Source organism: Beta vulgaris, chromosome 5 (assembly GCF_026745355.1).
Source record: "Beta vulgaris subsp. vulgaris cultivar EL10 chromosome 5, EL10.2, whole genome shotgun sequence".
In the NCBI taxonomy this organism is placed as follows: domain Eukaryota; kingdom Viridiplantae; phylum Streptophyta; class Magnoliopsida; order Caryophyllales; family Amaranthaceae; genus Beta; species Beta vulgaris.
Genome location: NC_079206.1, coordinates 65671856 through 65736796, shown reverse-complemented (window position 1 = coordinate 65736796; position 64941 = coordinate 65671856). Strand labels below are relative to the sequence as shown.

General features: G+C 34.4%; 1 protein-coding gene and 2 long non-coding RNA genes across 3 annotated transcripts; all 3 read right to left on the bottom strand.

Annotated features, from left to right (window-relative positions):
* Positions 1-29396: 29396 nt before the first annotated feature.
* On the bottom strand, positions 29397-30546 carry LOC104894620 (uncharacterized). The gene is made up of 2 exons (XR_790239.3): positions 30145-30546; positions 29397-29785 (listed from the first exon to the last, which is right to left on the bottom strand). It is a non-coding gene; the product is annotated as an uncharacterized LOC104894620 (long non-coding RNA).
* A 9783-nt stretch (positions 30547-40329) lies between these two features.
* On the bottom strand, positions 40330-40936 carry LOC104894619 (glu S.griseus protease inhibitor). The gene is made up of 2 exons (XM_010680901.4): positions 40777-40936; positions 40330-40696 (listed from the first exon to the last, which is right to left on the bottom strand). The coding sequence occupies exons 1-2, from the start codon at positions 40790-40792 to the stop codon at positions 40503-40505; spliced, it is 210 nt and encodes a 69-aa protein (XP_010679203.1). The 5' UTR covers positions 40793-40936; the 3' UTR covers positions 40330-40502.
* A 4737-nt stretch (positions 40937-45673) lies between these two features.
* Positions 45674-46701, bottom strand: LOC104894618 (uncharacterized). The gene is made up of 2 exons (XR_790237.4): positions 46492-46701; positions 45674-46058 (listed from the first exon to the last, which is right to left on the bottom strand). It is a non-coding gene; the product is annotated as an uncharacterized LOC104894618 (long non-coding RNA).
* Between the last annotated feature and the right edge of the window lie 18240 nt (positions 46702-64941).

Genomic DNA, 64941 nt, shown 5'->3' with positions numbered 1-64941 from the left:
CCCCCCCCCCCCAAAGAACTATATATGAGACTTTCATCTCGTACAGTTCAAGCAGACACACCCAAATACTGATTTAAATTAAAATTAAATGTAATTTCTATTGACTATCAATCTAGAAATAATAGCAAACAATAATAGAATATCAAATAATAAAGCAGGAAAGAACACACCAGAAATTTTACGTGGAAACCCAAGAACTGGGAGAAAAACCACGAATCTGCACTAGGAATCGATGAATGTTTGATAGAGATTACAAAAGCACTCAAGAGCTCTCTCTAAAGTTTTTCTCTCTCAAACTATGTGTTAAAGATGAAGAATAATGAATAAACATAATTAGGGTTTATATTTATACCCTCATTAATATCAAAAACCGGAAAAAATTAGGCTTTGCGGTTCGACACCCCGCGGCCGCGCTCGACAACCCGCGGGCGGACAGAACCCGTCAGTTTTGTCAGTTCTTCGTAAAACCGTCATAACTTTCTCGTTTCTCACGGAATTGGACGTATGACCTATCATTGGAAAGCTCTCGGAACAAGCTATCACCTCCACTTTGAATCACCTCAAAATCATTTATAGATTGAAAGATATGTCCATTCAAAGTTGCCTATGTCCCAAATGACGTTTTCCTTCTACGCAACCTCATCTCCACACCCATACACCTCCATGAGCTTCATATATCCATATACCCAACAATCTCCCACTTGGAGATAGGTGTAAGTGAAGAAAACTTCATACCTTCATCATCCTCTCATTCATCCAACTCCTACACACAACTCCCACTGCAAAAGCAATCTCTAGTTCGTGCCAAACCATGACATACATCAAGCATCCCATGACAACACATCTCCTCTACACCAAGGAAAATAACATTGAAGTTTGCACCAACTCCAATACAAAAGATAATCAAAGTCTACACCGACTTTGATTCTTAATCACTAACTCCAAATCATTGCACCATCACTCCATGAACCTACACACCCTCCTACCCCGAGGTCGGATCACCTTAGAGACAAGCACAACCAAATGAAGATCCCTTCCTCTACAACTAAAGAAGATAATCACTTCCTCTCCAACCAAAGAAGCACATTGAAGTCTCATCAAACTTCAATAAAACCAATTACCACCTAAGCCAAAGAAGCTTCTCATTGTTCTAAAAGCAAACTCACATTGCTCCCACTCGAACAATACACCCTTTGTTCCACTTAGGATTTCCGGCACATCATGCTTGTGTGCCGTCCTTCACCTTGTCGCTTACCGGTCAATTTGCCACCGGGATACCGCTTCACCACGGTTCTCATCCCTTGCCCACTATCGATAGTTTTCCGACCAAACGACACCTTACATGAAGTTCTCATCCCAATCCCGGCCCCTTCACTGTGCTCCCATGGTGTAAAGTGTTCCAGTCCTTGTCCCACGAGCTATGATCATTGCTCCCTTGACAATTTCCAAGAACCACCATCAAACACAACCTTGTAACCCGATGTAGCAAGTTGGGCTACGATATCAAGCTTTTCTTCAACCTTGGGATAAACTTGACATTCTTCAACTCCAACGAGCCACCATGAGTGAGTTTCACACTCACATCACCTTTCCCCATGACTTCCACTGCCTTGCCATCCGCAAGGTAGACCTTTTCAAGTTTTCCGGATTTGAAATTCCGAAACAACTCCTTGCATGGTGAGGAATGATGAGAAGAACCCGAATCCAAGACCCATGATCCCGAGCACCCAACCAACTCTTCCTGATCATCCATGCTTACCATCAAAGCATCAGAATCGTACTCGAAATCAAGTTAGTTGATGCATCTTCTTCATCATCACTTTCTTGAACCTTCTTCTTCCCTTTCCCATTCTCTTTCCTAGGACAATCTCTCTTTAAATGTCCTTCATTACCACACCCCCAGCAAGTAACACTAGCCCTGCCTTTTGACTTACTCCGTCCCCCTTTGACTCCGATTTTCCCTGAAAGTTCCTCCCTTTTCCCCTCCCTCTACCTTCTGCACTGTATGCTCCAGATGATTCTCCACTCTCCTTCCTTCGAATGCTCTCACTCAAAATCAGATCACGGACAACATCATAAACCAATTTCTCTTTACCAGAGGAATTACTAACAGCAGTTACAACAGTTTCCCAAGCAGTAGGTAAAGAGGACAACAAAATTAGGGCTTTCACTTCATCCTCAAAGGCAATATTAACCGAAGATAACTGACTTATTAATGAATTAAATTCATTAATATGTTCAGCAGCAGAACTACCATTATTCATCTCTAAACCAAACAAACGGCGCATCAGATATACCTTATTCATTGCGAGGGCTTTTCATACATATCTGACAGTGCTTTGATCAATCCAGCCGTTGTTTTGATATCCTTGACATTGAACGCCACAGTCCGAGCCAATGTCAAACGCACCACCGCTAGTGCCTGTCTGTCCAGTACTTTCCACTTAGCCTCCTCCATCTCAGCAGGCTTTTCAGACAAAGGTTGATACAGATTTTTCTGATATAAGATGTCCTCTATTTGCATCTTCCAATATCCAAAATCTGTCCCATCAAACTTCTCAATTCTAATCTTTGAATCCTCCATTGTTAATTATTCTAGATCTAGACAATAATCAAACCTAGCTCTGATACCACTTGTAATTTCTATTGACTATCAATCTAGAAATAATAGCAAACAATAATAGAATATCAAATAATAAAGCAGGAAAGAACACACCAGAAATTTTACGTGGAAACCCAAGAACTGGGAGAAAAACCACGAATCTGCACTAGGAATCGATGAATGTTTGATAGAGATTACAAAAGCACTCAAGAGCTCTCTCTAAAGCTTTTTCTCTCTCAAACTATGTGTTAAAGATGAAGAATAATGAATAAACATAATTAGGGTTTATATTTATACCCTCATTAATACAAAAAACCGGAAAAAATTAGGCTTTGCGGTTCGACACCCCGCGGCCGCGCTCGACAACCGCGGCGGACAGAACCCGTCAGTTTTGTCAGTTCTTCGTAAAACCGTCATAACTTTCTCGTTTCTCACTGGAATTGGACGTATGACCTATCATTGGAAAGCTCTCGGAACAAGCTATCACCTCAACTTTGAATCACCTCAAAATCATTTATAGATTGAAAGATATGTCCATTCAAAGTTGGCCTCATGTCCCAAATGACGTTTTCCTTCTACGCAACCTCATCTCCACACCCATACACCTCCATGAGCTTCATATCATGCCATATACCCAACATTAAAGGGATATGGAATAGAACGAAAGTTGAAAACTGCTTAATCCCTATTTTCTTTTTTCAGATTCGGAAGATAGTAAGCAATAAAAACCCAAAAGTAGTTAAGTAATTGATTTTATCCAAAACAATTAACAATCAACCTTAATTAAATTTCATATTTTTTTATGAAAAGGAAATAACAACTTAGAATCAGCCCTCAATTCAGGTTCATCCTAAAACATTCTTGCAACTAAAATTTCGTATGAATATTTTAAACGTCAAAATATTGCAATTAAAAACAAACACAAGTATATAATACTACAAGTATGTATGCATATGTGGTGTAATTAAGGTACACAATGTTATCAATAGCTATAACATTATTATATAATGACAATATAAGTAAAGCCATCTTAAACCTCACCAGGTGGGCATAAATCTGATTCCATCTCAACTTTCTCTTTCTTCTTTTCAGCTCAAAGTTGATTAAGATTTTTATTGTTGTGAATTTTTTGTTGGTTGTGTTGGTGGAAACCGGGATGGGAAGCAGTGAATTTATAGAGGAGTGAATACCTCCTCAAAAAAAAAAAAAAAAAAGAGTGAATATTCAATGAAATGACATCATGTATTAGTAAATTGGCTATAACTGTGAGATATTAAAGCCATCCGTAGGAAGTTTAATTACTGTGAGATAAGGAATGTAGGTAGAATGGATGTTACCCGGCTCACAGATTGGCCATAGCAGCTAGACAAGGTAAATTAGTTTCCTAGTTTGTCCGTTTGTACTTGTCGGCAAAAAAAACAAAAGGCTAAAACTAATATAAAATTTTAATAATATGAATTTTTCCTTTTTTATTAGTTTACCTTTTTATTCTTCAAAATTATCGTAATTTAATATTAATATACTACTACTACAACTTAAAAATGCTTACATATGATCTTATTAGATTCATTTTAATGTAAAGAAATAATTATCAAGTTTTTTAATTTTTTATTAATAAATAATTAGGGAGCGTTTGGTTCATATGATTTTGATATGAGCCTATGAGGTATGAGATTAGAATGAACAAAACTCATACCTAATGTTTGTTTTGATAATCTGATAGATTTAAAACCCATACTTCAAACTCATAAGGTATGGGATTTAGAAACCCAAGGGGCGAGATTGGTTTGGCTCATACCAATACCTCTAGGTATTAAATAGAAGACATTTTTTTATTTCCAAATTAAACCAAATACATGGTATTAGCCTGCTATACCACATTGTTTCATTCTTGATTCCGAATTCTTACTACTATATGAACCAAATGTACCTTAGTTATATGGGCCGACTAAAAGGACGTCTTAAAACAATGAGAAGAGCAAAGGGGAAAATGGATGGAAATTAGTTTTAGCCATTTTATTTTCTATTAAGGAAATTAAATAAATTAAAATAGGACCACCGTGGTTCATTTCACGTGCCAAAATTGTAATTGGCTCTCAAGATTGTGGATAAGAAATGAATTTGAAAGTTGTGAGTTGTGAAGAGGATATAAGCATGCATCTTATTCTTAGTACGATCATACGATGCCCCCTTCAATTAAAATACCAATAGAACACTTATTTTGTCCTAATCCTTAGACCCTTATACACTATTCTTCATTTTCCTCGTGTTTTTGAATATGATCTTAGGGGAAAGAATCTGCGAAAGATAAAGAATATGAGGCCTCAATTTCTCCTTCCCCTTTTATTAATTTTTGGAAGTACATTGGTAGCTCAAATATCAACCAAACGCATTGATATTTGTATAGCAATGATATATAAAACGAAAGATATGAGAAGGGGAGTAAATGAAACAAGGAATGAACAATGTGTTAGATTGAGTAAAACTCCGTAATATGAAGAGTTTTTCATTGACCAATATGTATAGAGTTACAATAAATCGATCTTAACTGTGTTATTTAGGAAACCTGAGATGATTAGAATATTTTATACAATATATATTCTAATTGCTATACAAAAATATGTCCTAGATCTATGAAGTAAATATAAAAAAATAATTCTTCATCACACCCACGTAGTCATAGTGCGGAGAGAGTTGTACGCTCGGACTAGATTGAAAATATGTAAAGAGTTGTCAAGATATTAGGCCTTTAATGAAGATGTCTGGAAACTGATACCTACAATGAACTTGGGGAACCCGTACTTGACCTAACACAACCTTTTCCTGAATATAATGAATATCCATCTCAACATGTTTTGTGCTTTCGTGCTGAACCAGGTTGCTAGAAAGGTACATATATAACATTGACATTATCACAATACACAAGAGTGGCCTGATAGTGTGGGTAATATAACTCAAGAAAGAGTTTACGAAGTCAACAAGATTCAACTACAACATTAGCATGCACAACATTATTTTTGCTTCGTACTTGAACGACAAAGTGTAGCCCAACGCTTAGAAGACCAAGAGATAAGATTGTCGTCAAGAAAACAACAGTACCATAATGTGGAACGAGGACCCCAATCAACATCCGTATACGTAATCAACGCATTCCAATAATAAAACTTCGTAATCTAGAGAGTTTTCTATTGATCAATATATATAGGATTACAATAAATCAAGTTTATCTATATTAGGAAACCTAACATGATTAATATATTTTACACAAAATATATCCTAATGCTATAACTATGGAGAAAATATAACAAATATATTCTCTATCATGTATAATTTTTCTTTTAGATATTTTCAACATTTAGTTAAAAACTAGTATTTGGGCTCGGGCATTCGGGTTGGTATTGAGTTTTCGAACTTGATATGCATTTCTATTATTGACTTATTGATTTCTATTATTGACTTAGGTTACTTTGAACCTCGGGATATGTTAGTAATGGATGAGAGTCCTTATTTGATGTCTTTGAGGATTTCTCCGCCTATGAGAGTAGGATGGGAGTTGTGTGTTGGGTCAATAGCTAATTCAAGTAGCGTTCATGTATTATCTCTATGTTTGATATTCTTATGCCTATTTCATGATTAGTTGGTGTTTAATCCCATCTCCTAACTTTAGTTATCTTTGATATTTAGCTTTTTCGTAGTTCTTAGTTGGTTATTGACATTTTCGACTTGATTTCGGCCTAGTTTATTGTTTTATCAATACATTTTAGTGTTCCTTAGTCCCTATGGATTTCGACCCTAACTTATCACTTTACCTAGTTTAGTGATTTAGTTAGGTTTTGTTTGACCTTAGGAGATTAGTAACGACCTAGTTTTTCCTACGTTCAATCATCAAGGCATCCACATATTCGTTCCAAGCCACATGACTCCTTTTAAATGACCTCGCATGTCCCTAGGAGACATCCTGTGGCGTTCGGATCTTGGACCCCGTGAAAGTCCGAAAGCATGTATTATAACCTTCAATTTTGGTTGTTTTTGGAGCATTTTTGGACTTCTCCGGATTTGGTCATATTTTCTCCATAACATTCCTAGGAGTGCCGACTTGACTTATAAAGTTGCGCGGGTGCTTGGCACCATTTGCATTGCCACGAAAAGCCTCTAAACACCCCATTTGCCAATTTCTCGTGAAACCCAAATTTGTCTCGAAATGAACGTAAATGCATCCACATATTCGTTCCAAACCACATGACTCCTTTCCAATGACCTCCCATTCCCCTAGGAGGCATCTCGTGGCGTTCGGAGCTTGGATCCCGAGAAAGCCCGAAAGCGTGTAATATAACCTTCAATTTTCAATGTTTTTGGGACATTTTTGGACTTCTTCGGGCCTCGTCGTATTTTCTCCCGAAACGTTTTTAGGAAAAACGACATGACTTGTAACGTTGCGTGGGTGCTTGGCACCATTTATGTTGCCTCGAAAAGCATCTAAATACCTCATTTGTTCATTTCTCGTGAAACCCAAAATTGTCTCAAAATGAACATAAAGTCATCCACATATTCGTTCCAAGCCACTATAAATCCTTTCCAATGACCTCTTATGTCCCAATGAGGCATCCCGCAGCGTCCGAAACTCCGCCCTCGGGAAAGTCCGAAAGCGTGTATTTATAACTTTTAATTTTGGTTGTTTTTCTGACATTTTTGTAATTCTTCGGACCTGCTCATATTTTCTCCCAAAACGTTCCTAGGAGTATCGACGTGACTTGTAACGTTGCGGGGGTGCTTGGCACCAGATGCATTGTCACGAAAAGTTTTTGAACACCTCATTTGTTCATTTCTCGTGAAACCCAAAATTGGATCGAAATGATTGTAAAGGCATCCACATCTCCTTTCCAATGACCTCTCATGTCCCTAGGAGGCATCCCGTGGCGTCCATAGCTCGGGCCCGGGGAAAGTCCGAAAGCGTGTATTATAACCTTCAATTTTGGTTGTTTTTGGGACATTTTGGACTTCTTCGGGCCTGGTGATATTTTCTCCCAAAACATTCCTATGAAAGCTAACATGACTTGTAACATTGCGGGGGGTGCTTGACACCATTTGCGGTACCTCGAAAACTCTTTGAACACCCCATTTGTTCATTTCTCGTGAAACCTAAAACTGTTTCGAAATGAACGTAAAGGCATCTACATATATTCGTTTCAAGCCACATGACGCCTTTCAAATGACCTCCCATGTCCCTAGGAGGCATCTCGTGGCGTTCGGAGCTCTGGTCCCGGGAAAGTCCGAAAGCGTGTATTATAACCTTTAATATTGATTGTTTTTGGGAAATTTTTGGATTTCTCCGGGCAGGGTCATATTTTCTGAAAACTTTCACAGGAAAGCCGACGTGATTTGTAACATTGCACAGGTATTTCGCACCATTTGCGTTGCCTCGAAAAGACTTCGAATACCGCATTTGTTCATTTCTAGTGAAACCAAAGTTGCATTCAAAATGAACGTAAATGCATCCATATATTTGTTCCAAGCCACTTGACTCCTTTTCAATGACATCCCATGTCCCTAGAAGGCACCCTGTGCCGTCCATATCCAGGCCACAAGAAAGTACGAAAGCGTGTATTATAACTTCCATTGGCTGTTTTTGGGACATTTTTGGACTCCTCTGGGCCTGGTCAAATTTTCTCCTGAAACGTTCCTAGGAAAGCCGAAGTGACTTGTAACGTTGCGTGGTTGCTTGGCACCATTTGTGTTGCCTCGAAAAGCTCACCACATTTGTTCAGTTATCGTGAAACCCAAAATTTAGGATTAAATAACTATTGTTGTATAGAAATATGTTGTAGTTTTTTTTACCGACAAAAGATGTATATAATAGGGATATGGGAGATAATTGGAAAGCAAGCATGTGGCTTGGAACGAATATGTTTTATTACCAACTTTTTTTTATCTTTCTCACTTTCCTGACACATCTACCAATGCACATCTTTGAACTTAAATATCTTTTATTATATATTAGTAAAAATTATAATGATTGAATATTAATAATGTACTAATTGAGACGAATCAAACAAGACCCCACATGACTAGCTATATTTTTTTCTTATAAATTCAAAAAAATTGACAAGATTATCTCTAAGTATGAATAGCGTCAAAAATTCTAAGTGAGTACTGTAAAAAAAAATAGAGGGAGTTACATCATTTGTCTAATATATGAGAACGCTTTCAACATAATAAATCTCCCCATTACTTAAAATCGTCCCCAAAAAAATTGAAATTACATTTATAACCTTTTTTTTTTCTTAAATCACCACCACCATCCCTTCACCTCCTACCTGGCTGCCACCACCACCTACCCACCTCACTCCATCACCCTCACCTCCATTGAAATTTCCCCTCCTGCAAAGTGGTTATGAAAATGACAATTAGAGTTACTTCAATTACATGTTATTGCCTGCTGGCTACCTTACCCTTCATGCCTGCCACCCTCACCTCCTGCCTGCCACAATGACCACCACCTTTGCGTCACGACGTCACGTCACACACAACCACCACCATCTTCGCGTCACGCCGCACACAACCACCACCACCTTCGCGTAACCCGAAAGCCGTTGATTTTTTTATAATGTCGAACATCCGACCAGGACGTTCTGGCCGGACGTTCGACATTATAAAAAAATTCAACGCGTGGGTGGCTACGGTGGAGGACTAGGTGATGGCGGTGGAGGTCGTTAGGTGATGGTAGTGGGAAGGTAGGTGGTGGTGGGGGTGGGGGGTGGTGTGGAAAAGAGGAGAGGGTGAAATGACAGTGGGAAGATAGGTGGTGGGAAGGTAGGTGGTGGTGGTGGGGTGGTGGGTGGTGTGGAAAAGATGAGCGGGTGAAATGGCAGTAGGTTGGTGGTGGTGGGGGTGGTGGGGATGGTGGTGGTAGTGGGTGGTGTGGAAAAGAGAAAAGGGTGAAATGGTCCATAAAAATAAATTTGGGGGATTTTAAGTAATTTCAGGACGATGTTTAACAATCCTCACACGTCCTCGATAAGACACCTATTAAAATTATTGAGCAATAATTACATTTTATAAAAAGAGGCAATGAGGTTTACCTCACATCAACAAATTTTTATTAGATTGGGACAAAAAGCATAATGCGAGAAAAAAAACACAATAATATCAATATGAGTAATAACTTTATTACGTTTATCAATTCGAATGAGCTTGATTAGCATTATATTATGGTTAATGATTAATAATTATTGGGATTTTTCGCCAGAAAGTACCTAATAGAACATAAGTTTTGTATTGAAGGACCTAATATTTTCTTTTTGTCTAAAAAGACCTATTAAAATACTTTCTGTTGTTAATAACAACCATTTTATGAATTTTAGGCCAAAACACCAAATTCCGGCGTTGACTCCAGATGAGCTTAGAGCATTGAGCTGTAAGACAGAAAGAAAGAACTGAAAGAATCAATTGGAGTAAAAAAAAATGCAACGCCGTAATTTGGTGTTTTGGCCTGAAAAATCATAAAAAGGTTGTTATTAACAAATGGAAGTATTTTATTAGGTCTTTTTAGACATTTTATTATTATTAAGTCCTTACCTACAAAACTTGTATTTTATTAGATACTTTCCGACAAAAAAGTCCTAATTATTGCAATAAGTTAGGCAATGAAAGGAGCACAAGTCACTACATCATTTGGATCAACCAAAACAAAAACCCGATCACTTCTTAAGTCTTGCTGCATGCCATCTCCTGGACGTATGATGATGATGGTACGTACGTTGCAATTCTCTCTTTGTATTGTTGTTGCTGCTACTTCCCCATTTTCCCCAACTAACTCTGGCCAAAAGTTCTTTCCTTCACTTAAGTGATTTCTCACAGGTTCTGCAATTAATAAATTCTTCTCATCATATATAATATTAAAGCAAGAAAAAATTAGCTTACGTGGCAGCCTCTTATTCTCTCAAGCCTCTCAGTGCTCCAAGGTTTTTCAACCCCTCTCATTTATTTGCCACGTGTCATTGATTGAAGTGACAAAATAGCAAATCGTGGTGATTGAATTATGTAGGGCAACCATATATATTGCAATGAAATTTAAGGAAATAAATCATTGACTTCTACAAGCTAATCCGTAATTATAGCAAACTGAATATTGATATACATCTCACACATTCTTAAAAGTTAAAAATAATAATCTATACTGATTTGTAAATCAATTGTTTCTAATAATAACTATCCCCTAATTTCAGCACCATATTTTTCTATCTGTATTATAAACCGGTTGGCAAGTTAATTGCATAATGAATTCTTTCCATAATACAAACCCTAATTTAAGGGCAATAACTTTATACCTTTGTAGTATAAATATTTGAATCACAATCAACAACGCAATAACGTAACAATGGCGACTATATTCTTCATGGATCATAAGGACAAAAAAATCGGAGGCAGGAGCCCAACAGCGAGGAGCAGCGAGCCACCGAGACAACCACCAAGACAACAAAGGAATCAACTTTGAGTCACGATCAACAACGCAACAACTAACAACCTCAAACTATTAGCAGCTGCGACGACGACACAACGACTAGCACCGACGGAACATGGAGCAGCGCCGGAAAGTCAGAGGAGAAGAAAGAATTGATCCAGTAAAATGGGGGTTCGGTCACTAAATAATTAATAATCATGTATTTGAATGTTTTTTCTTTCTTTGCTTATAGTAGTTGTCTTGAAGATATTTCAGATCAATTAAAAATCTAAATTTACAATTTAGTTTTTTTTTTCTTATTTCTTATTAATAAATACAATCATATAATCTCTTATTTGTAATTTCTTAAGAAACATACTAGAGGTATTTTTAGGCCCGTTTTGTAGAAAAGGCCATGAAAAAAACTCCATGATTCATCATATGCTTAATTTATATCAACATGCAGCTTAGAATAAATGCAACGAAATAACTACCACTGTTCCTATTAAGACCAACTATTCTTATTATATGATGAAATTAGACAAATTTGTAGGTATTTATGATATAGTCAAGGAAAAACATTGATCAAATGACCTATGAGAATCAAAATTTTGGGTACTGAATATCCATTGATATATACACAATTACACATGCAAATAGGATTAGTGATTGAAATACAAGTTTTAGATTAGAAACCTAAAATGCATTGGAAACCTGTGATCAAAGCTTACCTTTTGATCTTTTAGAATGAACTTAATAGTCAAGACTCAATAACTCATTTTTCTTTGTATTTCTATCAAGACATTCAAACCGAAAGTAACTGATTTTCTTCATGTCATAGAAATATTTTTGTTAATATTTGGAGAGAATAGAAATTTTCACCACAAAAAAGAGGGTTAGATATTAGAGAATTTTTTTGGGGAGATGATGAGAAGTTTTTACTTCAAACGAGATTTTACTTCAACTGAGCTGAGGGCTTGAGGAGAGGGAAGAAGAGAAGACAAATGGGGAAAAGGCTCATGAAATGATAGCAAAAAGAAGATGGACGGAATTAACTAGGCAAACCAGAGTACTCTATTATACATGCCATATTAAAAAATCCTAACTACAAATATGAGGCAGACAAATGCAACTATTAATTTACATTTAGTTTGTGCATCATCATACCTATAATTCCTTTAGGTTGTGTTTTGAATATTTTTTTCGAAAAATAAACAATGATACAACATGTGTTAGCAATTGTGTTATCAATTAGTCCTTTTTGCTACAGTCAATTAGTCCTTTTTACTACACTAATTGAGAGGTGAATCAACAAAATGAGTTAATTATATATCAAAAGAGAGATTTATAAGTATTCACTTTTAGTTGGTCTATAAGAGAGTAAAATTGTTGTTGATAGATTAGAAGTTATCGAATTAGAAAAGTTGTTAATTTGTCTATGCACTTTGTTTTGACAGCTTCTTTTTTCTTTGATGTAAAAGATAATATTGAAATGTAAATCATATGGAGAACTTATAAAACACACATACATTATACAAGTACTGTGTTTATAATTGTTTACTATACAAAATTATCATTTTCTAAATTATTCTTAATATTAATTAAATTGTGGTGGCTTAATATATTCTAAAATTGTTTTTAGGAAGAAGCTAATGAGTAAGGATTATTTCAAGTAGCAACGGGGAATAAGGTATTTAGGTAAAAAAGTAAAGTGGGAAACCCCGTATGATACTCATTATGTCAATGGAACGGGGAATAAGGTATGATACAATATATCATCGAACTTGTGGTAATTTCAGGTAGCAACGGGGAATAAGGTATTTATACCCCATATGGTACTTATTTCGTCAGTTGGAACAAAAAAATTCTTATGATGTTTCAAAAAATACACACAACTCGGAATAAGGTATGATACAATATATCATCGAAATTGTGGTATTTCATTTAGCAACGGGGAATAAGGTATTTATACCCCATATGATACTTATTCTGTCAGTTGGAACAAAATTTCGTATGATGTTTCAAAAAAGACAGTTTTTTCGGCCCTGTGTTAAAAGTCAAAGACAATCCCTATTACATGGTAGGTTTATCTCCCGAAACCAGTTCTTAGTCATGGGCTAATTTTACGTAGCCATTTCTCAATCACGAGTAAAAATTGCCTAATAGTACTAATTTATGAGAAAGAACATGGAAAGTCCAACACTTTAAGGCCATTTCGAGTAAAAAATGAAGATTGTAATGTGGAGAGGGTTTCTAAGACAATTGAACCCTAAGTGGTTACTGGGATAAGACCAAGTTCGTGCAAGTTCTCTCCCTTTTTGAAGCAGTTGAGATCATTAATTTACCTTTGTCATCTCAACCCTTAGATGATGGCTTTGTGGGGCTACTCCAAAATTGGTATATTATATTAAATCATGTCATCACTTTATTAATTTTCAAAGAATTCCCAACATAAGTTGTTAGCGGTTCAATTATATCGAAAGTGTGGAGAAAAATATGGAATTCCAAAGTTCCTCTTAAGGTGTTGTTGACTTTGCTTATGACTATGTTATACAACTTCCGTTCTTTTTCTACTGCAACAATTGAGCTTTCACGTTTGCCAATACACTATTTTAACTATTAATATCTTTAATTACTTTTTAGTAAAATTATACAAAATTGATATTATGAAAGTATATATCGAGACGAATCTAACAAGACCCCACATGACAATATTTTTCCTTACATAAAAATCGTAATAAATAGTGAAAGGTTATGATGGTGAATGGATAGTGTAAAAATCTCATTTTGCAATATTATAGAAATAGAACGGAGGAAGTAACTTCTTAATAAATTTCGTTTTGCATTAAAAAGAATCTTCCAAAACATATGAGTATCATTATATGTTAAACAACTTTATAATTAATATAAAGGTGTATATCTCTTAAACACAAATTTTTGTTTTATCAAGTTAACGTAAGAATCATTTACATGTTTTCATTGTAGCTGATATATAAACATTGTTATTATACTAAATAGTTCCCGTGCATTATGCACGGGCCTAAAACCTAGTCAACATATACTACTATATATAAAATAGGCCCGATTTTAAAATCTATTCATTTTTAACACAGAAAGAAAAGCTAGGAAAACCTTCTATTAAAGAAGCCGACTTAAAATGTCCTTGCAGATTAATAGGGAAAAATCAACATCATAAGGAAGGAAAAACTACTGAAGAGCACGTAAGAAACGGATATAAGTCCCCTTGGTGGCCATTTAGTTCTGTAATTATTATATTTGATCAAGTAGTTCTTTAAGTAATACTATGTTTTAATCGGTATAAATTTCTATATGAAAACATATTATCAACGGAAATCAATTTAGTAAATATCTGACGAAGAGATCAACGCAACAAATAAAATCGTTAAATACAATAAAATCGATTGTGCATCTATTAGAAATTAGTTGTCACGTTGATGCGTTAATGTAAATTAATAACGTGACATTTAAATGGAGGTAGAATTTTGGGCCAATTTTAGCAGAAGCTAATATTAAAGCCAAATTTACCTGGACACCCGCAACTGCATCCAGCGTCTGGTTCCATTTCTTTTCCTTTCCCCTTAATCGCAAAGCTACGCAATTAGGGCCTTAATTACAATAGAAGACGTAGATATTAGTACTAATGGAACTACAATTGTTATAAAGGTCATTTTGCCAAGTTAAGTAATCCTAACTTCAATGACGAAGAAGCACATGGACAGCTTGGTTAACTAATTATTTATGCGTGTATAGTTGTTCTGTTTTAAAATATAAGGCATTCGCGCTTTATGAAAATTTGCCTTGACCATAAATATATATCATAATATGATAAACAAAAATTATAAAAATTATGCCGTTGGATTCGTCATGAAAAATACTATAATAACATTATTTTTTAAAATTTTGTATCCACGTAAATTGAGATTAATTAACGGTTAAAGTTCGACATCGAACCTCGTACGTTCCTTATATTTTGAAATGAAGGGAGTACTCAAAGTCAAATGTCCATTCACAATTGAAATTCGAAACCCTAAATTATTGAATAGCGTGGCACAATCTTTAGTTTAAATAGAGTTGATTTTGGTACAACTACTTACAAGACTTGCAATTAATTTCTACTTGTTTGACATAATATACTACTCCCTCTGTTTCAAAATATAAGGCATTCACACTTTATGAAAATTTACTTTGACCACAAATATCTTTCATAATATGACAAATAAGATATTCCATTTGGTACCATTGAATTTTTGGCTTTTCCATTTGGTACCACTGTTATTTTAAAATTCCACATGATACCACTCTAATTTAATATTAATCTTTATCATACCATTTTTTAAGTAAAATGTTAGTTAATGGTTGAACAAGAATACGATTTTGTTTGAGTTTGTATGTTTCTATTTGCAGTTGCAAAAATTTAATAAATTAAGATTTTAGGGTGTCGTTTTAACCCTTAAAACTCTATTTTTCAGTCAAAATTTTCATTAAAATGATCATAATATTGTATGTCTTTTTATTGTCAAATATGACCTCAATTTTGACCTTAACGACTAAAACGATTACTAAAACCTTAACACAAATTAAAACATGTAAATCGAAGTAAAACTCTAGCCTATTCGAACTTAAATTAACACTTTACTTAGTTGAATGTACAATAGAGAATAAAATCAAATTATAGTGGTACCATATAGAATATCTGAAAAATAGTGGTACCAAATAGAAAAGCCAAAAGTACAATGGTACCAAATGGAATATCCCTAAAAATTATTAAATTATATTGTTAGATTCTTCTTGAAAAATACTATAATAACATTATTTTAAAAAAATTATATTAACATAAATTGACATAATTAACGGTCAAAGTTCGACCTCGAACATCGTGTGCGCCTTATATTTTGAAACAGAGGGATTACATTACTACTACTTGGTTGTAATAGTTAATTGTTTGTAATATATGTCTGATTTTTTGGCATTAATTTAAATTAGACGTGCCAGAAAGTGGAAGAGATGATAATGTATCCCATGTGTCGTCTTGGTCAACTCTAATTTGGGTATCATATGAAGTATATCATTGCACATCTATTAATTGTAATTGACTGTCTGTATTATATATGTATAAATATTAAATCAATGTATCCTACGTATCAACTTACTCCCATATATTACTAATTAGGATACTAATTAGTCAATTTATAAGACCCGAAAATCGATAAAATGGATCGGATTTTACAGTTTTTCTTCTACATTACCTCGACATGAAATGAGCATAGAAGGGGTTCAATAATCAATTTTCTTTTTATAAGGGCTAAAATTACTTATTTGGCTTTTTGACCTCATATCGTAGGATGGATCTCGAAAGATATGAAAGATCTCCCTCCAAACCGTACATACGACTTTCATCGAATACGACTTTCCACATAATTCGATATGTACGTATCTATGAGATCGAGTATGGAATTCTGTTTTACTCACTTTAAATGATGTATTCATTTCCCTCCTTTTCGTGCTAGGATTGGAAATCTTGTATTTTCCATATCCGTACGATAATGGAAACTATAAGTTTAGTTTTAGATAGTATATATACAAGACCCGAAAATTATGAGAGTTACATCACTTTTTAATTAGAGTTACATCAGTAGCTTATTTATAAGAGGTATAGCGCGTAAAATTCATTTTCGTTTCTCATATAAATATGCATTCTCATATGAGCTTACTTCTATATATATAATTGAAATAAGCCATTTAAGGATTAAATTAATGTGAACGTTAAAATTGAAGGCTCTAAACATCATTAAATTATTAGTTATAATTGAAATACATGATTGAATTCGATAGATGCTTCATGCTGGAAGCTAATAAACTTGAGCGAAAGATTACAAATATGTTTAATTTGTACATATAACTTAACCAATGGTAGGAGGACGAATAACAATTTCGTCACAATCAACCCAAACCCACACTCGAGTACACCTAAAATCTTCTAGAACTGCAGTGCCATCTGGCAAGACGATGGCTTTCACATTATCATTCTCACTTTCTATGATTTGTGCTGCTATCTTTCCATTTTCTCCCACTAACTCAGGCCACGCATTCTTCCCTGAAACATATATGATACAACTCAATAATTACTTTAATAATATCAAATTTGATAATTCTTTACTAATACGTAATTACATATATGAATATTTTAAGATGGACATTGATAAATATGCAAGTCAAAATAGAAACATTAACCCGAAACCGAAGGTGTACATTATTCACATGACCCACTTCGATCTTTTTTTTTTTTTTTTTTTTTTGCTAATATATGAAAACATATGAATCAATATAAGATATTGGTTGGATTTGTTTTCATATTTCTTATTCCACAATATCAATTTTTTATAAAATACTTAATTTTTAATTAAAAATTCTTAATAATCGAAGTTGTGTCTCGATAAATATAAAAGTCAGACTGAAACAACTATTTGATTAATAAATATAAAAATCAAACCGAAATAGCTATAATAGATTAAAATATTATATATATAGTACCTTTGCAAAAATCTTCTCCTGACATCTTAGTTTCCTTGCTTGCTCTTTAGTTCTTTTGAAACTATTTATACTTCTTCTTCAATATATGAGTTTATATATCTTGGAGCTTAACTAGGAGATGTATTTATAGTTGAGCGTAGTATAATGGCAAAAGGTGCGTGGAGTAATAGAAGTAGTCATCTGCTTGGCCGCCTCAGTCAAACCTTTTATACGGAATTATTTGTGATTACAATATGACATGGTGCATAATTTAACATTTCTTGTAGCAACTTGAAGGCACAATTGCACTAAAGCTTGTATTTATCTGTCCACGTACATGCATGGGCGATGATACTGTTTTGTAACGTGGCTAAAATAAGTTTATCTTCTTGTATAAATTAGTCTAGTTGGTTAGATTGTTTGCAATTAATTTAGTCTACAAATAGATATATGTCATATTGCGTGTTTAATATTATTCATTTAATATAGTGACCAGAAGCTTCTGTTGTTTTTGGCCACAAGAAATTAATTTATTAACATGAGAACTAAAGCCCCACCCACATTTTAAAATTTTGCAACAAAACAACAACTAAATAAACAAAATAATTGTCGCACATTATGCACGAGTTCAAATTATATTTACTATAAAACTTGTCGTGTATTTTTGCACGCGTTAAAATTAGTTATATAATAAACACTTCTAGTTCGTTCTATGCCTAATTACAAAGGGATGGAAGGGGAGTGTGTCGTGTATGTATAAGCGGATGGACAATTCGCAATTAACTAATTAGAGTGGCCATGAGTTTAATCGATGTACACCTAAGCGATCACGAATTAATATCTATTGGCATTATTGTAATCGTATTAATTAAGGTTATTAGCGTAGGACGGATAAAAAAAAGTAAGACCTAAAGGTTTTAAGGCCGTTTTGTAACTATTTCAAAAAGTGAACATGATCATCAAAATGTCTATGCTATCGAATTCAGTGTTTGTTATTCAATAAGTTTTATTGGATCATGTTAATATGTATGTACACTTATATTACCTGGGCTTATAGTATTTTGTATAGTTTGGCCCTAAATTTGATGTAGGTTGTATATGTATTTCTACTTTGCCAGTAATACAACTAAGACCAACACATTAAGCCTAAATCTTTAGCATGGTATCAGAGCCTGGGTTGTAGGTCTTGTCTAAACTGGGTATTTGATATCTCGACAGGATTTACCTCGACAGGATGTCCAGCCCTTAAGAGGATTATTGCTTTGACCTTTCCAGTTAGCTCTGAATTTCTATGGACACTCACAAGTGAGGGGGTGTATTGAAACCCATTGAAAGTCCACTTGTGAGTGTCCCACATTGGAGAAAGAGGAGAGAATAAACCACTTTATAAGATGAGGAGTTACTCCTCCTATCACCAATTGGTTTTAGGATGGAACCTCCTAGTTTGTAAGTGGGCTAAACTCTCCTCCTCCTTATTGGATAACCCAGGGCTATTTTCATATAATCTAAAAATTAACATAGTAACACTGATAATGAGGGAGAAAGATGAATGATAAATTACAAAGGTTAAACTCAATAGTAATATAGGAGTATATAACAACACACATATAATGACCATCACCACCATATTTTGTTACATAGAATGCCATTTATCAGATAATAGTAGTGTTTCAATAATTTTATTGTACATGATTAGAGTAGTTTCCCTCGGGCCTCGAGGTCCGGGTACATCGGTAACATATTAGTATTATCTCTATTATATGAGTCAAGGGGAGCTATGGTGTCTCCTTTTGAAAAGACTTTTTAACCCTTCATTCAATAAAAAAATTACCTATTAAGATTTTGAGATTTTCCTCAATCATAGCCATTCCTAATTTAAAGTATGTATATCAAAGGAAATTCAAAGTAGCTAAAATAAACTTTCATAAAAATATGTGTATTGAAAGAAAAAGTTTATGATTGAAGAACAAATTAACATAACTAAAGCAATTGTCAAATCAATTACAAAATCAAAGACATAAAATTTCAATTTTATCTAAACTTTGAAATGCAATAACAATACACCAACGTCCATCAACAAGTAATAAGAATACCAATAAAACAACTTCATCAAGTAATTTTTATATTTTGTATTTACACCACATGATATTTAATCAAAACTAATGATGAGTGTAAATTATATCCTTCAAAATTACATTTAGATAAAAATTAATAATAATCACCAAAATGATTTACGCACACATCGCGTGTAAAAAAAGCTAATTATTTTTTAAACAAAGCTTTTCATTTATTAAACATTAGAATTCAACATATTACAATCCGAAATAAGCTATTTATTACAATAACTAGGGGGTTGGGAGACATCGGTAACATATTAATGCACCCTTTATTTAAATATTACATTATGCAAGATTGCAAGTAATAAACTTATCCAATTTTAGGAGTCTCGACCACAACTCCATACGAATCAACCCAAACCCAAACTCGATCACACCTGAAGTCTTTTGTCACCGCAGTCCCAACTAGTAAAACAATGGCTTCCACATTGCAATTCTCACTTTCAATTGTTTGTGCTGCAAAATGCCCGTCTTTTCCAACTAGTTCCGGCCACTCATTTTTCCCTACAATATATAGTGCAAAAACGTGTAACATATTCACAATTATATCATCAACAATATAGTTTACAATTGAGATAAAATTTAGAAAAACAACTTATAGTATCAAATATATTATTTACGTACCTTGGCATTCTGACATATTTCGTTCTCTCTTTTGGATCTTCTTCTAATTTCTGACGATGTTTTTGTGGTTTTCTTGTTTTTAGTATGCCTAAGTTCTTAGGCAAAGGATGTGTATTTATAGTTGGAAGTAGTTGCCATGTTCAAACTTTAAATTAAGAATTTTATGGCTGTTAATCGTTAGCAACTCGGATACACAAATGATGGATTCAACCACGGAAGAAAAGAAGGAATATAGTGCATATCTATACACGTTAGACATTGCTTATTTTATGTGATGTACTTAAAGATTGTGCTTAACTAATATATAACAAAATATGGACTATTTTGATATTTTCAATGAAGCAATCGTATATTCGTATCCACTGTACGCTAAGGATATTATTAATTAAGTAGCCCATTCGCTCAAAAGATAATATAAAGCCGATCGATGTCTAATTATTTACATGTATACGTGTGATTCTTTAGTTGCAATTAGTTCAGTTCAATTCAGTTAAGTTGTTTTATGTTGAATAAAATAAAATGGTTTATTATTGATGGATATATATATTATTCGTGACGAGCACAAATGGCGTTGCTCATAGTTCACATATTAGGTTCCTGATGACATTATCATTTGAGAGTATGACAATTGAGGCACCGAATATATTCGAGCTACATACACTCTCTCTATATCAGAGGTGATCATGGGTCGGGCATCGGCCCAAAAAAGTAGCTCGATTCGGGCCAAAATTGCGGGTCGGGCCAAGCAATCCGCGCCAAAGCCCGGTATTTCGGGACGGGCATCGGGCCATTTCGTATCGGTCCGAAATTTAGCCTAATTTCCAAATCTAGGTTGCCCATGGCTCGGAATGTTTTTGCCCGAAAATCGAGCAAGGCCCGAACGCGGGTCGGAAAATCGTGCCCAAGAGCCGCCCAATTTCGGCCCGAGCTCAACTTGATCACCTCTACTCTATATATATTGTCTTTTACGTATTACACGGACTGGCACGACTATATGTCACTTGTAATTTAATTTGTAAAGTTACGATTATATCTGTGTCGTGCTATTGTAGCGTTGGTTCAATGTTCAACTATTTGATCGACAAGTTTGTCGCATGTGTTTTTGGCATGCACGTACATTTAGGCCCCGTTCTTTTGCTACGAGAGAAAATTAACTGAATTGAACTAAAATTGAAACTCAGTGAAATGAACTAAACTAAAATGAGAGAAACTGAATTACATATAGCAACTTAATTGAACAGAATTGAAAATAAGTCCAAAAATACAGTGCCTCACTTGACTATTAGTCATGCATGTAACCATGCACATTATAACGAGCTTGCGATAAATTTCCTTTTATGAATCTACTTATGGATATAAGATATACTTACTCTGATCTAACATAAATGAAACACTTACCATTTTATATTAGCGAGTTTTAAAATAAATAAAATATCACTTTATCTAATATTCACTTCTCTCCCTATCTCTCTCCTCATCACACGAGTCTCTATTTTTATTTATGTATATCTCTCTCCTCTCCTAGCTAAATCTCTATCCCAAGCCCCTATGCTTCATTTAACACAGAACAGAGGAAGTATATATATGTATCACATACTTCCTAGCTCCGTTCTGAATTAAATGCAACATTCCACTTTTTCATTATTCATACTTTACACTTTGACTAAAATTTGTTATTTATACATAATGAAAAATATAGTCAAGTGAGATCTTGTTAGATTTATCTCGTGACGTACTTTCAAGAAATGTACTTTTTATAATTTTTTTCTTATATGTAATTATAGATATTTATGGTCAAAATAATGTTCGGCATGCGTAAAATAAAGTGGATTTGTTGCGTTTAATTCGAAACAGAGAAAGTATATACTTCTTCTCAACCCGCCCTTTTGGGCACAATATTTATCCCTACTAAAATGATAATTTTTTGTGTGTGAAAAAAGGGAACTAAAATGGGATATGATTTCCCTTTTCACCAAAAAAATATCATGCAACATATATTCTTTTTTTCAAGGGAAATGCAACATTAATTCTAGAGAAGAATACAAAAAATGTGACAACGACTCCCATAATGAGCGTAGTAAATATCGTGGTATATTTCAATGATAATAGCAAGTTGGAACAATATTACAATCCATTTCAAATAAAGGAATCAACAATAGGTTAACAATCAACCTTTTATTCATTCACAAACTCGTGTAGACACTTATACTTTAAATAATACAAAAGAAACATATTTATGGATATAGAGAAATTGTGAAATCAATGTTAAAACAATTGTAGAAGGATGGACCACGATTTATTCATGCATTATAAGGTAGCTTGATTAACCAATAATAGGAGTTTGGACCACGATCCCGTCACAATTGACCCAAACACGAACTCGATCACACCTGAAGTCCATTGTAACCATGGTTCCCTCTTTTATAACAAAAGCCTGCACGTAGGAATTCTCCTTCTCTATGATTTGTGCTGCTTTCTTCCCTTGTTCTCCTACAAGTTCTGGCCACGCATCCTTCCCTACAACAAAAATGAATAACATATTATTTACTAGCAAAATCTAAAAATATCATAATGGAATGAAATTAATCTCATAAATTAAATGATTGATCATATGGAAAAGCTGGATTTATTCATTACCTGGGCATGTATCATCTGATGACATCTTTCTCTGAATTTTCTTCTAAATATATCCTGCTTATTTGATAATTAATTAGCTAATTAATTTCCCTTGAATTATGATTTTGAACTTTGAAACAGTGTATTTATAGTTGATAAAAGGCATATAATGCAGATGATTGCTTGCAATGAATTGTTCTGACTTTTGATGGGTCGTTGTCAAACATAGAATTAGCAATGATATGCTTTTACATACGCACGTTCGTCACAAAACTGCAAACATATTTTATTTTTATGAAACTGGCTATGTATCCGAATTTTTGAATTAGATTTTCAATTTTGAGGTCAAAGTTTGATGAATTCTCACCCTATAAGATAAAGCAAACCATTAGAACAAATGGAAGTAATGAGTAATGAGTAATGACTGTATGTAGATTGTAGCGAAACCCACGTTCCCCCAGGGCTTCGCCTGACGTGTTGATTGTGTGAATATTTTTTTTTTTTTTGGTGTAAATAGCAGCCAATTTAAATTACGAAATTAAAGAACGTTTTACAATCCGATATAAGTTCATCCAAACAATAACTAGGGGGATGGGGGAAAATCCTAGTTACATTTCTTCTATCACGACTACCACGACCATGTTTGGCTAAAGAATCCGCCACACGGTTCTCCGTCCTGCTGCAATGTTCAATCTTCACTCTCGGGATGGTCTTCCACAGCTTTCTGCACTCAGATATTACACTCATATATTTGTCAGGATTAGATGCACAGTTACAGAGAATATCCACTGCTATAATACAATCTGAAAATATGATGGCTTGTTCATAGTTATACATGGACGCAAAAAGAAGACCCTCATGGATGGCCCATAGCTCAGAGAAGAGACTGTCGAAAGTAAAGAGGTTTTTCCCAAATCCCATTATCCACTCCCCCCGACTATTTCTCACCACTCCACCTATTCCCGTTTGGCCATTGATACTCACAAAGGAGGCATCTACATGAATGAACGTATTTGTGCTTGGTTTCGGTCTAGGTTCTCGGTTTCTCACACTTCTCTCAGTCGAGGATCCTAGTTCTTGCAAAGCTCTAAGTCTTTCAAGAGATAGTCTTTGTGCTTTTAGAATAATACGGTGGGCAGGGGCTGGGTCACAACCTTTAAAGCTACACTCGTTGCGATCCTTCCAAATTTCGTGGCATATGTAGGGGAAAAGGTCAGCCCATACAAGGCCTCGAAACCTCTCCGCCCTTGTAAGGTTATCTTTTAGCCAATCCCTAAAGTCACTAGGTCCAGTCCCATGAGGGTGACACTCATCCCAGATCCGGGTAGATAAGCTACATTCTCTTAATATGTGTGATGAAGTCTCAGGGGAAAGCCCGCATCGGGGGCAAGAAGCATCATGGATAATTTTACGAATAGCCAGCAGGGCTCTGTGAGGAAGCCTATCCCTCCAGAGGAGCCAGAAGAAGAGTTTGAGTTTAGGCTCCATGGTCGATTTCCAGATCCACCTTAGGTTAATGGCCGGGCCACTGAATTGTGCGTCGTAGGCTTTGGCCAGCGAAAACCCATGACTATCACAGAAATCAGGGATAAGTAGGTCCTCGGGGGAATCAGCTTTTGGAGGTGGCAAACTTTGGATTCTCTCTAAAATACCTCTAGGAAGCTCAAAGGATATCTTACTCAGATCCCATCTATCCCCCTGAACTAAGCCACTCACAGTCTGCTGTTCCTCCCCTTCATTGAGCGGCCCATGAAGGAGGCTCCTTAGACTCCCTATTGCTAACCAGTTATCCCCCCACAGTTTGATTTTTGTGCCCTTCCCCAGACTCCAAGAGCTATTCTCCTGAAGGAGAGACCAGCCCATCCCTATATTCTTCCATAGATTCGAGCCGTTTTTAAACCTGGTAGCATGATTATCATGGATATATTTAGATCTAATGCAATCCTGGGCCAGATTTGGGGAGGCCTGCGACATCTTCCATCCTAATTTTGCCATGTAAGCAATATTCATTGGTTTTTGGGCCCTAATTCCCAAACCTCCTCTATTTTTAGGGATGAAAGTTATCTGCCTAATCCCTAAGCAACCTTCGCCGGAAACGATTAAACAATATCGTCCGATAAGTCTGTGTAACTCAATCTATAAACTCGTTACAAAGATTTTGGTGAACCGCATGAAACCTTTAATCTCGCAGTGGATTTCCCCTAATCAGAATAGTTTTATAAAGGGCCGGGGGGCGGACATAAATTTAGTAGTAGCTTCTGAAGTCTTGCATTCTATGCATAAGAAGAAGGGTAAGTGGGGCTGGTTTGCGTTAAAAATAGATTTAGAGAAAGCTTATGACAGGGTCGAGTGGGGTTTTGTAAGAGCATGTTTGAAGGGTTGTAACTTGAGTGCCCATTCCATCAAACTTATCATGGACTGCGTTTCTAAAGCTTCTTCATCTATACTAATTAATGGTCGGAAATCTGAACCCTTTTCGCACTCGAGAGGTTTAAGACAGGGGGATCCCATGTCCCCCTATTTATTTAATATTTGCCTCGAACAACTCTCTAAAGCTATCCACGAGGCGTGTCATAGAAAGGAATGGACCCCTTTCTGGGTTGGTAAGAAGAAGGTCCCTGTTTCTCACCTACTTTTTGCAGATGATCTTCTCCTCTTTGGGAGGGTGGACGAGGACACTGCTTTTGCGGTTAAGAACACCCTAGAGGAATTCTGCAAGGTGTCGGGCCAAAAGATCAATGAGTTGAAGAGCAAGCTGATTTTCTCCCCAAATACTTCCCATGAACATAGATTCCTATTCCAGGAAACCACTAGGGTTGAGGAGAATGAGAACCTGGGTTCATACCTGGGACTCCCTATCTCTCACAAGAGGCCTACTAGGACTCAAGTCCAATTTGTTGTCGATAAAGTGAGAGCGAAGTTGGCTAACTGGAAAACAAAATTTCTATCAAAAGCGGGCCGTCTATGTCTCATCTCTTCGACTCTCTCGACTATTCCCGCCTATTATATGCAAGCTTCCATGTTCCCGTCCTATACCCTTAAAGCCTTAGATACGACATGCAATAATTTTCTTTGGGGGGATTCCTCGGAAAAAAGGAAAATTGTGTGAATATTAAAAAATTTGATAATGACACCAAAATCCGTGGTCCTAATTACTGATTAGAGGTGAAAATGAGACGAGACAACTTGCAAGCTACTCGAGATCGAGTTGATTGAGCTCGAATCGAACTCAACCTTGACACAAGATGTTGTCAAGTGGAGTTGAGTTATTTAGGACTCGATTGAAAACTCGTGTGAAAATCGAAAATACTATTATCAATTAATGCACCAAAAGTAACATGCTTTTACACTAATCAGGTGAGAGAACTTACAAGTTACTCGAGATCGAACTCATGAAGTCGGTGAGTCGAGTCGAGTCAAGTTAACCTAAACTCGAACTCGACATGCATCATTGTCATCCGTATTACCGACTTAGATAATTATATAGATCATTATTGTGTCAAACATCAAGAGACTAATATATCCGGCCCCGCTTCCGAAGCTTAGGGTGTGAATATCCCTCAGACTCACCTCCAAACTTCAGACTGTGCCACATTAGCTTTCCACTACTTTTTAATTCTACAGACTCACTTCAGACTCATTCCAATTTTATACTCTATCTCTCAGATACATTATCTCCAGACTCACTTCACTTTATTTTATGTATTCTAATTATTTTCTTGTTTTCAATACCATTATATTATGAAAATGTAATAAATTAAAATTATTACCAATAAATAATTAGTTAAATGAAAAAAAAAATTAAAATTTTAAATTGACACTAATATTATAAAATTTTACAAACACTAATTGAGTACATGAGCAATTTGAAAGGCATTCAATAACATAACTATAAAAAAAACTGCAAGTTTATTACGTTGCACAGTGGGGAAGGGAAACCAAAAAGTGTTGTTAAATACTTGGTGGGGCCCACGCATGAGTCTTAAGATGAGTTTGGGAAATTAAAACTCATCCCAAGACTCCTTCACCCTTTCTACTTGAATATCCCTAGCCTTGTTCAAGACTCCCAAAAATCTTGTCTCAAGACTCAAGCTTAAGACTAGGGATATTCACACCCTTATAAGAATGATCGCGGGAGGGGCTTGTAGGTAGCATTTGTTTAGATGCTCCTTTTAATACTTATAAGTCATTGCTTGTACTAAGTACTAACCACTGTTATTGTGTGTGTGTGTGTATATATATATATATATATATATATATATATATAATATATATATATATATATATATATATATATATATATATAATATATATATATAATAGGGGAAGGATCGCTGAAAACCACTCTTAGGCTGAAAACTGAAAACAAAGTAATTTTAACCCTTTAGGTAACTTTTAACACTTTTAGGGTAAGTTTTGTCAGTTTTGGGTAACTTTATTATATTAAGGATAGTTCTATATATTTCAACGGTAACTTTATTTATTATAAGAGTAACTATTACCACTTTTAAGGTAATTTTTTACCTTGAAATATATGTTAGTGAGAGGGGGGTAACAAATAGCTTTAAAACAGCAACTAATCACAATACTTTGGCAACTAATAACAATACTTTGTATGAATTTCGCAAATATATGTTAGTGAGAGGGGGGTAACAAATAGCTTTAAAACAGCAACTAATAACAATACTTTGGAAACTTTCTCTCTCCTAATTGTTGAATTGAATTCGTAGCCATGGAAGTAAACTGCATTTACAGAAACCTAACGCACCAATTGAAGAACGAATTAAAGATCTCCTTTCTCGAATGACTCTGCAAGAGAAACTCGCTCAAATGACTCAAATCGAACGACGCGTTGCATCATCTTCCGCCATTAACAGAAACCCTAACGCACCAATTGAAGAACGAATTAAAGATCTGCTTTCTCGAATGACTCTGCAAGAGAAACTCGCTCACATGACTCAAATCGAACGACGCGTTGCATCATCTTCCGCCATTAACAGAAACCCTAACGCACCAATTGAAGAACGAATTAAAGATCTCCTTTCTCGAGTGACTCAAACTCGCTCAAATGACTCAAATCGAACGACGCGTTGCATCATCTTCCGCCATTAAAGACCTTGGCACTTTCGTCTGATTGGGCTGATATGATTGATGGATTTCAGAAATTGGCTATGGATTCGAGAGTAAGAGAGAGAGGTCTGCTATGGAAGTTGAGATGAGGTTAGAGAAAATTGCCGGTGAGGAGAGGAAGAGAGAAAAGCAACGAAGGAGAGAGAGGCAGAAGAGGAGAGAGAAAGTTTGAGTTTCACTGTTTCAGAATAAACGAAGGAGAAGAGGTAGGAGAAAAAAAAGGACAGCGACGTGGCTAAATCACGGCCATCTAATTTTTTCTTCTAAATCCGATGGCTAATATTACTTGTTTCAGTTTTCAGCCTAAGAGTGGTTTTCACAAGATCCTATTCCTATATTATATATATATATATATATATATATATATAATATATATATTATAAATTATATATATATTAGTTTTTAGGTCCAATCCAGACTATACCTTTAATAATTATAATTTTCATGTATTAATTATTTACTTTAAACTTATAACACCAAACATAATTCACTTTTATAATTCATGTTTTCAGAGAGAAAAAGTCGAAGATTCTAACAGAGTATCGCACAGTTGTGGTCAGGTCAGGAAACTAAATAACGTTTGTAATTGTCCCCTAATTTGCTTGAATAAGAAGCACGCTTTTGAGGATCTTTTCTTTCTGTAATTTCATCATTATAGAGAGTGACAACACTTAGAGTTAAGTGTTGTGGAGCACTACTAGGATTAGTAGTGGGGGAATCTTATTGTATCAAGGGTAGATATTTTAGGATTCAAATAATAAAAGAGTTTGGTTTGTGTGGACGTAGATCTCAGAGGTGAGATTGAACCATGTTATATCGTGTGTATGATCTTCAATTTCACATTTTGTTACGTTTTAGTTTTCGCAAAATACGAATCAGTGATTTACGAGCGATTCGCAGAGTGCCTGGCACAGTGCCATAACCAAGATTTTGCGAAAATCGATTAGATTTCGTCACTCAATTCAACCCTCCCCCCCCCCTTCTTGAGTGTCACCTTGTGTTCCAATAACCTTTTGATATATTTGTGTAGATAATTATACGTTCAGGTGTAACTTTTGAAACAATTAAGATAAAAGAATGTTACCAATTTATTATATTATCCTTTTATTTGAAAATAATCACACCAAGAATGTTATATATACATAAAATCAAATGCAAGACACATGTGGATCAACGCCAAACAGACAAAATAATCCATCAAACTTGGTTAGACTCTTATACTTTGAATAAGGAGGAAAAAGATAACTCGATTACCAATCAACTTTTTCCCCATAAAAAAAAGGAGGGAAAAGATAGTACAGGAGTTAAAAGTACGATAAAAATAAAAGACACCAAATAACTTAATTATATATATATATTCGATTCTTTTAGATCGACGTAAACCATAATCAATATATGACATGGATCTTATTATACACTATTTAAGTAGCTGAAAGCATGAAAACCAAGATGAAACATAGCCATTATAGCGTTACACATATAGCATGCACATACATATAGTTATGCATTACTATTATAGTAGCTAATTAAATTAACCAATTATAGGAATGGGGCCGACGATGCCATTGCAATCAACGAAAATTCGAACTCGATCAGCCCTGTAGTCGTGCGTAACGATACTTCCTATTAAGAGAACAATAGCATGCAGACAAGGATTCTCCTTCTCAATGATTTTTGCTGCTTCATTCCCATTTTCTCCCACAAGCTCGGGCCACTGAGTCTTCTCTATTAAAAAAAAGGAATTACATGCGTATTATCAATAAAGTTGTATTTAGTTCCTTTGTTTTTTTAATAGATACTCCAAGACTTGCATATTCGTCAATGCACGACTTTAACCATCATTATCTCTAATTATTCATCACTAAGATGTTATGAAAAAAGTTAATATGTTGAACAACATCTTGTTCACTAATATTGAGCATTATACATGTGAGAAAAATATGGTTAAAGTAAAGCATGAGATTAACGCAAAAGTCAAAATGGAGCATCTATTTTAGAACATAAGGAGTATAATATCAGAATGACATGCAATCCGATTTGCAAATATATATACTAAATTTGTCAAGAGAAGTTGCATTGATTACCTTGACATGATGCCATCTTGCTCTGAGTTTTTTTGATAGATAAATTCTTCTTCTTTCTTGATAATCAGTTAAAACTTAATGCCCTTTGAAAACTAGATTGAATCAAGACAGCGTATTTATAGTTGATGAAAGGCATATGTAGCAGAATTTGCATATAATGAAATGTTTTGATGCCTTAGCGGCAATTGTCAAACTTCGAATCAGAATATTTTTTTGTGGTTCGCTATAATATTAATATGCTACTTCCTTTTTTTATATATATAGAAAATATGTTAGTTCCTTTGCATTCAAAAGTAATTTTATGCTCGTACCATGTTGTCAAAAGAACAAAAATGAAAAAGATGCACCAATATTGAATAATTAATTGATTTCACACCACACCTCTCGCCCTCCCTTCTCAACGAAAAACTATAATTTTAATTTACAAAAAAACTTTGACCAAATATACCTACATACATTGCCACTGGCGGAGCCAAGGGTGTCCCCGATTTTTCAAAAAAAATTATGTTTGTTCGCTAAAAAAAATTAAAATTGTATTGTTGGCGTTATTTGGACGCTGGAGTGAAGAAGACTGCAACACTGTAAAGATGAAAGTCAGCACATGAATATATGGGATTAGGAAAAAGGTGGAAAGTCATTGTCTAATATCTCTAAGACTTTGAATTGTCTGACCCACTCCCATACTTTTATTTTTGAAAATGGGGCCAATAATAACAAATAAACTTTAATCTAAAAAATTAAAAGATCTAAACTTATAAACCTAAGGAATCACTTTCTCACAAATTGATTCCCCTCAAAAAGAGAAAAATTGTCACAAAAATTTCTCTCCTCACTACCTTAAAACTTTGAACCACTTAGTCTCTCACAACCCACGAGCCAAGCGCTTTCCACCGTCCACGCCGGCACACCCTAACGGCTAACGTGCACCAATCACCACTCACAATACCTGTAGACCCACCACCATCATTCATGGCGTCGAGTTTTTTTTTTACCATTATTAGTTTCCTATATTGTATATTTGATTTTTTTTGTCTGCTAATATGTGAATTTGCAAATTTAATTAAATAAGAGTATGAAAAGGTGTTGTTAATTTATGCAATAAATTATAGGGTAGTAATATGTAATTTATCAAATTAATAATAATGGTAATTAAAATAAAAGTATAAAATTAGGTATTATTAATTACTTTACATGATAATTTAGTTTCTATTTTAGTACTTATATGTGGTAATTTGTTGGGTTGATGTAGTTAATTCATTTGAAACGATGAATATAAAAACTGATACGTGATACACCTAGATAAAAACAAACAAACAAAGGCAATAGAAAAACAATCTGATCTTTAACAATATCGTTTGTGTTGTGCACTCCCGAATGGGAAATCCTGACTCCGTCACTAAACACTGCTCCCTTCATCTCTAATTGTTTACTATCTCCAAAACTCATGTTTTCCATTAATATATGCACCATGCCTTGATTAAGTTACACCAAGTAAGTAGTAACCAAAGTACTTTTGCTTCATGGTCACATATTTGTAAGCTTGTCATTATTCAGATTCCAGGGTGATCACGCACCTATTTTTTTGAAGTACCATAAAGGATTTGCACCCACTGATCGAGCCACATCTCTCTGCACAACCCCCGTGTTCAAGCAACAAGCCAACATTTGGGTCCAGTATTGCATGCATTCTTTTAGTCAAACCTTTAATTATGATACTGTTGGGTCGTCCTAAGCTAAGAAGAGGAAACCCACATTGCCAAGTCGAGTATGCTCCATTCGAACTACTCTCTCGATTTTTATTAGTTTATCCTTATTCTTTTTATAGGATATCTTTTATTATTTTACCAATTTTTTTCTATTTTTGGAATGCGCCCCACTAACTTTTCATGATGCATATATTCAACTTTAATTTAAATAAATCTTGAGAATATTTATAGTACACCTGGCCCCTGGGTGTACCATGCTCATGGTACACCCAAGACTATTTTCTCCAAATGAGCAAAATGAACAAATGAGCAAATGAGCAAACATTTCTACTCATTTAAGAAAATGATCAAACACTTTTATTACAAAATGAGCAAAATGAGCAAAATGAGCAAAATCCCCATATGAGCAAATTTGGTGTCAAATGAGCACTGAAGTTCTAATTTTATTACAAAAATACCCCTGGGTGTACCATACTCATGGTACACCCGGGTGTACCATGAGTGAACTCATAAATCTTTTCTCTTTCTTTCTATGTCTCACAAAATTATTTATCCTAAAACTCTATGAAAAAAAAAACTGGTAAACTAATAAAGACCGAAGGAGATATATGGTAATAAAGCAACAAAGAATTCAAGTACAACCGACATATAATTTAATATGCTAATAAGCACAAGAACCAATATATATGAAGACATCAAAAAACATTATATTCCTTCCATTTGGGACAAACCCCACTTAACTCCACTAACCAAAACGTTAAAGACTAATATACAACATGATAATAGGCATATAATGCAGAAGTTGCGTACAAGAATATGTTCTTTTGTTTTTTTGGGTGTAGAGAAAGTTATAAGAACAAATGACGTAGACGGAAATAATTTCGAACACAGCGAGGGAAGTATAATATTAGAATGAGATGCAATTAAATTTGCAAATATAGATACTAAACTCCTCGAGAAAAATTGCATTGGTTACCTTGGCATGATGCCATCTTTCTTTCTCTATGTTTTCTTTATAGATAAATTTCTTCTTCTTTAATTTCTTGATAATCAGTTAAAACTTAATCCTATTTGAAATTTGGGTTGAATTAAGATAGTGCATGTTAGACTATGTCTTGAGTTATTTATCTGACGCTAAGACTAACTTAGAACAGGGGTGCGCTCCCCGATCAGTTGGGTTTCATGTAAATTAGTAGGGTCCTACATGAATCCTATTTTTGACATGCCTCCGTTTTCTATAATCTGCAATAAAAATCGTTTCCTCTCTGCCTGTGGACGTAGCTAACACGCACATTATTAGTGAACCACATTAATTCTTGTGCTGATTGTTCATTATTATTTGTTTCGTTATTTGCATCTGTCACAATAGTGTATTTATAGTTGATGAAAGGCATATGTAGCAAAATTTGCATATAATAAAATGTTCTGATGCCTTAGATGCAATTGTCAAACTTTGAATTAGAATATTTTTGTATGCTATGTTAGGAAATCGGTGTTGTAGTTTGATTAATGCGGAACAGAAAATCAATGAAATAATGAAGGTGAGAAAACTATAAAGATGAACAAACAAATAACACAAGGATTTACGTGGTTCAGTCAAATTTGACCTACATCCACAGGTGGGGGATTAGAGCTTCTTCACTATAATGGAGAAAATCAGAGAGAATAATACAAGGAGTCCTAAATCTAGAGGCTAAAAGTGTTTCATAAGTTGTGTTAATAATAATGAACACTAAGAGCCCTTTTATAATAATAAGGAACCCATACAAACCCTAAAAGATAACTTAAAACGGAAAAATATCGAAAAAACGCGTTCAGCGAACTAAACGCGCACCGCCCGATTGGGTCGGGCGAAATCCGCCCGATCGGGCCCGGGACGAAACAGCTTCGCCAGTTTTCCGTAAAACAGTCATAAATTTCTCGTTTCTCATCGAAATTGGGCATATGACCTATCGTTGGAAAGCTCTTTGAACAAGCTATCACCTCCAATTTGAATCACATCAAAATCATTTATAGATTGAGAGATATGTGCATTCAAAGTTAGCCTTATGCCATTCACAAGATTTCAAGTCATATTTAACAATCTCCACCTTGACTTGAAACCGAACAAACAAGGTAATCCACCTTGAACAAAAATAATGCTCAACCAAACACCATATAACCTCCACCTTAAACAAAATTCCATAAACCTACCCATTGTAGGCAATCCAGAACGGACATCTTCTATAACTTGTGTACCGATGCGTCTTCGAACACAAAATCCGTATACAACACCATCACATGGCCTAGATCGAGAGTATAAAGTCACCAACGCCAAGCATGCTTCCTCAAATTGACCAAACTCTCTTCAAACACTTCTTCATCTCAACAACAAACTCAAAAGCAATTCTAGAAACTGAATGACAACGATATTTTCTAAATTGCAATAGTACTTAATAATCACAAAAGTACCAAATTTGAGATAAGAAATAGCATAACTAGAACAAAATCTAATGCATAATCAAGATTGTTACTTTATTACAAACTAAAAAACAATCTATCATAGACTCCAAAAAGAAAATCCACACGGTTTCTCGTTTTACCAAGAGATCTCAAAAGGGCACCAAACATAAAGAGATCGTAGAAACCGCAGCCCCAAATCTTGTAACCCTAAAGTGCAAGATCATCATCAGAAACAGCGTTGGCAATATTTGCAAATCGATCCTCATTAGACCTTTCTCCATTTTTCTTCTTTAATTTCCAACACTCAGATTTAATATGACCCTTCACATGACAATAGTTACAGATTTTGCCAGAATTCTTTCCACCATGAGCAACCAAAGCATTTGTGTGAGCAGAACTATTAGATTTATTAACCAATTTATTGTCAATTAAATCTCTCTGAGTTAAGGCCTCCTTAACATCCTGCAAACTCAAATCATCTTTACCATATAATAAGTATCTCGAAAGTGCTCATAAGAATGTGGTAAAGAACACAACAACCTAATAGCCATATCCTCATCATCGATCTCAACATCGATGTTTTGCAAATCCATAATTATAGAGAAGAATTCATCTAAATGAGAATCAAGCGGTTTACCCTCTACTAGACAAGATCATGAAGTCTAGATTTTAGTAGTAGACGGTTGGTCACAGACTTTGTCATATAGAGTGACTCCAACTTCAACCACAAACCCGCAGCAGTTGTCTCTTTGCAACCTCTCTCAAAACTTCATTAGAAAACTTAAATGAATCGCTGAGAGTGCCTTCAAATCTATTTCCTCCCACTTCTCATCCGTCATACCCGAAGGCCTTTCGGATGCACCTTCTAGAGCCTTGTGACAACCACTTTGAACCAGGATGGCTTTCATCTTTAATTGCCATAGGCCAAAATTTACTTGCCTATCAAATTTCTCAATATCGAATTTCATTGACATGATAAAAAAAAAACAATCAAACTTGTTCTATAAACACCTAAGATCTTAAACAACCAGGCTCTTGATACCAATTTGTTAGGAAATCGGTGTTGTAGTTTGATTAATGCGGAACAGAAAATCAATGAAATAATAAAGGTGAGAAAACTATAAAGATGAACAAACAAATAACACAAGGATTTACGTGGTTCAGTCAAATTTGACCTACATCCACAGGTGGGGGATTAGAGCTTCTTCACTATAATGGAGAAAATCAGAGAGAATAATACAAGGAGTCCTAAATCTAGAGGCTAAAAGTGTTTCATAAGTTGTGTTAATAATAATGAACACTAAGAGCCCTTTTATAATAATAAGGAACCCATACAAACCCTAAAAGATAACTTAAAACGGAAAAATATCGAAAAAACGCGTTCAGCGAACTAAACCGCGCACCGCCCGATTGGGTCGGGCGAAATCCGCCCGATCGGGCCCGGGACGAAACAGCTTCGCCAGTTTTCCGTAAAACAGTCATAACTTTCTCGTTTCTCATCGAAATTGGGCATATGACCTATCGTTGGAAAGCTCTTTGAACAAGCTATCACCTCCAATTTGAATCACATCAAAATCATTTATAGATTGAGAGATATGTGCATTCAAAGTTAGCCTTATGCCATTCACAAGATTTCAAGTCATATTTAACATGCTAGTTCCTTTGCATAATACTATGCTCATTTTTTTAACGCACGTTGCCAAAAGAAAAAGAAAAAGATGCACCGATAATTGAATAATTGATTTAGTTAACCACACCACACCTTCCACTCTCCCTTCAACGAGAAACAATCATTTAAAAAAAATAATCTATGGAAAAAAAAACCCAATAACTACGTTCAAGCCAAATTGCTAGACTTTGTGATTTGATCAACGTACTCCCTCTGCTCCAAAAATGTTGCTACATTTGTTTTTTCACAGTTTGCGAGATGCAGTTTCAAACACCAATATCTTAAGTTACATATATAAAAAAATATATAAAAAATTATAGATTCGGAAAATAAAAATTGGAATGAATCAAATCAGATCCGACATGACTAATATTTTTTCTTACGTATGTTAACTAAAAGACAAATAAACGATACATGTTGTGTACCAATCAACTTTAACCCCCCTTTTTTTTGTCCTACTACGAGGAGTTTCCCGTCGCTTTCGATGAGTAGACTAATAAACTTTTATTCCTTTTATAAACTTGATTAGACTCTTATACTTTCTTTCTTTCTTTTTTTTAAAGGAGATTGGACTCTTATACTTTTGAATAACGAGGGAGAAAGATAAGTGCGGGAATTAAGAGTAAGATAAACATAATAGACACCACAATCACTTAATTATATATGTCCGATTCTTATAGATCGATGTAAACCAATAAACCATAATCAATATATGACATGGATCTTATTATACACTGTTGAGGTAGCTGAAAGAAATACAGCCATTATGGCGTTACACATATAGCATGCACATATAGTTATGCATTACATGCTAAATTAACCAATCCTAGGAATGGGGCCGACGATACCCTTGCAATCAACGAAAATTCGAACTCGATCAGTCCTGTAGTCTTTTGTAACCGGACTTCCAATTAAGAGAACAATAGTATGCAGACTAGGATTCTCCTTCTCAATGATTTTTGCTGCTTCTTTTCCATTTTCTCCCACAAGCTCGGGCCACTGAGTCTTCTCTATTAAAAGAAGGAAATATATGCATGTTATCAATAAAGTTGTACTTATAGTTCCTTTGTTTTTTAATAGGTACTCCAAGACTTGTATATTCGTCAATGCACGACGTTAACCATCATTATCTCTAATTATTCATTAGTAAAATATTCTGAAAAAAGTTGATATGTTGAACTAAATCTTGTTCACCACTAATACCGAGCATTATACATGTGAGAAAAATATGGTTAAAGTAGAGTATGCGACTAATGCAAAAGTCAAAATGGAGTATCTATTTTAGAATTGAAGGAGTATAATATTAGAATGACATGCAATCAGATTTGCAAATATAGATACTAAATTTGTCGAGAGAAGTTGCATTAATTACCTTGACTTGATGCCATCTTTCTCCGAGTTTTTTTATAGATAAATTCTTCTTCTTTCTTGATAATCAGTTAAAACTTAATGCCCTTTGAGAACTAGATTGAATTAAGACACTATTTATAGTTGATGAAAGACATATGTAGCAGAACTTGTATTTAATAGAATGTGATGCCTTAGCTCCAATTGTCAAACTTTGAATTAGAATAACTTTTTCTGGTTCACTATAATATTAATATGTTAGTTCCTTTTTTATCAAAAAATAATAATATGCTAGTTCCTTCGCATTCGAAAGTAATTTTATGCTCGTAACATACATGTTGCCAAAAGAATAAAAAAGAAAAAGATGCACCAATAATTGAATAATATGCTACATCTAAGCCAAGCGCTTCCCACCGTCCACGCTGGCACACCCTAACGGCTAACATGCACCAGTCACCACTAACAGTATTTATAGATCCACCACCACTATTCATGGCGTCGAGTATTTTTTTTTTTTTTTTACCATCATTAGTTTCCTATATTGCATATTTGAATCTTTTTTGTCTATTGATATGTGAATTTGCGAATTTAATCAAATAAGAGTATGAAATTAGGTGTTGTTAATTTATACAATAAATTATAGGGTAGTAATATGTAATTTATCAAATTAATAATAATGATAACTAATATAAAAGTATAAAATTAATTAGGATTGTTAATTACTTTACATGATAATTTAGTTTCTATTTTAGTACTTATGTGATGGTAATTTGTTGGGTTGCTTTCCATGTAGTTAATTGATCATATGGAACGATGAATATAGGAATAATATGTGATACACCTAGATAAAAATTAAACAAAGGCAATAGAAAAAAAATCTGATCTTCAACGATATCGTTTGTGTTGTGCACCTCCGAATTGGAAATCCTGACTCCGTCACTGAACTCTGCTACACAAATACCCTCTACACTGCTACACAAATACTCCCTCCATCTCTAATTGTTTACTATCTCCAAAACTCATGTTTTCCATTAATATATGCACCATGTATGCCTTGATTAAAAAAAATTATATTCCTTCCATTTGGGACAAAACCACACTTAACTCCACTAACCAAAACGTTAAAGACTTAAATCTTATTTGAAATTTGGCTTAAATTAAGATTGTGCATGTTAAACTATGTCTTGAGTTATTGATCTGGCGCTAAGATTAACCTAGCACGGGGTGCGCTGCCCGGTCAGCGAGTCAGGCCCCACATTAATTAGTAGGGTACTACATACATGAATCCTATTATATATTAACATGCCTTCGTTTTCTGTAATTTGTACTCTCTCCTAAACCTAATAAAAATTGTTTCTGCCCTGCTTGTGGACGTAGCTAATACATTATTAGTGAACCACGTTAATTCTTGTGTCGATTGTTCATTACTATTTGTTTCGTTATTTGCATTTGTCACAATAGTGTATTTACAGTTGATGAAAGGCATATGTAGCAGAATTTGCATATAATAAAATGTTTTGATGCCTTAGCTGCAATTGTCAAACTTTAAATTAGAATATTTTTGTGGTTCGCTATTACATTAATATGCTAGTTCATTTGTCTTCAAAAGTAATAAGATGCTAATTTTTTTAACGCGCGTTGCCAAAAGAATAAAAAAGAAAAAAGATGCACCAATAATTGAATAATTGATTGAGTTAACCACACCGCACCTTTCACTCTCCCTTCTCAACGAGAAATAAACAATCATTTAAAAAAAAATTAATACGTAAAAATATAACCAATAATCAAAGGAAACCCCAAGTTGATTTTTTTTCCTGTAAAAAAAAAAGTTGATATATTTTCACTTTGGCACATTTTTACAATTAAATTATCATCCTTTGTAGTTAAAAGTGACCTTTTTAGGACAAATAGTTACCCCCTGACATATGAGTAATCCACTACAATTTCAATGTTTAATGTTTCAAAGTAAACATAATAAAGTTTTATTATTATATGTTTTTTTTAGGGGAAAATTGTGTACGTGGGTTAAGACTCGAACCCACAACCTCTCCTTTGAGATAGAAATACACTAACCAACTCTACAAGCTTTTATATTGTCTTATTATTATATGTAATCATAAAGACATAGATAATTTTTTGATCTCTAATACTTTTATTAAGTAATAACATTTTCTTAATCTAATTCCATTGAAATTTTTAGTTTTATCTCCAATTCGTTAGAAGTTTTTTTAAAAACAATTTATCATGTCATAACGTCCATTTTTCAATTTTGAACTAGAAATGATATTAAGGAAAGATAATAAAATCAAGTATGAGATTTATGAATAATAATATGTTTTATAATTGTAATTGACACATCAATCAGAAATGCTGGTATATTAAATATACCACGTGATATCCGTTAGTAATATCCTAAAACATATATAAGACAATAAAATCATATAAGACGTCGCGTTGGATAAATACTAAATATATTTACTGAAATGGTATAAATTTTAGAATGCATTCTAAAATCACGCATCAATCAGAAAATTAATGTTAGATTCATTTAATATTTTCAATTTTAATTAATTTCTTATCTAACGCCTCAAAGGCACTTGCTAGATTTTGCCTTTTTAATATCCTTATAATTGTTGTACAAAATTTATTTAATTTGTTTAGATTTATGTCAAAGCCTTTATAGTACTCTCCAGAGCACCTAGAACTAGCTAGGTATTCATCCTCACATTTATTTTACATATTTTATATTTGCACATTTTACATTTTGTGAAAATGTAACAAATATGCAAAAATATATCTAGACTCAAGTAGCATGTAGTGTTCGAGAGAGGACTACAAGAATATACCATGCAACCATTGTGAATTTGTAATGATGAAAATGGTTATAATATAATATGTTATCAATTAACTTTCGACCCCTTCATGAAATTGGTTAAACTGATCTTATACCTTGATTGTTCAAGGAGAGAGAACAATTAGTACAAAAATTAAGAATAAGATCAACAAAACAAATCACCAAAATTACTTAATATGTGTTACTTATTATATCATAGAAGCATTAAACCATAATCAATAATTGACATGGATTTTATTGTACATTATCATATATAGTAGTTGAAATCGAAAAGACGAGATTACATAATAGAGTCATTATGGAGTTACACATAATGTGCATACGTAGTTATGCTTATGCATTAACCAATAATAGGAGCACGAACCACGATATCCTTGCAATCAACGAAAACTCGAACTCGGTCACACCTGAAGTCCAATGTAACCGGAGTTCCATCTAATATGACGATAGCCTTCACATTAGGATTCTCCTTCTCTATAATTTCTGCTGCTTTTTGCCCTTTTTCTCCTACGAGTTCGGGCCACGTATTCTTTCCTATAAAAATTTATCAACAAAGTTGTATATTATATATTAAAAAGGATTGAAATTATCTTACAAATTTGATCTTTTATTACCTTGGCATGAAGACATCTTTCTCTGGATTTTCTTTGCAAATATTCTTCTGCTTTTTTGATAATCAATTAATGCTCCTTAAGTTCTGGTTTACAGACAATGTATTTATAGATGATAAAAGGCATATAATTATGCAGAAGTTGCGCACAAGAATATGTTCTGATGGCTTGGTTGCTATTGTCAAACTTCAAATTAGAATAGTTATTTGCAGTGGGCTATAATATGCTCTTATATATATACATATATATATATATATACATATATATATATATATATATACATATATATATATACATATACATATATATATATACATATATTATATATACATATATGTATATATATATACATTATGTATATATATATACATATATGTATATATATATACATATATGTATATATATATATATATATATACCTTTGCACCCAAAATAATATATCATGATTAGTAGGGTTTTGAGGCAAAGTTTAACAGAAGTATTGAAACTAAACATGAAATTAACGTTTAAGTCTCATTAATGCTATATTTGCGTAATTTTCGAGATCTAGCAATGAGAAGCAAAAAAAGTTAAATATACCATTATTGGGAATTCTTAAGAATATATAGGAGCCTACCAGTGGGAATTTTCAGAAAAGAAGAGAAGCACTGGAAATTGATTTAGTTAAGCAAACCACACTCCTCCCTTCTCAATGAGACAAGGTTGTACATGAAGTTAATCACCATTAGCCCACCAAAGCGTGAATATGCTCGCGTGCCGGACCTGTTAATTAGCGTCTTGGGTGGCACGTTCCCCACCAAAAAAAAAAATTCGGTTTACTTTTAATGCCAAGTAGATTTTTACAATTTTTAAAATCAAAACGCGTGCGATAATTGCACATACCGCAACTTGCTCCAGTGGTTCTCTCAATAACATGTTCTTGCGTGTGGCAGCGGTTCGATTCCCTCGCACACATTTCCAGCTTACTGTTTTACTTTTTATTTTTCATTTTTACTTCTTGCTCTTATGACCGAGATTTATTTACAAATACTTACAAATACATTTTAGTATTTAAAATTTTGTATTGGTTTCTATTTGCATTTACTAAATTTGTATCAACTTCTTAAAAACTCTAGTAACAAATTGAAGTTAAAGTTGCATCTGTTGATGAGTGTGAAAGTCAATATGTTAAATTTACTAAAAATGGAAATAATACTTAATATTGTCTATTGAAGCCGTAAAAATTAAAGTGTTACGCTGCTTTAAAATATGATATTATGATTTTTCTTTTGTAATTTGGTGCGCTATTAAATTCGAAATCCTGGATCCGCCCCTGCATATACGCTAGTGTTATTATAACTTCGTCGGGGATGAAGAACTTTTAGGCATATTTAGAACTCGTTTAGCAGTTCGAAACCGAGTTAAGTACGGTTTACAGTTCGATTTAGGGCTACATGCGGTTTACGGTCCGGTTCAGTGCTAGTGTCGGGCCGGTTTCTTCCCTTATCAATTGGGCCCGGCCCATGAGAGCCCTTATGTTTGCTCGGTTCCGCGCTTGTTCAAGCCCGGTCATTTGACAGTTGTCCGGGTTGTTCGTTTTTCTTGCAAGTCGGTTCAGGGCTGGGTCCAATTAGGCTCGTTCAATGGCCACTTCTACTTGGGATTATCACATATTTCTCTGATTTCTTTTAAATATATTCTTCTTCTTTCTGAATAATCAAATAATCCCTTTTGAGTAATTATGAGTTTAAGACAATTATTAGACAGTGTAAGGCTATGTTCAGTTCACCTTATTTTTGCTTATTTCAGATCTAATCAGATCAGATCAGTTCAGAAAAAATAAGTTCAGATCAGATTAGATCAGATCAGTTCAGATCAGATCATGCTTATATTTAAAAACTCATTATTATTATTATTAAATATCTTTCATTGCATATTAGTAAAAATTATAATAATTGAATATTAATAAAGTACTCATTGAGACGAATCAAACAAGACCCCACATGACTATACTTTTTCTTATACATTGAGAAAAATCTAAAAGATCTTCTAATTGTGAATAGTGTCAAGATTCTAAGTGAGAAAGATAAAAAAAATACAAAGGGAGTATTATTATTTACTAGTACATTTGTTCAAAAGAATTATTATTGTTGTTGTTGTTGTACTTATTAATTATTAATATTGGTAATTATTATTAATCTTGTTGTTACCATTATAAATGTCATTGTTATCATTATATTAAGTTATTTTGTTGTTATTAAATAATAGAAAATCAAAATCCACGTGTTAAGAACATAAGATTGACGCAAAAACAAGAAATATATACAATATGATATCTCAAATTCATGACAACGAAACTACTAAGTTCGGATTACATTTCAAAGTAAGCTAAGTGTGAGATACAAATTATAAATTTAGATTCGGTATACCTCTTCCCACCGAATTCCAAATCTCTCTAGCTATTTGAAGTTGCACGATATTTATTTTTTTTTGCTCAAGTCATAGTTGTTTGTATATCTTATTTTATTTTATATGGAAAAAAAGAGTTGAGTTTGCCGACTTCTGAAGTGTGAAACATTTTTTTAAAGGAAAAGTGTGAAACATTGTATAAGTGCTCTTATAAATTAATGACTTGAGTTATATAATTATTTTTAGTAATAATAATAATTATTATGATTATAACTATTATTGTTGTTCTTATAATTATGATAATAATAATAATTATTATTAATAATAAAAGTTGTGTAAAAGTTGTAATAGAAATAAAATGATAATAATAGTAATACTATAAAGAAGATCTTATAATGTATTGCATAATAATGATTTGCAAAGTAATAATATAATAGTAATAATATACTTCCTCCGTTTCTAAATAAGTGCAACATTTGCATAGTATTTACTATTCATATTTTAAACTTTAATTAGCTTTAGTGATTTACATTTTAGGAAAAACATAGTCATGTGAGATCTTGTTAGATTCGTCTGAATGTGAATTTTTTTAATATCAACTTTTTATAATTTTTACTTATTGATCATTGAAGATATTAATGGTTAAAATAATGCATTGGCAAACGTGCAAACAAGAAATGTTGCACTTATTTAGAAACGGAGGAAGTATATTATAAAAAATAAGATCTTGTAAATCAGATCAGTTCAGATCAGATCAGATCAGAAAAAATAAGTTCAGATCAGATCTGAAAAAATAAGTTCAGATCAAATCAGATAAGTTCAGATCAGAAAATTTCAGGTGAACTAAACATTGCCTAAGTATAACGCAGACGCGCAATAATATAATGTTCTGATGCCTTAGCTACAATTGTCAAACTTCGAATTAGAATAATCATTTTGTATTCTAAGATACGAAGATAATGTAAGGTGCTAATCAATGTCATAATCATACGGATCTTTTTCATAAAAGATAATGATGCTGATCTTATCTTATCTTTTGAATAATGAGTTACTTTCACAACTTGTAGAAGAAATACAATATTTCTAGAGTTGCGAGTAACGTGGCCAGTTAATCATTTTATCATGTGTATTAGTGCTATTGCATTAAAAGACAACATGGACCAAAAATTATTTATATACTCCCTCCGTCTCAAAATATAGTTCCCGTTTTATTTTGCACAATCTCCAAGACATACCTTTGACCTACGATATCTTCTATTTCTTATTAGTAAAAAATATAAAAAGTTGATATTACGAATTTACACATTCAGACGAATCTAATAAAACCCCTCATGAATATGTTTTTTTTTAATACATTAGTAAGAATAGTTGGTCAAAATTTTTAAAATTTGACTCCCAAAATAGAAATGGGAACTATATTTTAGGACGGAGGGAGTAATATAGTGATTTTTTTTATCATATATTAATTTTTCAAAATATTAATTTACTGTAATTTATTATTAGCTAATATAGTGACATCTTTTGAATATAACCACCCTTTTTTACATTAGTTTATCATGATCAAATTTTTATTTTATGACATAATAACCTTTTGGCTTTTTTCTCACATAATATTAACTTAAATCAAGTTCAACCAAAGTTATTAAACTTTGGTGGAAATCAAATAGTTCAACATACACACTTCACCGTTAATATAACCTCCGATCCCATCGAGCAACTAAATGGGTAACACAATTGCCCGATCTCCTAATATGATTTGATGTTTAGTGCACCTTGACTGAACTCCGCTTCTTGAGATGGCCTTTTCGTCGAATTGATCATCATTTAAATCCCTATCTCGATCAGGTGATTGCCTTACCGGGAGGATTTAACTAACTACTAAGAGCTAAGGATATCAGTGGGCAATGGACCCTACCCCGATATGTTGATCTAGATTCATTTTTAGCAGATTTGGATCCTCAAATTTTGGACCTTACGCATTTGAGTAGGATTTGGATCCTAATTTTTAAAAATGGATCTAGATCGGGTCCTAAATTATTACCCAGATCCGGATCCGTTTTAGAACCAAATTCGTAGGATTCATTGGATATGTATATAGATCCTCAATTTTATTATCCATCGGATCCGGGTCGAATATGAATCCATGCTTGAAAAATGAATATGAATCTGACATCTAAATCCTAAAGGATCATATATAGATCCTACCCATTATTATCCCTACTAAGAGCACGCACATGTTATGACTTATTACTCTTCACAGAATTAGATGGTTGAACAAAAAAAACTCTGGAAAAGAAGAAATTAAATCTTCTACACTTAACTACTTTATCTGATATTGTTGTTGTTTTCTTAATTTTTTCTTCTATTTTATTATGTTTCTTATGATCGTTGTACTAAATTTAATTTGTTCAGAGATATGGCAAGTTGGCAACTCATCCCTTATTACCTTTTCTCTTAAAAAATATGCAGGACATTTTATGAATAATGGATATGATAAAGTGAGATCGTCATAAACACACAACAAAATCACTTTATTTTAAATATTATAATTATTTCAGTACATATTAATTAGTTTCTAATACATTTTTTTCGATACATGAGAAATATTAGGACACCCTTCTCAAAGGAGTATTAGAAAGTGCGTGTGAAAATAAAAGTTCATAAAGTAAAAAACATGGTACTATAGTTGCAACATTATTAATGATTAACCAATCATAGGAGGACGAACGACGATTCCCTCACAATCAACCCAAACCCAAACTCGATTGCAACTGAAGTTTAGGATTACTGGAGTTCCAATCTGGTAAAACAGTGGCTTCAGTAACATTGGGATTCTCTCTTTGTATAATTTCAGCAGCCAACTTCCCATTTTCTCCAACTAGTTCTGGCCATACATTCTTCCATATAAAACAATAGAATATAAGTACATTACACGTTATATTGTATATTATAGTTATGGTAAGTATATTATATTAAAGTACTAGACTAATAAAAAAAAACGAGTACGGTTTCTTTATGATATTTGGTAAGTATATTACTAGTATCTATACAAATATATTAAAAGGCGTGCAAAAACAAGAAACTGTGCTGCATAGTATAGGGTTTAATCTCGAGACCTCAAATACATATATTAAAGTTCTAACCACAAGGCTAAGTTGTATTTAGTGTTATTATCATAAAGTATTATATTAATAAATGAAAATTTCTTATTCGGGGCATAGCCCGAGCCTAATAACTAGTTATATAGTATGAGTTGTGAAGATACAATGATATAATAGAACAACGTTTAAAATCATCAAAAAGCTAATTAAGCTGGATTGTATTAATTACCTGGGCATTCTGATGACATCTTTCTCTGATAGTTTCTCTTGTTTCGTCTTCTTTATGATAGTATGCGAGTGCGCTTAAGTTATTGGGTTAAAGGCAGTATTTATACTAGATTGACGCACATAATGCCAAAGTTGCGTCGAGTACTAAATAAATAATTAGTTAGCTGAACATTAGTTATTAGATGCCATCGTAATACTTTTTTCTTTTGGATTAATTACACAACTCGTGTTTTGTGATCTTATCTTTTATTTAATGAGGGATGGAGGGTGTAAGATTAAAGATGTTTATATGGACCAATAATTGATATACTTCATTCGAAGAAATAAGTGAATTATTTTTCTCTTTTATGTAAGAACTTTTTGAGGAAAGTGTTTCACTTATTTCATAATAAAGAAAGTATGAAATTTCGAATAGCTCATGATCAATTCAAGAAATTGAAGAGATTTTCGTTTGTATCTCTCTTTTCTTCTATCGTATTGCTCTATCCCAAAAAAATGTTTTAGAAATTCAAACTCTTTAAAAAACAAAGTACTTTTACCAAATAATTTATACTCCATTAACTTATCAGGTTTTAATTATATCAGCTATTGTTTTTTTTATTTTCAGTTTGAGTTAATTCATCATTTTTAAACAGTATTGGCAAACATAGCCTTAGAATAACTCCATCTTACAAGGGGTAAAAGTCTTATTTCAAGATAAATAAATTTGTGACAAGTTTTTGAAAAATTTCAGAAGTTATACATACAACTAGGGGTATGCTTATCGAGCGAGTCGATCGCAAGCTGGGGGTTGCTCGACTCGTGCTCATTAGGTTTCGAGTCGAGCCGAATCGATCAACTGCTCGTTTAATGTTTTAGCCCTCTTGAATTTAAATTTTTTTAAAGAAAATTATTGATTATATTTTCTTTTCTTTATGGAAATTATATATTGTTAAAGGGTATTAATTTATTATATTAAGTTTCAAGGTTAATTTTTGTTTTCAAAGATTTAACGTAGAAAATTATTGATTTTTCTGTAAATTATCGAGTTTCGAGCTGATTCGAGCGAGCACGAGTCAACTCGAATCGAGCTTTGACCGAGTCGAGTTGTTCGCGAGCTGTCCAGCTCGATTAGCACCCCTAATGTAAGAACTTAGACCAAAATAACACCCTTACTTGTTCAACTTTAAAAGTCAAACTTAGACCAAAAGAACACCCTTACTTGTTAAACAATCGCCATCACGAACGTGGATAATGTATACAAAAGATTGATTTAATTAGCCACGCCCACGCCATACGGCCATAGTCCCCGCTTCTCAAGGAAAATAAAGTACTTTATGGAAGCTTGAATTCTAATAGTGCACGTTAATTTGTACTTATTATAATTGATAGAGAATAATTCTAACGATATAATGATAATTATATAAATATATTCTAAATCCATGAGAAAATATTATTATAATTTCTGAATATATTCTCTGTCAATAATTAATCAATTACTTGTACTACGATAGTACGTAGTTGTTTCCAGTTCATCTATAAATAATTATTAGAAGCCAAGGTTATTTTATTAGAGTGCTCCCAATTCCAACAGTGTATTAATAAAATGCTCTCTTTCATGAGGATCAACGTGGTATTAAAAGAGAATGATTCTTTGATTCTTACTTCTTTGGCATTGAAACTTCTCCTAGGATAGATGGAGTGAAAATGGCTGTGATTTTTTCTTAAGAAAGAACAAAAAATTTATAGATATATACTATATATTTTAGTAAATTTTCTTTGTCTGAATGAATAATTAAATTTATCACCTCCTCTTTTTTTTTTCTCTGCCTCATATAGAAGGTCAAACATGGGAGGTCATTGGAAATGAGTCATATGACTAGGAACAAATATATAAATGCCTTTATGTTCATTTCGAGGCAGTTTTAGGTTTCACGAGAAATGACAAATGGGGTGTTTAAAAGCTTTTGGAGTTAACACTAATGGTGCCAAGCACCTGCACAACGTTACAAGTCACTTCGGCTTTCCTATGAATGTTTTGGGAAAAAATATGGCCAAGCCCGGAGAAGTCCAAGAATGTCCCAAAAACAATCAAAACGGAAGGTTATAATACACGCTTTCCGACTTTTCTGGATCCAAGCTCTGAATGTCGCAGGATGCTTCCCTGGGACATTGGAGGTAATTGGATATGAGTCATGTGGCTTGAAACGCGTATGTGGATACCTTTGCGTTCATTTCGAGACAATTTTGGATTTTACGAGAAATGAACAAATGGAGTATTCACAAGCGTTTCGAGACAATGCAAATGATGTCAAGCACACGTGCAACACCACAAGTCACGTCGGTACTCCTAGGAATGTTTCGGGACAAAATATGACCAGGCCCGGAGAAGTACAAAAATGTCGTAAAAACAGCCAAAATTGAAGGTTATAACTACTTATAATACATGCTTTCGGACTTTCCTAGGGTCCGATCTCTGAACGCCACGGGATGCCTCCTAGGGACATGGCAGGTCATTGGAAAGGAGTCATGTAGCTTGGAACGAATATGTGGATGTCTTTATGTTCATTTCGAGACAATGTGGTGTTCAGAAGCTTTTCGAGGCAATGAAAATTGTGCCAAGCACCCATGCAACGTTTAAGTAATGCAGCACTCCAAAGAGTGTTTCGGGAGAAAATATGACCAGGCTTGCAGAAATCATAAAATGTCTCAAAAACAGCCAAAATTGAAGGTATACATGCTTTCGGACTTTCCCGAGGCCCGACCTCCTAACGCCACGAGATGCCTCCTAGGGGCATAGGAGGTCATTGAAAATGAGTCATGTGGCTTAGATAGAATATGTGGATGCCTTTACATTCATTTTGAGGCAGTTTTTGGTTTCACGAGAAAAGAACAAATGGGGTGTTTAGAGACTTTTCGAGGCAACACAAATGGTGTCAAGCACCCACGCAATGTTACAAGTCACGTCGGCTTTCATAGGAACGTTTCGGGAGAAAATATGACTAGGTCAGGAGAAGTCCAAAAATGTCCCAAAAATAGACAAAATAGAAGGTTATAATACACGCTTTCGGATTTTCCAGAGGTTCTATCTCCGAACATCACGGGACACCTCCTAGGGGCATGGGAGGTCATTGCAAAGGATTCATGTGGCTTGGAATGAATATGTGGATGCCTTTACCTTCATTTCGAGGAAATTTTGGGTTTCACGAGAAATGAACAAATGGGGTGTTCAGAAGCTTTTTGAGGTAACAGAAATGATACCAAGCACCCGCGCAACGTTACAAGTGATAACGGCACTCCTATGAATGTTTCGGGAGAAAAATATGATCGAGCCTGAATAAGTCCAAAAACAACCAAAATCGAAGGTTATAATACACGTTTTCGGACTTTCCCGTGTCCCGAGATCCAGATGGCACGGGTTGCCTTCTAGGGACATGGGATGTCATTGGATACGAGTCAAGTGGCCTGGAACGAATATATGGATACATTTACGTTTATTTTGAGGCAATTTTGGGTTTCACGAGAAATGAACAAATGCGGTGTTAAGAGGCTTTTCAATGCAAGGCAAATAATGCCAAGTACCCGCGCAACGTAGACATCGCCTTTACTGTGAACATTTCGGGAGAATATATGACCAAGCTCGAAAAAGTCCAAACATGTCCCAAAACCAGCCAAAATTGAAGGTTATAATACAGGCTTCCGGACTTTCCCGAGGATCGATCTTCAAACGCCAGGGGACGCCTCCTAGGGGCATGGGAGGTCATTGGAAAGGATTCATGTGGCGTGGAAGTTGGAACGAATATGTTGATGTCTTTATGTTCATTTCGAGATAATTTTGGGTTTCACGAGAAATGAACAAATTGGGTGTTCAGAGACTTTTCGAGGCAACACAAATGGTGCCAAGCACCCGTGCAGCGTTACAAGTCAAGTCGACTTTCCTAGGAACATTTCAAGAGAAAATATGACCAGGCCTGGAGAAATCCAAACATGTCCCAAAAACAGCCAAAATTTAAGGTTATAATACACACTTTCGAACTTTTCTGGGTCCGAGCTCTTAACGCCACGGGATGCCTCCTAGGGGCATGGGAGGTCATTGAAAAGGAGTTATGTGGCTTGGAACGAATATGTGGATTCTTTACGTTCATTTTAAAGCAGTTTTAAATTTCACGAGAAATGAACAAATGGGATGTTCAAATTCTTTTCGAGGCAACAATAATGGTGACAAGCACCCGTGCAACGTTACAAGTCACTTCAGCTTGCCTAGGAACGTTTCGCGAATAAATATGGTCATGCCCGAAAAAGTCCAAAAATGTCCCAAAAACAACCAAAATTGAAGGTTATAATACACGCTTTCTGACTTTTCCGGGTATCCTAGCTCCGAACTCCATGGGTTGCCTCCTAAGGACATGGTAGGTCATTGGAAAGGAGTCATGTCGCTTGGAAAGAATATGTGGATCCCTTTGCGTTCATTTTGTGGCGATTTTGGGTTTCGCAAGAAATGAAGAAATGGGTGTTCAGAGGTTTTTCGAGGCAATACAGATTGTGTCAAGCACCCGCGCAATGTTACAAGTCATGTCGACACTCCCAGGAATGTTTCGAGAGAAAATACACGCTTTTGCACTTCCCTGGGGCCGAATTCTGAACGCTGCGGGATGACTCTTAGGGGCATGAGACGTCATTGGAAAAGAATCATGTGGCTTGGAACGAATATGTGGTTGCATTTACGTTTGTTTCGAGGTTTTTTAGGTTTCACGAGAAATGAACAAATGGGGTGTTTACAGGCTTTTCGAGGCAATACAAATGGTGCCAAGCACCCGGGTAACGTTATAAGTGACTTTGGATTTCCTAGGAACGTTTCTGGAGAATATATGGCCACGTTCGGAAAAGTCCAAAAATGTCCCCAAAACAACCAAAATTGAAGGTTATAATACACGCTTACGGACTTTTATGGGTCCGAGCTCCGAACGCCGTGGGATGCCTCCTATGGATATGGGAGGTCATTGGAAATGAGTCATATGGCTTGGAACGCGTATGTGGATGCCTTTACGTTCATTTCGAGACAATTTTGGGTTTCACGAGAAATGAACAAATGTTGTGTTTAGAAGCATTTTAAGACAATGCAAATGGTGTCAAGCACATGTGCAACGTTACAAGTCACGTCAGTACTCCTAGTAATGTTTCGGCAGAAAATATGACCAGGTCCAGAGAAGTACAAATATGTCATAAAAACAGTCAGAATTGAAAGTTATAATACATGCTTTCGTACTTTCCCAGGGTCCGAGCTCCGAACGCCACGGGATGTCTCGTAGGGACATGGGAGGTTATTGAAAAGCAGTCATGTAGCTTGGAACGAATATGTGGATGCCTTTATATTCATTTCGAGATAATTTTGGGTTTCACTAGAAATGAACAAATGAGGTGTTCAGAAGCTTTTTGAGGCAATACAAATTGTGCCAAGAACCAGCATAACGTTACAAGTCATGCAACACTCCAAGGAATGTTTCGGGAGAAAATATGACTAGGCCCGCAAAAGTAAAAAAAAATATTCCAAAAACAGCAAAAATTGAAGGTAAAGGGACTCTCAGGGCCTGAGCTCCGAACGCCACGAGATACCTCCTATGGGCATGAGAGGTCATTGGAAATGAGTCATGTGGCTTGGATCGAATATGTGGATGCCTTTACTTTTATTTCGAGGCAGTTTTAGGTTTCACGAGAAAACAACAAATGGGTGGTTCAAAAGCTTTTTGAGACAATGCAAATGGTGCCAAGCACCCGTGCGTGCAACAATACAAGTGACGTCGGTACTTCTAGAAATGTTTCGGGAGAAAATATGACCAGGTCCGGAGAAGTACAAAAATGTCGCAAAAACAACCAAAATTGAAGGTTATAATACTCGTATTTTGACTTTCCAGGGGTTCGAGATTCGAACGACACGGGATGCCTCCTAGAGACATGGGAGAGAATTGGAAAGCAGTCATCTGGCTTGGAACAAATATGTGGATGTTTTTACGTTCATTTCAAGGCAATTTTGGGTTTCACGATAAATGAACAAATGGGGTGTTATGCGGCTTTTCGAGGCAATGCAAATTGTGCCAAGCACCCGCGCAAGTTAACAAGTCTCGTTGGGCTTCCTATGAATGTTTCAGGAGAAAATATGACCAGACCCAGAATAGTCAAAAAATGTCCCCAAAACAGCCAAAATTGAAGGTTATTATACACGCTTTCGGACTTTTCCGGGATCCGAGCTCCAGACGCCACGGGATGCCTCATAGGGGAACAGGGAGGTCATTGAAAAGGAGTAATGTGGCTTGTAACGAATATATGGATGCATTTACGTTCATTTCGAGACAATTTTAGGTTTCAGGAGAACTGAACAAATGGGGTGTTTAGAGGCTTTTCGAGGCAACACAAATGGTGTCAAGCACCCGCGCAACGTTACAAGTCACGTCGACCTTCCTATGAACGTTTTGGGAGAAAATATGTCCAGGTCCGAAATAGTCCAAAAATGTCACGAAAACAGCCAAAGTAAAGGTTATAATACACGTTTTCGGACCTTCTCGGGGTTCGAGCTCCGAAATTTAATGTAATACCCCATATTTTTAGTATTTATTTAAATAATAAAATATTTATTTTATATTTATTTTCTAAAATAAATATTTTAAGCAAAGGGTATTTTAGTATTTTCAATGATTTTTAATTATTTTGGCGGGAATATGGCGCCAAAATTAATTTGTTAAGCTTTTGGTATTAAATCCTAGTCAAAAAATTTCAGAAAACCAAAAAAAAAAAAAAAAAAAAAAATTTTTTTTTAGGGGCATATTTCCTACGGGATTTATGGTGAATGGAGGGAGTTTTGTTTTCCTATAACTTCCAAATTTATGATGGATGTTACAAATCTTGGTTTAATCCCTTAATTTATGGTGAAGGTTACAAACTATTTAATTTTTGAAATTAAGTACTACCTATTCTACTCCTATAAATACCCCATCCTTAAGCCATCTTTTCCACACAACAACTTTGAAGAATTCATATTCTCTTACTTCAAAGTTCTTCTTTCTCTTCCTATGTATTCTAGTTTTATATTTCTTATTCAAGTTTCAATTTTCTTTGTTAAGAAAAATATTTTCATATTTCTTACTCAAAAATATTATGCTCATGATAGATCATTCATGTTTAAATTCATGATTAAGTTCATGTGGTAGATTGCTTGTTGGTTGGCTATGAGAAAGCTCAAGTATAAGAATAAGTGAAGATACTAGTATTAGTTTGTGCAAGATCAAGGTACGTTATGTAGCTAGATCTTTTAAAATGTGGTTTATATGATAAAGTTGTTTATTGATTTTATTGGTTGGATTGGTTTAGAAATTTGATTTAAAATGGTTACAATGTTTTATTATTCACTCTTGAAAGTGAAAAGAATGAATGATTTTATCAATCATTTTTATATAGAAGTTTTGTTATCCTTTTTGGAAAATTAAATTATTTTTACAAGGAAAGGTTGATTGGTTTTTATGAACTTTGAATGTTCAAAAAGTTGTTTATGAGGAAGGAGGTTTACTCATGACTTACAAGTCATATTATTATTATTTCCGCTTGATTAATATCAAGAGATTCAAAGTCCACTTGTTGGCAATTATAGTTACCCCTTGATATAGCTCCGTGATGGGATGACTAGCTTGGGGGTGTGCACACTTAGCAAAATAGAAGGGGAGATAAGAAGAGGAATTGTTTTCAGGATTATTTTTAATCCAAGTTGTTTGGAAAGAGTTTATTCTTAAAAAGGTTATTCTTGAATTCTATTCAATGTTTGGAAAGAGTTTGTTCTTAAAAGGTTGTTCTTGAATTATTATTCAAGTGTTTGGCAAGAGTTTGTTCTTAAAATGTTATTCTTGAATTATTATTAAGTGTTTGAAAATAGTTTATTCTTAAAGAGTTATTCTTGAATTATTGGTGATGGAGTTTTCAAATGAAAAATTGTTACGAACTAACAAATGTGTTACTTATCTAGTACATTTCGTACTCAGTTTTATACTGACGCGTATTTTCTTTTTCCTATTTGGCTTTGCCCTGTTTACCTTTTTGGTAAGCAGATTTCAGGTGAATTTTGGATGTGCATGGGAGCATACTAGGAAGGGATCTTCACCTAGATTAGAGTGTTTCATTTATTTTGAGTATTGAGACAATATTTACTTTTATTAATAAAGAATTATTATTATTTTTGGTAAAAGTCTTCCGCTGCAAATTATTTTGGTTAGTTAGTAGTTGGTTGCCGAAAGCGTGTTAGTCACGTGGTGTAATACTCCTAAATTACTCAATATTATTTATTAAATTATTTATAAAAGTGAGTAATTTGGGGTGTTACAAAGTGGTATCAGTTTTTCAGGTTTGAAAAGATAAAAGTTGAATATTAAAATTGATGGGTAGACATAGGATGGGTAGATAAGAGTTTCGCATTTGCATTCTAAATTTTTTGTTAAGCTTAATTGTTTTCTTTTTGACGATTTGTATAGATGCATCTTGCTAGTACCACAAAAGGTTATATATATATATATTTATTATTTTTATTTTGAAAGATGAAGGGTGTAGATATGTTGGGGTGACAAGCTCTGTCTAGGATTAGGAAGGCTCTCCCCGACGCTGTGGGTAACTTCCTTACCTGGGAGCTATAATCACCTTGGCTATTCTATATCTTGAAATCAAGTACACTTTAAAATTTTGAAATAAATATTTTAAGCCATAGTGGTGCATCTAGTACAAATCTTAAACTATATATATTTAGTTATCATATATTAGTATTACTTTTATGATGATGTACTTGTAATATTTCAATTCTTTTTGCTTTTATATGATCGTTGTTGGAAGTTAAGGAAAAAGTTTATGTTATTCCCTATGTATGGGATAAGCAAGAAGTCATGCTGCATTGGCGAGCAAATAGTAGTACTATGTGTATTTTTTTTACCTTTCGAAAATACTCAGGCCAGTCTGATTATATGGCATTGATGAGTTGGAGAATGTTATTTAGACAGACTACGTACCAGAGTTTAAAGTTTTCAGATCGTAGACATATATAGTTTTGTTTTGGTCATGAAACGTTCTAGTTGTCTTAAGAATATTTTGATATGCTCAAATATTCTAGTAGTTGTTATAAATAAGGCTTCATATTTGGCCGTGATATATGAAATATGTGATTGCTATGTTTTGAACTAGTTATACCGGCATGGTTATTTATTAATTTTTTTGGTAGTTACACAACTATTCTATGAATGTTAGTTGAGATTTATCCTCAAACACCCTTATATCTAGTAGAATGGCAGAAAGAAGGAGAAGGAGTATAAGTTCTATGGTTAGAAGGCTAGCAAAGATAACTGAAAACGTCATTCAGGTGATAGATAATCAAGAAATCAAGTAGAGTGAAAAGTTTTTGTGAGGTCTTTAGAGGGTAACAATTGTCAAACCTCTGACTTACCATGGGAAAGAGGACCCATCTAGTTTAGAAAACTGGATCTGAGAATTTGATAAGCTTTTTGATGTCATAGTGTGCCCTGAAAACCTTAGAGTTAATAATGTTGTTTATTATTTGAGAGATGAGGCAGACCTATTGTGGAAACAAAGGAAAGATGATCTTTTAGAGGATCCGACTTAGGTGGAACGAGTTTAAAGAAGCCTGAGGACTAAGTTTTATCCTGCGTACTTAAGGAAGCAAAAGGCTATGGAGTTCACCAATTGAGGATAGGGACTATGTCTGTTAATGAGTATTATAGCAAATTTTGGAGTTAATGAGGTTCGCACCTGAGATAGTACCATCTGAGACTTTGAAGGCCCAAAAGGGTTGACCTTAACCCTCCAAAGTAAGTTGGGAGGAGTAACTTTTGAGACTCTTGATGAAATTTATGGTAGAGCTGCTCACTTATATGGGATTAAAGGAAGAAGATTGACGAACTTCCTCTGGGAAAAGAGGAAGTATAACAACAATGGGAACCAACAAATTGAGATAAGAAGCCTAACCTAATGGTGGATTTACAAAACTGAAAAAGACAATAGGTATCCTAGTCGGAAGCCTAATGGGAACCAAGGAATGGGAAGAAAGTGAGGAATCTTTTTCTGCAAAAGGTGTGATAAGAACTACGACCCTGGAAAAGATTGTCAAGGCAACTTGGTGACATGCCATTATTGTCAGAAATTGGGGCACCGTGAGTATGAGTGCTTTAGAAAAGCTGGTGGAGAACCTGCAGTCAAACCTGACCCGAGTAGTAAGGCACCTCAGAATGATCAACAGAAGTTAGCTTCTTCCAATGCTGGTGATTAAACCAGAGATGAGGAATTAGTTTAAAGGCAGAGTTTTCTTCATGAACCGCCGTGAGGCTCAGAATGTTTCTGAGGTAGTAGTTGGAACCTTTTTCATTAATTCCTTGTCTGTCAAAGTGTTATTTGATTCAGGAGCATCTCATTCATTTATTTCTAGCACTTTAGTAGAAAAGCTCCAGTTAAGCAGTCCATGTCTATTTCATTAGAAATTGCTTGCCATCAGGGAAATGTTTAATTGTACTAGGTTGCATAGTCAAGTACCTTTAGTGATAGTTGGGTGAATTTCCATCCGACTTAGTTGAGTTTGATTTGTCAGACCTCGATGTGGTTTTGGGGATGGATTGGTTGGGAAGATTCAAGGCTCAGATTGATTGTGAGGCCCAGAAGGTGTCCTTAGTCGGTCCCAAGAAAGAAAGGGTGACTTATAGGAAGCTTGGGAAGGAGAAGGGAATGAAGATAGTGTCTGCGATGAGAATTCAATCTTATGTGAAGAAGGGGTGTCCTTATTCTTATGTGGATTCAGAGGATTGAAAAGGAAGATGAGAATAGGGAGATCCCAGTCTATCGAGTTTCCTGATGTGTTTCCTGAAGAGATACCGGTGTGCACCGGTTAGGGATCTTGAGTTCATCGTAGACTTGATGCCAGGAACCGGACCTATTTCAAAGGCTCCTATAGAATGGCTCCAGCTGAGATGAAAGAGTTAAAAGTTCAGTTGGAGGAGTTATTGGAAAAAGGGTATATAAGACCTAGTTCGTCTCCTTGGGATGCACCTGTATTGTTTGTGAAAAAGAAGGATGGTAGTTTGAGGTTGTGCATTGATTATCGGGAGTTGAACAATGTGACGATCAAGAATAAGTATCCACTTCCGAGAATAGATGATTTATTTGATCAGTTGAAAGGAGTGGGATTTTCTCGAAGATAGATTTGAGGTTAGGTTATCACCAATTGAGGATTGCTGAGGGTGATATTTCTAAGACTGCATTTAGGACGCGTCATGGTCACTATGAGTTCACAGTGATGCCATTTGGTCTAATAACGCACCTGCAATGTTCATGGATTTGATGCATAGGATTTTCAGGCCATGCTTGAATAAATATGTGGTTGTGTTATAGATGATATTTTGATATATTCGAAGGTTAGGAGCAGTCATGAACTGCATTTGAGGGAAGTTTTGTCCACCCTAAGAGAGCATAAGTTGTACGCCAAGTTCTCTAAGTGTGAGTTTTTGGTTGGATAAGGTTGCATTTTTAGGACATGTTATCTAAAGGATGGAGTTTCAGTGGACCTGCTAAGATTCAAGCGGTGCGCGAGTGGCCAATACCAAAGATAGTGTGTGATATAAGGAGTTTCCTTGGGTTAGCTGGTTACTATCGAAGATTTGTAAAGGATTTCTCGAATATCTCGAGACCAATGACTAGCCTGATGAAGGAAGAATGTAAGTTTGTTAGGAATCCAGAGTGTGAGGAAGTTTTTTTTTTGGTGTTGAAGGAAAGGTTGACTACAACACCTGTTTTGGCTCTACCTGATGAAAGCCAGCAGTATGATGTTTATAGTGATGCTTCGAAATTTGGTTAGGGTGTGTATTGATGCAGAACCGGAAGGTCATCGCTTATGCTTCTAGGCAGTTAAAACCATATGAGGTGAATTATCCAACCTATGATCTTGAATTAGTTGTAATAGTGTTTGCTTTGAAGTTATAGCGAACTCCTTGTATGGGGAACGTGTAAGTTGTACACGGATCATAAGAGCTTAAAGTATATTCTCACTCAGAAGGAGTTGAACATGAGGCAGAGGGGTGTGAGTTGATCAAGTATAATGATCTAGAGATCCAGTATCATGAAGGGAAAGCTAATGTTGTTGCTGACGCATTAAGTCGAAAGTCGAGTCATTCAGTTAATGCAATAGGTTGCCAAGTCAGTTATGTGTCGAGTTTCTGAAAATGTCATTGGAAGTATAGAAGAAGGAGGTGTTGAAGAATTATTGGGTTCTTTGTCGATTCAACCCTCAATCTATGATGAGATTAGGGAGGTCAATAAAGGATGAAAAGTTAGAAAAGATTCGAGAGAAGATCCGGATGGTCAGGTGTCGGATTTCCAGATAGCCGATGATGGAAGTATTCGGTTCAAAGGAAGGTGGTGTATACCAATAATAGAATGAGTTGAAGCGGAAATTAATGGAAGAAGCTCATAGCTCACCTTATTCAGTACACCCAGGTGGTGATAAGTTGTATAAGGACATGAAGCAAATGTTTGGTGGCCAAACATGAAGCGAGAGGTAGCAGAGTTCGTGGCTAAGTGTCTCACATGCTAAAAGGTCAAGTTTGAGCACAAGAGATCGCAAAGGAAGGTTCAGCCCTGGATATTCCGAGATGGAAATGGGAATTCTATATCAATGGATTTTGTGTCTGCATTACCAAGAATTAAGGCTGAAAATGATACAATTTTGGTAGTGGTAGATCGTTTAGCTAATCAGCAACTTTCATTCCTATGAAGAATACTTGGTCATGGATCAATTGGCTAAAGCATATGTGAATGGTGGTGAAGTATCATGGTGTGCCTAAGGACATTGTTTTTGATCGTGATTCAGGTTCTTATCAAATTTTGGTAGAGTTTGTAGAAGGCTTTGGGTAACTAATTTATTTATTGAGTAAAGCTTTTCATCTGGCTACAGATGGACAAACGAACGAACAATTCAGACTTTAAAAATATGTTGCGATCTTGTGTTATGGAGTATCAGGGTTCGTGGGAGGATTTCTTGGATTTGATAGAATTTTCCTATAACAAACAGTCATCATGCAAGTATATTGGTATGGCTCTGTTTGAGGCTTTATTGGTCGGAAGTGTAGACGTCAGTCTGCTGGAATGATATTAGTGAAACTGTGGTGCTTGGAACCGAATTCCTCAAAGAGACGGCGAAAGAGGTGAAAGTGATTCAAGAAAAGATCAAGGTTTTAAGAGTTATGCTGATTTGAAGCGAAGGGATGAAGAGTTTCAGGTTGGGGAGAAGGTATTGTTGAAAATATCTCCAATGAAAGGGGTGATGCGATTTGGGAAGAAGCGAAAGTTAAGTCCAAAGTATATCGGGCCATATGAGGTGTTAAAGAAGTTCGAAAAAGTGGCATATAAGTTGATTTGCCAAATGTTTTAAGTCGAGTCGATGATGTTTTTCATATATCTCAATTAAGGAAGTATATTTCGGATGTGTCTCATGTGCTGCACCTGTTGAATTAGATGATAGTTTAACTTATGAGGAAAGACCTGTAAGAATCCTTGATAGTAAAGTTAGAAGTACTCAGACTAGGATGTAAGATTAGTCAAAGTATTATGGTAAACCATCATATTGAGGAAGCAACATGGGAAGTTAAGCGGATATGCGCAAAAATATCCGGCGTTGTTTTTCGAGGTTAGTTGTCGAGTTACGGGGTCGTAACTCCTTTTAAGGGGGTAGAATGCGATAGAGTTTCGCGCTTCTACTATAGTTATGCATTTTAGCATATTTTTGAGTCATATATGCATTTTAGACATGAGCATTTGAGTCAGAAACTACAATTTTGAATTTTAATCCGTTTTTGGAAAGTGTTTATGACTTTTTGTCTTAAGTTTCGAGGTCGAAACTTCTTTTAAGGGGGTAGACTGTAATACCCCATATTTTTAGTATTTATTTAAATAAAAATATTATTTATATTTATTTTCTTAAATAAATATTTTAAACAATGGTTAATTTATTATTTTCACTGATTTTTAATTATTTTGGGGCAAATTGGCGCCAAAATTGGATTTGTTATACTTTTGGTATTAAATCCTAGTCAAAAAATTTCAGAAAAACCAAAAAAAAAAAAAAAAAAAATTTTTTTAGGGGCCATATATTCCTACGGGATTTAGGTGAATGGAGGGAGTTTTGTTTTCCTATAACTTCCAAATTTATGATGGAGTTACAAATCTTGGTTTAATCCCTAATTTATGGTGAAGGTTACAAACTATTTAATTTTTGAAATTAAGTACTACCTATTCTACTCCTATAAATACCCCATACCTTAAGCCATCTTTTCCACACAAAAACTTTGAAGAATCATATCTCTTACTTCAAAGTTCTTCTTTCTCTTCCTATGTATTCTAGTTTTATATTTCTTATTCAAGTTTCAATTTTCTTTTGTTAAGAAAAATATTTTCATATTTCTTACTCAAAAATATTATGCTCATGATAGATCATTCATGTTTAAATTCATGATTAAGTTCATGTGGTAGATTGCTTGTTGTTGGCTATGAGAAAGCTCAAGTATAAGAATAAGTGAAGATACTAGTATTAGTTTGTGCAAGATCAAGGTACGTTATGTAGCTAGATCTTTTAAAATGTGGTTTATATGATAAAGTTGTTTATTGATCTAATGGTTGGATTGGTTTAGAAATTTGTTTAAAATGGTTACAATGTTTTATTATTCACTCTTGAAAGTGAAAAGAAGAATGATTTTATCAATCATTTTTATATAGAAGTTTTGTTATCCTTTTTGGAAAATTAAATTATTTTTACAAGGAAAGGTTGATTGGTTTTTATGAACTTTGAATGTTCAAAAAGTTGTTTATGAGGAAGGAGGTTTATTCATGACTTACAAGTCATATTATTATTATTTCCGCTTGATTAATATCAAGAGATTCAAAGTCCACTTGTTGGCAATTATAGTTACCCCTTGATATAGCTCCGTGATGGGATGACTAGCTTGGGGGTGTGCACACTTAGCAAAATAGAAGGGGAGATAAGAAGAGGAATTGTTTTCAGGATTATTTTTAATCCAAGTTGTTTGGAAAGAGTTTATTCTTAAAAGGTTATTCTTGAATTCTATTCAAGTTTGGAAAGAGTTTGTTCTTAAAGGTTGTTCTTGAATTATTATTCAAGTGTTTGGCAAGAGTTTGTTCTTAAAATTTATTCTTGAATTATTATTAAGTGTTTGAAAATAGTTTATTCTTAAAGAGTTATTCTTGAATTATTGGTGATGGAGTTTTCAAAATGAAAAATTGTTACGAACTAACAAATGTGTTACTTATCTAGTACATTTCGTACTCAGTTTTATACTGACGCGTATTTTCTTTTTCCTATTTGGCTTTGCCCTGTTTACCTTTTTGGTAAGCAGATTTACAGGTGAATTTTGGATGTGCATGGGAGCATACTAGGAAGGGGATCTTCACCTAGATTAGAGTGTTTCATTTATTTTGAGTATTGAGACAATATTTACTTTTATTAATAAAGAATTATTATTATTTTTGGTAAAAGTCTTCCGCTGCAAATTATTATGGTTAGTTAGTAGTTGGTTGCCGAAAGCGTGTTAGTCACGTGGCGGTAATACTCCTAAATTACTCAATTATTATTTATTAAATTATTTATATAAAAGTGAGTAATTTGGGGGTGTTACATTTAAGGGATTCCTCCTAAGGGCATGGTAGGTCATTGGAAAGGAGTCTTGTGGCTAGGAAGGAATACGTGGATGCCTTTACGTTCATTTCCAGGCAGTTTGGATTTCACGAGAAATGAACAAATGGGGGTGTTAGAGGCTTTTCGAGGCAATGCAGATTGTGTCAAATACCCGCGCAACGTTATGAGTCACATCAGCACTCCTAGGAATGTTTCGGGAAAAAATATGACCAGGGCCGGAGAAGTAAAAAATGTCCCAAGAACAGCCAAAATTGAAGGTTATAATACACGCTTTCGGACTTCCCGAGGCCCGAGGTTCGAACGCCACGTGATGTCTCCTAGGGACATGGGAGGTCATTGGAAAAGATTCATGTGAATTGGGACGAATATTTGGATGTCTTTATGTTCATTGTGAGGTAATTTGGATTTCACGAGAAATTAACAAAAGGGGTGTTTAGAGGCTTTTCGAGAGGTTCAAGCACCCGCATAACGTCACAAGTCACGTCGACTTTCCTAGGATTGTTTCGGGAGAAAATATGACCTGGCCTGAAGAAGTCCAAAAATGTCCCAAAATACGGCCAAAAGTGAAGGTTATAAGTTGTAAAAACCAAAGGTAACCCAATCCGATTGAAATTAGCCGAACTAATACTACCTCCGTTTTTTTTTTCTATTACAACAATGTGTTTGAACACAATTTTTAAGGATTTCGAACAAATGAGTAGTTTAGCATAGAAGTAACTCTTTAATCAACTAGAGTAGGAGAGAAAAGATTATCAAAAAAAAAACTAGAGTAGGAGAGAAATCATCCTTAGAAAATAAAAGCAATTTTGTAAGGCAAAGTGAGTAATTAATGATGGTTTTAATAAGATAAAATAAGGGCAATATTGTCAATTAAAGTTGCTTTTTATACCAAAATTGAAATTGTTGCAATAGATGTGAAACTATCCAAAATAGTAATTAGTGTAATATAAAAAGAACGGAGGAAGTATATTGTAACCTCGTCTCATGTATGAATCTATAATATGTAAACTTTTGTGTACTATAGGAGCTTTAGTGCTTTACCATTCAATACTACCATACATCATCTATTCTAAAATAAGTAAGATGTTGATGGAGACTGTGGAATTAAAGAAAGCAAAGAGATAGAAACAAAAAAAATTGTGACCTATGTGCAGAAAGAGTCGGTCTTACAAGAGACCATCTAATTTTAATTTATAATTAGGCATTTTTTTAAATTTGGTAAGATGAAGGGGATTCACTTGAGGCGGGATATGGGAAATCACTCAAATGAATTCTATGAGATTTGATCCCTATACCTCAGAGATAACAGATGGGAAGCGACACTACTACTCCACCACCTCTATGTCGATTAACAAAAGTAAAATTAGCTTGCAACAAGATTTGAACCCATGACCTCTTGCTATTATAACATGACATAATTACCATCTCAACCAACTTTTAATCATTCTTTAAGTATCCACATTATTATATTTGTATCTTTTAGATGTTGAGTTTTCCTTAATACTCCCTCCGTCTTTTATTAGTTTACCCCTTTCTTTGGGGCACATTTGCCGAGATACTAATTTGAACCTTAATATCTCTAGTTTTCGATAAGCAAAAATTACAAAAAGCTGAGATTTGGATAATACACATTGAGACGAATCCAACAAGATCTCACATGACTATATTTTTCCTTAAATACAAATTACAAATGATAGTCAAAGTCATGTATGTGAATAGTGTCAAAAGTCAAAAGGGGTAAACTAATAAAAGACGGAGGGAGTATATTTTAGTGGGAGTGGAAAAAAATGCATATCAAGTTCGAAAACACAATATCAATACAGGACAACACTCGGTCCAAATACTAGTTCTAATTATAAAAACCAAATGTAACTATTAGGTAATAAGCTCTTAAAAGCACCAATACATGCTTAAGTTGCTTTGTTAATTTTAAGAATACAATAATAGAAAGGTTCTTTCAATCATGACAATACATAGTCGCCACTATTAGTCTAATGGTGTAGACATTACCTGAATCCAGTCTCACCTCTAACAATGTTGGAGTTCTCCTTTACTTCCACAACTTATTAGGACCTCTTGTTTTTTTTAAAAAAAAATCACCATGAAGTTGCTTTGTATGGAATCTTGGCAGAGGTATACAACCCCCAGGCGTTCACCGCCTTTTTTTTTTTTTTTTTATCGTGATCGAACGGATCAAGCACTTCCAAGCCCAACCTCAAGAAGCTTGGCCCATGAATTACTCTAGATCATCAGACGGTAGCCCAATTTTGAATGATGAAATGTGAGAGTCTAACTTATAAATTACTATAATTTCAATATTTAATATTTCAAACTAAAACAATATAAAGTCTTACAATTATATATAACTATAAAGACATAGACAAGCTTTTTGATCTCTAACACTATTATTAAGGGAATAATATTCTCTTACCTTAATTCAATTCAAATTGTTATTTATATCCTCAATTCCGTAGAATTTTTTTGAAAAAACATTATTATGCCATAACGTCCAATTTTCAATTTTATACTAGATTGAAAATTACGAAAAACTAATAAAATCTATTATGAAATTTATGAATAATAATATATCTAGATGAGGCAAACTGGTCATAAGGGTCATGTACGGGTCGGGCCATCTTTGTGTTCGGTTTGGGTCGTTCGGTTACAAGTCCATATCAGGTCCATGAGGTTTCGGTCATATCTGGTCAGGTTAGATCGGGTTTACAATCTCGCAAATAAATA